This window comes from Curcuma longa, chromosome 4 (assembly GCF_044706935.1).
Source record: "Curcuma longa cultivar G26 ecotype Majalengka, Jawa Barat chromosome 4, ITB_CL_G26_1.1, whole genome shotgun sequence".
NCBI lineage: Eukaryota > Viridiplantae > Streptophyta > Magnoliopsida > Zingiberales > Zingiberaceae > Curcuma > Curcuma longa.
Genome location: NC_133864.1, coordinates 17,721,820 through 17,786,569, shown reverse-complemented (window position 1 = coordinate 17,786,569; position 64,750 = coordinate 17,721,820). Strand labels below are relative to the sequence as shown.

At 36.7% G+C, this 64,750-nt stretch overlaps 5 protein-coding genes and 1 pseudogene across 11 annotated transcripts in view; 4 read left to right on the top strand and 2 right to left on the bottom strand.

Moving 5' to 3' along the window:
• Positions 1-145, top strand: part of LOC141827202 (protein MOR1-like) — a 7,204-nt gene extending 7,059 nt beyond the window's left edge. Inside the window, exon 11 of the mRNA XM_074714440.1 lies at positions 71-145. Coding sequence (XP_074570541.1) covers positions 71-145 — 75 coding nt within the window. The remainder of the gene's footprint in view (positions 1-70) is intronic.
• A 5,240-nt stretch (positions 146-5,385) lies between these two features.
• On the top strand, positions 5,386-20,700 carry LOC141827967 (GTPase-activating protein gyp1-like). The gene is made up of 10 exons (XM_074715317.1): positions 5,386-5,577; positions 7,710-7,863; positions 7,951-8,134; positions 11,130-11,200; positions 15,740-15,877; positions 15,970-16,061; positions 17,687-17,958; positions 18,872-18,957; positions 19,036-19,137; positions 20,325-20,700. The coding sequence occupies exons 1-10, from the start codon at positions 5,444-5,446 to the stop codon at positions 20,484-20,486; spliced, it is 1,395 nt and encodes a 464-aa protein (XP_074571418.1). The 5' UTR covers positions 5,386-5,443; the 3' UTR covers positions 20,487-20,700.
• Positions 20,701-30,443: 9,743 nt separating this feature from the next.
• On the bottom strand, positions 30,444-31,365 carry LOC141827201 (uncharacterized; annotated as a pseudogene).
• A 6,457-nt stretch (positions 31,366-37,822) lies between these two features.
• Positions 37,823-38,580, top strand: LOC141827928 (uncharacterized). The gene has a single exon (XM_074715272.1). It carries the CDS (start codon positions 37,863-37,865, stop codon positions 38,382-38,384), a length of 522 nt encoding a protein of 173 aa, XP_074571373.1. The 5' UTR covers positions 37,823-37,862; the 3' UTR covers positions 38,385-38,580.
• A 5,983-nt stretch (positions 38,581-44,563) lies between these two features.
• LOC141826918 (proteasome subunit beta type-4-like) lies at positions 44,564-48,992 on the bottom strand. The gene is made up of 7 exons (XM_074714242.1): positions 48,890-48,992; positions 48,763-48,818; positions 47,364-47,440; positions 46,497-46,626; positions 46,150-46,309; positions 45,893-46,078; positions 44,564-44,864 (listed from the first exon to the last, which is right to left on the bottom strand). Exons 2-7 carry the CDS (start codon positions 48,807-48,809, stop codon positions 44,751-44,753), a joined length of 714 nt encoding a protein of 237 aa, XP_074570343.1. The 5' UTR covers positions 48,810-48,818; positions 48,890-48,992; the 3' UTR covers positions 44,564-44,750.
• Positions 48,993-52,844: 3,852 nt separating this feature from the next.
• Positions 52,845-64,750, top strand: part of LOC141828704 (protein CHROMATIN REMODELING 20) — a 59,151-nt gene continuing 47,245 nt past the window's right edge. For 2 of the 7 annotated variants that reach the window (XM_074716168.1, XM_074716161.1), the window contains exons 1-5: positions 52,845-53,198; positions 56,820-57,244; positions 59,790-59,852; positions 59,930-60,025; positions 60,111-60,203. In XM_074716168.1, the coding sequence (XP_074572269.1) occupies positions 56,906-57,244; positions 59,790-59,852; positions 59,930-60,025; positions 60,111-60,203 (591 nt within the window). In that variant the 5' untranslated portion in view covers positions 52,845-53,198; positions 56,820-56,905. Of the gene's footprint in view, positions 53,199-55,966; positions 56,083-56,757; positions 57,245-59,789; positions 59,853-59,929; positions 60,026-60,110; positions 60,204-64,750 lie in introns of those variants that run through there. The other 5 variants (XM_074716164.1, XM_074716165.1, XM_074716163.1 and 2 more) reach the window with 5 other exon arrangements.

Below are 64,750 nucleotides of genomic sequence, written 5' to 3'. Positions count from 1 at the left end.
ATGATCCTTGTGGCTCCACAACGTGGCACAAAGAGCCATCCCCTACTGACTGTCTCTGGTCCTGAATCAGAAAATCCCGATCGTCCCGTCGATGACTGTCCAGACCTCTGTGTCTTGCCCGAGGGCCCAGAACTACCCTGCCTAAAATCTCTACGACCGCGATGCTGCTGGCCCCCAGTCTGAGGCTGCTAAGTCGGTGCGGAATCCTGTACTGACTTCTTTTGTTTCTTCTTATCCCCAAATGCTCTCTGATGAGCAGACTCAATCATCAGGGCTCTATCCAATGCATCCTGATAAGAAGAAATACCCAACCCGGCCAGTCTCACCTGTAAGTGACCATCCAATCCCTGCATAAACTGTATCATACGCGATCTGTCCTCTGCAACCAACTCAGGACAGCATCTGGCTAACCGGTTAAATTCGGCATTGTACTCCATCACTGAGCGACCCCTCTGTCTGAGGCTCTGGAAGTCCTGGCGAAGAGTCATCTGGTATGATAAGGGGAAATACTGACTATCAAACATCTCTCTGAATCTCGCCCAAGTAGTATGCTGCTCCCCCAGCATAATACGCTGAGTATCCCACCAGATCTCCGCCTCATCTCGCAAATGATAGGCGGCTAACTCCACCTTCTCCCACTCAGTACACGCGGTATAGTGGAAGGTGCGCTCCACTGTCTCAATCCATGACTGCGCAACTCTGGGGTCCGTCCCTCCATGGAATAAAGTGAATCTGCTCTTCAGCGCAGCTGCTAGCGCTGGAATCCGAGCTCGAGCTGCCACAAGATCTGTCGGACAGGTCGAGTCCCCCACCGGAACTGGAGAATATCAGGGTAGGTGCTACTGGTGGCACGCTCGGAAACCCAGGAGTCGTACTGCTGCGTACCCAGGGGTAGGCACTGCAGGTGGAGGAACTGCCTGAAAGCCACATGTACTGCGGGAGTCGGTGCTACCGGAGTAGGGATCACTGGAGGTGCACGGTAGTGGCTGCAGGAGGTATATCAGCGCCCACTGAGGGATCTGAAGATGAAGAAGCAGCCGCATACGAAGGTCCCTCCGGTAAATCATCCGTCACAGCATCGTGTCCCCTCTTACGAGGTCGTCCACGTGGTCCTCGCCCACGTCCGCGCGTAGTGAGCACGACCTCCGCGACGACCGTCGCGAGTCATATCTGTTAAAAATATTACCCCACATATTACAATCCATATTAAATTCCGAAACCAATAATTTTTACCTATTGCTGTCTGGAGATGTTCTGCCACTGCTTAGTCCCATGATCTGATCACAACTAACTCCGAAAAAATTCGTAAAAACCACAAATCCGAAACGCAAAGTCACAAAATCCGACACCAAACCATAAAGCTATCCGAAAATACCGTAATACTAAGCTCTGATACCACTAAATTGTTACGCCCCGGGAGACGGCTTTCCGAGAAATTTCGGCAGCATCTCCCCTGTAACAATGGACTTTCCCTGTATACATACACATAATAAGGCCCACACGGCCAATCCATAACAGGCTATGGATATATATATATAACATAAATGAATGTGACCCACACGGTCACTAACACATCCTACTGTATATTCACAACCACGCATGTATATATATATCAAATCCGAAAAGGAATTCGGTAACAACTCGAAAATGGAAATCAGAAATATATCGATCAGCGGAAAACTAAGTACCCAAGTGGAAAAAACTCATCGAGAAATCCAATAAGTTCGAATACATGTATGCGGAATAGTAAATAAACCAAAAACTCAATAGTTCGGGACTAGCAGTGCAGCTCTCCAGACGGCATCAACCTGAAATACAATACAGGTAAACGGGGTGAGTTCCAAAAGAAACTCAGCGGGTATCTAGCAGATATGTGTATAAAGCTATCAGCAGTAATAACATGCTGTACAGTCTACTGGAAGGTAAATAAGGTAGAAAACTGAACAACAGTAGATCTGTACATACCAGAGTCTGATAAACAATAGTAAGGTGAAAGGTAATCCCCAAACCAACATATAGGTATCCTGTGCATGCATGTCATCCAAGTGCATCAAACAAGTGCAACAATCACAAACAAATGCAATAGTGCAGTATGCACATGATGCAATGCATGTCCTGGTCACCCCTGACGCCAGTCAGACCGGTCACCACTCTAGCGGCGAGGTCGCGTGGGAATCTAACCCGTCAGATCACTCATCCACAGTGGTGGAGTCGCGTGGGTAGGGCTGTGACCTCTGTGCACTCTGTCGTCACTGCTCCTGCGTGACCGAGTGGACAGGATGTCCTCAAGGTGTACACCTATCCTGGTACCCAAATCATAAGACTAGTGCTAACACCCCTAATGACAAAACAATTCTTGTTAATATGAAAACCTTAAATAAAGTTTGTACGCCACATCCACAGAAATTACAAGAAACATTTATACAGTGCACACCGCAAGAAATGCAGCTCTAGTTCTTAACAGCAAATTGTGAAGAGTTGTTGTTACAGAGGATTGTTACAAGGGATTTACAAGTCAATTGATTCACTGAGTCTCGTGCATATTGACCTTCCTCCTACCCATCAACCCGAAAGAAATGCAGCAGCTTTAGAACTTAACCAAATGAAGTCCAGTGGAGCATTTTTGAAGGTCTTTTGTTCTTCTTCTTCTTTGGATTAGCCAACATCTCTACCTCGTATAGAAGGATCCAGTGTTGAAGTCCAGTGGATGAAACGCCTGCAGTACAAAGGATGTCATTTAACAAAACCCAGATTCGAAGAACAACTGGGAAAAGAAAGATCAAATGTTGACGATAAATTACTCACTCCATTAGTGTTCCTACTGCTACAAGTTAAATTACCATCAAAATAGTGACGTTAACTTCTTTGGGAAATGCACAGGATTAAAAAACTGTCAGTGAATCAATTGTGAGAAGAGGAAAATTTAAGGTTAGTTCGATTGATATGCACTCAATTATTTTGTACCACAGAATAAGGTTAAACTATTTGTTTTCAGGCAATTTCCGGAAACTGAAAACTTGTTGCTTCAGAAGTTTCATTCAGGTAAGTGCTGTGGAACCTTCCTATCATAGTCAAAGTTAGGTAGAAACTTCTAGTAATAAACCTGAACAAGTATCACTAATTTCTGCAAGCTTTTTCTAATTACCATTACCTGGAAAACCCCTTCTAGTCATTCCTGAATCAAGAGCACAGCAATCTTATATATACTTGATCCCAGAAATGCCCATCTGTTTTAATTTCAACCATAGAGGCAAAACGAAAAAAAAATACAAAAGCAATATAATTTCTAACCCATGCTAATAACTTGATGCATGAAGTTTGTCTCTTTACCCAAAGTATTGCTTTATTTATTATGGTTGAACTTGATGCAGATTCGGCGAGCAGCGCGGAGGAGAGGCGGGAGCAACGGTGGAGGAGAGGCGCGCGGAGAGAATCGAAGAGGGGAGATTCGGCGAGCAACGGCGGAGGAGAGGCGCGCGGAGAGAACCCTAGCTGCGGGAGTTTTGGGTGCGGATCGAGGCTTCGCAGCGGAGGAGCTTTTCTCATGTGCGGACGACGCGGCGAAGGAATTTCCACGTGGAAAAGCCACGTCAGCCGGTGCTTAGGGGTGCGCAAGAAGCGGTGCTCAGGATAGACTCTCTGTATATATATATATAGAGAACTGATCTCCTGCGCTCCGCTCTCCTGCGCTCTCCGTGCGCGACAGCCGACCTCCTTCCGTTCATCGCGCCGTTCTTCGTCGTCCGATCACCGTTGGCCGCAATCCCGAACTCGTTGGAAGCGCAACTCGACGGCGCACACATCGGCACCGGATTCCGGCTGGATTGGGCCGGAATCCGGCCGGAATTCGGCCAAAACAGGGCAGACACGGTGGCACCCGCTTTCGCCGGAAATCGGCCAGATTCCGGCCGAATCACGGCCGGAGACCGACCGCGGTCGACGCGCCGGCGCCGGGCGCGTCGACCGCGGCCGGTCTCCGGCCGTGATTCGGCCGGAATCCGGCCGATTTTGGTCGGAATCGGCCAACAGACCGGCCGAAATTCGGCCGGATTCAGGCCGAATTTGGCCGGAATCCGACCACCGGACCCGGCGCCGGTGAGTTGCGCATCCATCGGCGCCGGTCCGGTGGCCGGAGATGGCCGGACGCCGGTGAACAGCTGCGGTGAAGGAGCAAACGTCCGAGGAGAAACACTGTGCGTCGATCGGAGAAACGGACGGTCTCGATTGCTTCGCGCACGGGGTGCGCAGGATAACAGAGCGCAGGAGATCAAATTTCTATATATATATATATATATATATATATATATATATATAAGATTGATATTCTGCGCGCCTGTCTCATGCGCGATCGTGCGCACCAGGCCGATCCACCGTCAATCACGCGTGATCGCACAGATCGGGCCGTTCAAATGTGGGAATGCACAGTGCTCTGCACCCGGTCCCCGCCGCTGCGGCTGCCCCGTCCGCCCACCGTCAGTCGTCGGATCGGGCCCGATCAGCGCGCCACTCGCCGGCGCGTCGATCGGTTTCCGACCAATTTGGTCGGAAACCCGCAGGCAATGGCACGCGCGGTTTCCGACCAAATCGCGGCCGGAGACCGGTCGGGAAAGGACCGGAAATTTGGTCGGAAATCGTGCGTGCCACTGCCGGTGCGTTTCCGACCAAATTGCGCCGAATTCCAGCCGAAATCCTACGCCGATCGACGCGCCGACGAGTGGCGCGCTAATCGAGCCCAATCTGGTGGCCGACGGTGGGCGGACGGTGCGACGACAGTGGCAGGAAGCGACGGGGGTCGGCTGTGTCACATACGGGGATCGCGTAGCGGGGTCGCACAGAATATCAGAACTCTCTCTCTCTATATATATATATGAGTCTTTAATAAACATGTTCGTGAACACGTTCGTGAGCCTTTAAACGTACATATTCGTGAGCTCACGAACCAAATACTGTTAAGCGTGAGCTCAGTTTGATAAAATTTTCAAGCTTGAAATCAGGCTCGAGATCGGCTCGTTAACTTAATCGAACGAACTCAAACAAACTTTTTTTCAAACTGAAACTCGAATAGTTCATGAGCTGCTTGGCTCATTTATACCCTATTTCTTATCTCAAAAATATTCTTTATTTTAATGTTATTGTAAAAAAATTTGTCATCATCGTTTTTCACCGAATTAAAATTACTTTTGAATTTTTTGCTTGTTTATAGAAATAATATATTTGATATCTAAGACCTGTGATCGCTGTATTGATATGCATCCTCTGCCGTCCAATCGTAATCAGACGGACCAGATAAAGCATAACAAACAGTTGGTACCTCGCAACGCACCTCCTCCGTCCCTTGTTGGCGGCTCCAACTAGAACCGGTAGCCCATTTCAGCGAGGACGAGAGCAAGGAGAGAAGGTTGCCTCTCGCCGTATCTGAATCCCGAGGGGAGAAGGTGTCTCTATGATGAGTAGCGGAGGGGACGAACCCACGCGGAAGGACGTGACCACCGGCGGCGGCAGCAGTAGTGGCGGAGGAGGGATCCCCAGTTCTAATCCTGAATGGAGGTTCAACCAAACCCTCCGAAATGTTCAAGGGTTGGTGCTGTTTTTACTTTCGATCCCCATTTTGTTAGGTCCCTTAACCAAATCTGGATCTTAGGTGCCAATGTCAATGGTGTATGGAATTTGGTACAGTCTTACTGTTGAATAGTGTGGGTGCTCGAAAATTCTGAATCTTGAATGGCTATTGTGCTTTATTTATTTTTTATGGTGGAAGCTCTTTATTCCCTTGCTACGAAGATATTAAGATAAAGATTGGCTTCCAGATCTGTTCATTTTAGTGCCTAGGTTTATGAGAACAAAGTTGCTTGATTGTTCCAATGTTGTTATTGTTTTGAATTTAGGACTTTGGACACGACATTAGGGTGGCAATTCTCCATTTAATAAAATCTACTATGTCCCTACTAGGGGAGGGTGAATTGACACACACCCAAATCGTCGAATTCCTTGCACAAAACACATACAGCAACAATTTTAGTAGCACAAGTGTTTGTGTGCGTTCGGTTGGTCGTGTCAAGTGTATAGACAATGGAAATAGAATGATAAGTTTGACCCATCCATAGAGATTTCCACAAGGTTTAACAAGCTTGACCCTATACGGAATTTTACTAAAACTAATTCTCATCTCTTCCTACTGATGAAAATGAAAGGGAAGAGGTAAATTGCGAAGAGGTTGGTGCCTTCTAATACTTCTCTAAGCTCTTGGATCCTTCTGGACACTTATATCACTTGATCAAGAGATCAAGAGAAGTATTCATGAGTACTAAGTGCTCAAAAGCTTGTCAACAGCTTATATGCAAATCACCTTTCAGCTACTTATAGTTGACTGAAAAAGGACTCCAGTCGACAGGAGTGCCAAAGTAGTTGTTGAAAGCTAACAACTCTCTTGCTAATCGTTTATTAGAAAGATAGTCCACTGGCTAATATATAAAGCTTATGTTCTCTCGAAAATCATATAAACCACCTAGTCAATCAATAAGATTCAGTCAATCGGAAATTGGGTAGTTCTGCATTTTACACCCAATCATAAGCTTATACGAAGGCCTGAACTTGAGTCCGTCAACAAAACACAACTTGGGAAAACATCTCGCAACCAAAGGTTTCACAACTATTGAATCCTAGGCAGCTCAACCCACCCACTACCTAAGCAACCACAACATCATTACAAGATGTTACATGCTATAAGATAAAACTAAAGATTATAATCACTTAATGTAATCTTTCATTTCTCTCATGTCTTCCGATATTTAGCTACTAGATTCCACTGATCTTTTCCTCGAGCTCCAAGTGCAGCAAATCTATTCGAGCAACGTATCGATTTGAGCCTCCAACTCTTAAGCTGACCAATCTCTTCCTTGAGCTCCAATACACCAACTTAATCCAAGCCAAGGTTTGAAGCACACGTTTATCGTGTTCACAACTTGATTTCATAGAGTCCATTGAGCTTCTCGCTCCACTCAGCCTCCAACCTTCAAACACATGATTTTCATGATCATCGCACACATAACTTGATTCCATTGAGGCCATTGAGCTCTTTGCTTCCAAGCCTCTGGTCCTCAAGCACACTGGCTCTATGCTTGCACATGCACTATCCGAGTACCCACACACTTGATGCACTATATTAAATCATAAAATAGTACATAACTTAACCCATATTGTCAACACATAAAAAAACATGGTGTAACCTAACCACAATGTGGGAGTCATTTCCCCAACATATTTTAGTTGGAAATTTCTTGGCATTGGTGTTTCTAGGGCTTGGTCACTTAGTTTCTGCATTTGGCGCATGAAGAATTCATTTATATGTGGGTTTAGTGTGGTGATACTGGCTCAGATATAATGGGTTAATGATCATGTTTCAATAACATGTCTTGTTAATTTCCTTCATGAAATGCTTAATCAAGAGACTGTGACATTTGCTGGCACTCTTGGTAGTACTACTCTTGAAAGACCTGCTCTATTTTTTAAAAAATAAATAAACAAGTAAATCGTTCTTCAAAATTTAAATAATGGGAATCTTCTAAAGATAATTGGGGCTTTTAATACAATGTGACCTCCGTATTGCTATAATTTTTGAACAGTTTTATGTCAAAGACCTATTAGCTTCTCTCGTGGACGGAAATGGCATTTGGCCTTATAAATTTATCTTTCATATCTCCTTCATTCAGCTTGCTTAAAGGTCGCAGTTTCCCTGGCAAAGTTTTGCTGACTAGGAAATTTGAGCCTCCAAATGTTCATGCTTCACATGCACACACTCAAGAAATGGAAAGAAGCTACTCCCAAAATGTTCCTGGAAATGAACACACAAGCAGTTCATTTGAAGTAATTGTGAATATTGTATATGGATGTTCTAGGACTTATCTCTTTACAGTTCCATCAATGTAACAATAAAAGCTCCTTACTCCACAGGCAGAAGTTAGAAGTTATGGAAAAACAGCGAACAATGCAAATTTACAGAAGACAAATATATTGTTGTCAACTACTTCAAGTGCGCCATCTGATACTCAAGGTTCTCTTTCTGGAGCTAGAGCCACAGATTCTGCAAGAGTTGCAAAATTTACAAGGGAACTTTCTAGACAAGCTGTTGTACTAGGTATAAAGAATTTTTCTTCATTCTTTGCACCCCTTTTATTTTGGTTTTGCCAATTTCCTTATAAAAATTTATCTTACTAGCTCTTATTTTGTGTCAATAATTATTGAAATTTTCCCTTTTCTCTCCTTAAGTATATTTGCTTGCTCAATGTTTAACCTTGTATTATGTGGGCATATGCAAGTACTTTTTATAAAAAAAATTAAATATGTAAGCTAACCATTTTAATTTTAAAGAGTTGTGGTGCATGTGCCAACATAAAAATTTCCTTGATTGTGTCAATTTCAATGAGTTAGAAAGAGAGTCTTGGCGTAATGGTAAAGTTGTTGTCATATGACCTTGAGATCACGAGTTCAGTTGTAGAAACAACATCTTGTAAAAATGCAAGATAAGACTGCATACAATTGACTCAATGTGGTCTGACCCTTCCCCAAGGCCCCGCACTGGCGGGAGCTTTGTGCATCGGGCTGCTCTATTTTTTTTTTTTTTCAATTTCAATGAGTTATGACAGAATAGTAAACTTTGTTGTAACATGCTAAATGATTTCTTTTTCTTTAAACATAGTTATAATAAAACACTAAGTCATCATCAATTGCATTGGAACAGATGTGAAACGCATTTGAATGTATTAATTCATTTGTGATATATTCATTCATATATTGATTCCATGTCCGCAATGCTTCTTCATCAGTATTATAAGCATGAAAATTCTGTCACATACATGATTTTTCTTTCGTAAGATTGCTGGTAATTGTATTGTGACATGGAGCCATATTACACATTCCATTAAGAGTATTTTCTTTTATCTGTTTCCTATCAGTCATCATAGTAGCTTCTAAAGTGAGCATGAATTTCGCCCATTTAACACCACCAGCAAGACATTAATAACTAATCGGTCAGAGAAGAATTGAACTAAATATATGTGACCCTTATGAATCAAGAGTCAATTGATATACTGTATCATGAGGCATCCATACTATATAAGCTGATCTCGTACTTCTTCAAAATTTTAGAACCACATAATGAGTGTATTTACTCTGTAAGTATCTAAACTACTTGTTTCTAATCATGGATTAGGATCAAACACATCAATATAGTACCTTAGTAAATCCATAAGATTGTCAGATGGAACTTTTCAATACTTTCACAATCATTGATCATGACTAAGATTATGAAATTGAATTACTAAACAAGAGTCATTTTTCATATATCAAAAATTAGGATTCCAGTAACAATATTATATAGAAATCTCATTTTTTACCAACATATTAATGAATTATCCATTAGACTCCTTCAATATGAATATAAAAAGTAACTCATAGCTAACTGTGCAAATCAGTGCTTTAGAATATAAAGCTGAAATATCATATAGGTAGTAATTGCCATATCATCAATGGCTATGACCACAATTAACTCTGGTGGTACGAGGCACTCAAGTATGTGACAATTAACCCAGTGGTATAAGTCACTCCTCTATATCATAATCAATCTGGTTGTATGAGTCACTACACTGTATCATAATTAACCACGTTAGTACTAGTCATTCCAGGATACAATCAACACTGTAAATTTTTTTAAATATAACGTAATAACAAATCACTTTTTCTTAGTAATTTCCATATCATATTCTTACCTAATTTCATGAAATAGAAAAATGTTGTGCAATATAATGGCTTATCAAAATCACATAGTGGTTGATCCATATTATTCATTGACAACAGTGATAACATTAACTCATTCTCTACCTGTCTAATTGATCATATAATTAGAATAAACATAACAAAGCTAGCATATCTAAATTTTAGAGTATTAGTTTGTGTATGCATTTCCAGGATGCTGACATTTTTATTTAGACCACTTACCAGATTGTGCCAACTGGACAAAAGTAATTATCTAATTTCTGCATTTATCCTCTATCCTTCACATGATATTTCTTTTCCCTTGCCTCCTTTTTCTCTTCCTTGATCTTTATTTTCCCGTCTCATATAATCTGTGAAGCTTCATTGCTAATGTCTATTTCTTTTATCTTCCATTTCCAACTAAGGAAAACAAAATCCTAACTCTTCATGAAAGATCTATTTCTTTTACTCTTCTTCCTTAATTTTCCTCTTCTCCAATACAATCCATCAATATTTTCCTTTTCTTTCATTTCCAGCAAATATGCCTTTTAACTTCTCTTTGCATCTTCCTCACCTTTCTGCATCATTTCTTGCAACAGAAATACCATCTCTTTCAAATTTTACATTTCTAAATCTCCCCGTTCCTTCGCCGAAGCCACCTTCTTCTTCTCTGCTTCCTTCTTCCTCTTCTTTTCATTTTCTCCTTCTCCTTTTCCTTCTCCTCCTTTCTTCTTCTCTCCTCTAAACTCTCCTTCACTTCTTCCTCTTTTTTCCATTCTCAAATGCTTCCACACTTTTCCCACATCATAAGCCCACTCCTTTCCACCACCTGCCAAACTTGCAGCCCCCTCCCTCCTTCCTCCCCCACCCACCTACCCATGCTACATACATGCCATACAACATGTCGACCACCTGTATACTTTGTCCACTTCAGAACCACGATCTGCCGATTTATGACCTACTCGGTCAGGAAACTGATAGCTTTTGAGCATGCTGTCATTAACTTTGTTGAGGCTAGAGTCTAAGAGGCATACTGGTTGACCATTAGGTAGGGTTTAAGGATGTTGTTTTCCTTTCTGTAGGTAAAAAAATTTAACTCATCTTTTATTGTTTAGTTACGTATAGTTGATTTTCACTCTTAGCTGCCTTTACTGTAACTAAACTTTTATGCTTGTTTTTTTGCTTCGATGTATTTAAGATACATGCATTTGCTTTGGTTTGAAGGATTAATTTATAAAATCAATATGAAGAATAAAGATAAACGGTATTAGGTGCTGGTTAAGTGCAGTAGATAAGTGCATCTCTGAAGCCTGAAGTCATTTTAGCAGTAAGCAATATCCTTGAACATATTAGTCCCTAAGTTATTTACATATCTGCAGAAAAGCTGCGTGAGTTATCTTGGAGTGGTGTACCACCATATATGCGACCTAATATATGGAGACTTCTTCTGGTAATTGTTTAACCTTTTCAAGTTTTATCATAACTTTGCTCAATTATGTTCAGTATAATTCGAAATAGAATTCTGATTTTATCAAGGGAATACATATTTTTTAGTTGCTATTTCAACAGAATAGGCAGGCTAACTTTTTTGAACAGCTAAAAAGACTATTCTGTTCCTTAGACTATTTATCATGGCATCATGCCTGTTATTTGAACATTGTTCTTCTGATAAAAGGTGACTAAGCTCTGTTGTTAAATTAGCATTCCTTAAGGGGCACTGGTTAATTCCTGATCATTGATATGCAACATATTGCTACTAGCCATCTCCCGGTTATTTAGTTCTCTTGTAAGATTTTGCAAACCATCAACTTTTCCCCCCAATGAATTTCATTTTAACCTTATTCTTGGACCTTGCATAATCAACCCATTATAGCTTGATCTTTCTGAAGTAGAAATATCTCAGATGTATAATGTTGTATCAGACTAGAATGTAGAATTGCACTAATCAAGAACATGTCATCTATAAGTTTTTGTGTCTCATGTAAATGATGTTCAATGAACATGCTGTACAACATGTATACGTAATTTATGATAAGTAAAGGAAATCTCAAGATAATGCCAAGATGTTTACCACTATATGTGCTTCTAATGTCTAATAAATAGTTAAAAATGAACAAAATAAGAAACTTTAGACAACTAAATATTTGTAGGCAAGAAATCAAGTTTTGCACACAATCCCATGTGACAATAGGAGACGAGAGAGGAATGCAAGCTTGAGAATAATTTTTAGTGATGTGTCTTCTGATTTATCAAAGACAATCTATTGGTTATTACAATGATTTTGAGGAGGATCTTTTTATATAATCTCTCAGCATGAAATAGATTAATAGTATTGTAAGGTACTCACTTTTAGATTAGTAGTATTGTAAATCATTTTCATGAGCTCAAGTTTAAACCTTTGTAATGCCTTCTGGCCTTAGGGGCATCTCTATTATAATCCCACATGGAATAAGTGTCCAAGGGATTGAGATAAACTCAACAATATAGATGTGGAGCAATACTTTAAGGGGTCAGTCTTGGAAAAATATATCAAACAGTGAATCGTCAAACCACAAATTTGTCATTAAATAAATAATTAGAGTAGGTCCAACTGAGAGTACAGATTTCTCTTCCCTTCGCATGCTTTCTCTCTCTGTGAGGCCCTGATTCTCTCCAAGGTTGCTCCACTGCTGCACCATCACTCACCAATATAGATGTGGAGCAATACTTTAAGGGGTTAGTCTTGGAAAAACATATCAAACAGTGAATCGTCAAACCACAAATTTGTCATTAAATAAATAATTAGAGTAGGTCCAACTGAGAGTACAAATTTCTCTTCCCCTCTCATGCTTTGTCTCTCTATGATGCTCTGATTCTCTCCAAGGTTGCTCCGCTGCTGCACCATCACTCACGGACCCTTCCTTTCTCTGTTCGTGCACTTTCCCTTGCAGTTGGTGGTTAGTGGAGGATTAAAGGGGTCTCATATTCAACTCTAAATCAAACCTAAATACATTTTATCTACAAATTAGTACTTGCTTGATACATCCAAGCAAATAGTTGAGGATTTGGCAAAAATTAACTTCAATTGATCACGTTAAAAACGCAAAGCCAGAAAAGGTATGCAGAAATATCACATAAATAGAAAAAGAGATGAAAGACCTACAAACAGCCCTCAAGACATTAGAAAAAGATGGTTGGATACCTAGTTGTAATCCTTGTATGATTGAAGCACTTGGAGGGGCAAAATCTCACGTATCATCTCTTCTTGGAGCGAGGCTCCTCGCGATGAAACTGGAACATTTGGCAGGAGACCACTATCACATCCGAAGTTTGAGTTCTTGGCAGCATTCATGCCTCTACTTTGTTTGTCCAAGTGATAATATTATTTTTTATATCAGAGGGTTAGGGAAGAAAAGGTGGAGACCATTTCCTATCAGAAGGGAGGTGGAGGTATAAATTTGGTTTAGTATTTCAAATTTCATCCTATATCAATTGGCATGGGCATAACTTTTCATTCCTCCCATTAATTGGGATGCAATAGGGTCGAAAATTTTTAGTGTGCAAGGGATACTTCCTTGCAAGCTCACCCTTCATTTGCAAGTTTGGAGTATGTCCATCGTCCGGAATTCATCTACGTCTGCGAGTTCGTTTGAGAGTCCAATCATCATCTGTAAGTTTGTGCCATTTGTGAGTTTGTCTATGAGTTCATGCATCATCCATGAGTTTGTCCTCAAGCAAGCCATGAGTCCATCATGAGCTCATCATTTGCTAGAGCTGGAGTTGGCAAGGATCGCCCTAGTTGTAGCCCTCATTTCCTAACTGTGAGAACATCCATTATTCATTCCGTGCTCTTATTGTGACTTGCCCATTGCAAGCAATACCTCCTTCAGGTGAGTGAACTTTCCACTCTTCTTTTTTCTCCTCTTCCTCTTCTTTCCCTCTTGCTCTTTGTTGGAGCGACAGACACCATTTGTTGGCACGAGGTGAAATGACATGAAGTTGTTTTGTTTTGGCCAGGGACTCAAATTTCAACTCGAAAGAATATTTTAAACCTTGGCTTGGTCCCAGAAGATTGAAAGAAATTACTCGAGTTTTTTTGTTGAACTTTGTGATGCCTACTTTGAGCCCTAAATATTGAAAGGGATTACCCAACCTTATCGTAAGAAGCCTACTAAGAACTTTAGCTAGTCAAGTGACGCTAAACATGCTCAATCAAGAAGTATTTAAGTGAGTTTAAAAACTCCTCACCTGTCCAATAACCTTGACCATCACCTAAGAGGTATATCATTTTATTTCCAATTACTTGGACTCTAAGCTTAGAGTGCATTTAGAGGTAAGGACGCACTACCCAAAGAATCTACTAAGTGCAACCCAATTGACACGTATATATAATCCCAAGGCATGGGGACCTCAAATACCTCAATTGTTATAGCCAACCAATAAATAAAGCTCACCACTAACCATTCGATGTTTAACCAACACTGAGATGGTCAAATGATGCGGAAGGGGCCTCACCTTCAACTATGATGAATCGTTTTCACCTGGCAAGCAATTGTTTATGCTGGATTAAGTGGATAAAGATAAGGAGATAAAAGAGTCTCCTAAATACTCACTAATGGTCATCATGGTCATCTAGGGACTAGGAATTCCTCAGTCTCAAATATTTTGAGTTTTGGCCACTATTCACTCACATTTTTCAATCTACATCGACTTAGGAAATATACAACTTTTTCAGTGAACAACTCGCCATCAACTAAAGTTAAGCTGATAGGAGATAAGGAGCTCAAATTCTCAGTCTTGATCGCTAATGACAAACGACTACAAAGGATCGCAAACTGGCCAAGTGCCCACACTACTATTAGATACTTCGATTTCCTTATTTTTCCTCTTATAAAATGTGATATTGTACTAGGAATTAGATGGTTGAGCCTATTGGGTCTCATCCTCTTGGATTTCAACTCCATGACCACAGCTAAAATTAATATCACAAGGAAGACAAGTTAAACTACGAGGGACCCCCGAGAATGGCTAAAATCAATATCTGTAAGAGATAAACAAAAATCTATGCATCAAATGAAGATGTCAGATATTGATAAACAAAAATCTATGCATGAAATGAAGATGTCACTGCAAAAAATAATCACCTACTTTGAGAACCAAAGGGATCCATGTCAACCAAAGACTTATCAAAGGAAGAAGCTAAGAAATCAAATGGGAAGACAAACCTTGTGTTTAGGAAAAGCACAATCTTGTAGGGAAGGAAATGTTATGATCCCATATATAAGTCTCTAAGGGATCAAGATAGGTACAAGAAGATAGGCATGGGACGATCCTTTAAGGGATCAATCCTAGGAGCGTAAATCAAATAGTGAACCACTGAACAATTAATTAACCAATAAGTAGATTGAACCATTAGATAAACTCCAGTTGAGAGTCTCTAAAAAGAGATCAATTGCACCTTATAATCACATCAAATAGTAACAAAATTCTCTTCCCTCTTTTGCTTACTCTCTCTCCCATACTCTCTTTTTCTCTGCAACTTTGATTCTCTCCAACGTTGCTCCACCGTTGCACCATTGTTTGCTGCTAACTCTTCCCTTATTTCTCAGTTCGGTTACTTTTCCTTGCAATATGTGTCTCCTAGAGGGAAGAAGAGATGTCTCATAACCAACTTTAAACTAGACCTAAAGACATCTTGCCTTGGGACTAGTTCCTCACACATGCCCATAACTATCTCCTCTTGAAATTACACTCTTAATCAATAGAGAAATCAACTCATTACTGTGTTGTGTTCTTTACCTTGATGTCTATTAATGGATTAGGCCAGGATTCACTTTGTTCCTTAATGTATGCCATACACTTACATGCAATTAGCATTCCTTAGTTTTCTCGCATCACCATCCTGAAAATCCCTGGTTTGCCATATGAAGCTTTTTCTGTTGCATTTATCTGTGATATATCTATAATCATTATCTGAAATATGTGAAACTTACACATCAGCTGAAAACAGGGATATGCACCGCCTAATTCAGATAGAAGGGAGGGAGTTTTGGCTAGAAAGAGACTTGAGTATGTTGAATGTGTCGCTCAATATTATGACATTCCTGACACTGAGAGGTCGGATGATGAGATCAACATGCTTCGCCAGGTTTTTCATTCAATTTTTTTTTTCATATTTTAGGACATGGTTATCATGCTGTTTGCATTTGTATTCTAAATCTTCATATTCTTTATTAACAGATCTCCGTTGACTGCCCGAGAACGGTACCTGATGTTACTTTCTTCCAGCATGCTCAAATTCAGAAATCCTTGGAGCGCATTCTTTATACATGGTTAGATTTAATGGTTGATTCTGTCAGAATAGGACTTAAATTCCACATTCTTTCCTTTTATGTGATCATATCATTTATGATTCCCTGTGAATGTGCACATATTGTTGCAACCAGGTTTCTCTTGTGTTAAGCTGTACTTAATTGTTTATGATCAACAATTTGTATTTGTTTAATGGTACACATTAACCTACCACTTTAGATGAAACTTATTGACCAATACTATCATACTTCATGGTAATATCTCTTGAATATGCTGCTAGGTTCATCAAATACTAATCAGGATTAATTCTGACTCTTCATTGAAGAAATCCTTATCAACCAAGAAAATCATAATCCATGGTATATCTTGAACACGTGTAGTTCATCTAATACTATGTGAATATTATTGCAGACACTTAAATTCCCTATATATACTTCAACTTGCCATGAAGCTAGTAGCTAGACTAGGATATGGATATCACTTTCAACGACTTGATGCTCCTCCTTTTGACATTCCACCAAAAAATCTGAGGTGACTACACTCTCCAATGAATCATATGTTTGTGGGAAATTTTGAAGCCATTATAGTAACAACTAATGAAACTCAGTGCTCATTACAAGCAGGGTTTGTGTGCCTCTGTGAGTGTTCTTCCAGGCTTGCATGAATCGCTTGGTTGTCACATAAGAGAGAAAAGATTATTTGGATAACTAAAAATTTTATTAATGTATCAATGTTTAAAATAATGGGAGGGGAGCTTTGACGCAATACTAAAGTTGTTGTCATGTGACTTGGAGGTCACCGATTCGAGTCCCAAAAACAACCTCTTGCAATACAAGATAAAGTGCATACAATTGACCCTTCCCCGGGGCATTGGCGGGAGCTTTGTATACCGAACTGCCCTTTTAATGTTTAAAATAATGGGAGGGGAGCCTTTGTATAGGTCTTACAATAACTCTTCTCCTAATACTTGTGTCAAACATTCAACAGTGCTTTATTCAGACTACCGGATTCTAAGACCAGATACCAACCTCTCAACTTATGGCTTGTCTACTTGAGAGGAAGGAAGCCAAAGTAGATGTGTGTTGAAAAGACTGATATAACCCTCCATCTCGGAATAACAAAATCAAATGGCTAATTTTTCATTTTCCCTCCTTTCCTCTCTTATCAAGTAGACAAACAAGGGAAACTTCTCTCCTCTTCCTTCCCTTCCTCCCTTCCCCCCTTCCCCACCTCCCTTCCCCCCTTCCCCACCACTGTTACTTCCTTTCTCCTCTTCCTCCACTCAAGCAGACATGCCATTAGACTAGATTTGCTAGAAATAGTTTGACTACAAATAGTAAATATTACTATGTTTAAAATTTAGATCATGTACCAGATTATTTTACCAGACTGTTTTATTTTTCTGAAATAAGTAAAAAAAAATTAAACTACTTTTAATTTTTTTTCTGCATGATTGCCATTCCAAATCCTAAAATTTGTCACTCAAAAGGTCGTGATGTTATTTTTTTCTCTTGGAAATTTATCCAAATGGTGAAAGTGAGTACCTTTATGGGCTTTTTAAACATTCCTTGTGATTCTTATATATTATTTTGTCAGAACTCAGAAGTGCACTATAATTTAGTTTATATGATTTATTTCTTTCCAGGGCTATTCGTCACCCAGCAAGTGGATATGTTCAAGGAATAAATGATCTCGTCACACCATTTTTGATAGTGTTCTTATCTGAACATCTAAATGGCAGCATGGAGAGTTGGTCAATTTCAGATCTCTCTCCTCAGATAATATCTAACATTGAAGCTGATTGTTACTGGTGTCTCTCAAAATTGCTCGATGGCATGCAAGATCATTACACGTTTGCTCAACCAGGAATTCAGCGCCTTGTTTTCAGATTGCGTGAACTGGTTTGTCGCATCGAAGGTAATTCTGGTCTTTTGTGATATTTCTTTTGCTTTTTACCACTAGATTAGTTTTATATCTTACGCTGATCTATTTTCTCCATCAAGCTTTCTTCCTTTGTTCTTTTGTATTAAGTTCTAATCACAGGTTGCTATGCAGGAGCAATTGCTCTTTTCCTTCCTTCAGACCAACTTTATTTAATCTAATTCTAATCATCCTCCTGCACTTATCCGGAAAATATGCACATGTTACTTGTTTAATTGGAATCTAGTTTGATTTTTTAATGCTTCTTGTTTCAACTTCTCACATCTCTTGAGAGGTGGTAATGGTGACCTGCAAACATGTTTAAATCAGTATGTAGATTTTTCTTCTATCAATCTATTACAGCACTATAAGTTATGGTTGATTTATCAATTGTTATGTCCAACTAAATGAGTGTTTTTTTGGCCAGCAGTGCCATGTTTTTTTTGGCACTCCATTGACAAATCTGTTGTTTCCTTGCCACTCAACTACTGATTCTTGAATCATGAATTTCTCTTATTAGCATTTTGTAGTTGTAGGACTTGCCAATGAGCTTACATGGTATGTATAATCAAATAATATATATTGGACATATCATGTAATTATCATTATGTATGGTATGAAAGACATTCTCAAATAGCATTTTAGAATTTTGATGTCTCGGCTTAGTTGTTATAGCGCATCAAACCATTGTCTTTAGGGACCACTTAAATTTCAGTAATTTCTTTTGACAAACAATCCTGCCAAAGGAAATAGCATTGTTAAGTTGATCAGTGGCTATATGCTCTTTGGTGTGTGCTTCAGTTAATCCCAGAGAAGTTTTTTTACTTTCACTGTAGTTAATTTTTTGTCATAGTTTTTGGAATTCAAAATTTTTCCATCCTGATGGTTGACCTTCCATTTTTGGCTCTAGAACCTGTATCAAAACACATGGAAGGGCAAGGGCTTGAGTTCCTTCAATTTGCTTTTCGATGGTTCAATTGTCTCCTAATTCGTGAGGTTGGTTTTGTATTAAAGTTGTGCCCTTGATGAATATACGATCATTTGAGTTGCTAATTAAGATTCATAACTTTCTAGATCCCTTTCCACCTTGTTACTCGTTTGTGGGATACTTATCTTGCTGAAGGAGATTCATTGCCAGATTTCCTTGTGTATATATCTGCAAGTTTGCTACTCACTGTAAGTTTAAGTTCGTCAGTCACTATGTTGGGTTCAGCCGAATGTTAACTAAATATGTTTATTTCATTTTCATAATAATCGTCTGAGAATCATCCTCCTAGTGACAATAATTCTATTCTTGCATTTAGCACAATCCCACTTGACCATCGACTACTCTCATTGTCTTAATACTCATCATCACTAGTAGAACAAAGCAGAAACATAAACTAAAGCTAAACTCCACTAAGAATAATTCTGAGATACAATGTTTTCACTTTCAGATATTTAAAGTTTGTTTATCAAAAAATAGCAATTTCCATCTAGATTATAACTTGATAAGTATATACCACTGTATACCTGCCACTCAGATTGTTAGATATTGTCAACTGTCATTAGGGGTATAAACGAGTTAAGCTGCTCACGAGTTATTCTAGTCTCAGTTCGAAAAAAAGTTCGTTTGAGTTTGTTCAATTAAGTTAACGAGCTGAGCTCAAACTTGATTTCGAGCTTGAAAATATTATCAAGTCGAGCTCGAGTTTAATAGTATTTGGTTCGTAAGCTTACGAATATGTTCATTTGAAGGCTCACGAACGTGTTCGTTAAGAGGCTCGCGAACGTGTGTGTGTATTACATAAATTATAAATATTATATATTAACGAGTCAAGCTCGAACTAAACTCATTTAACTTTTAAACGAGTTATTTTCAAACCGAACTCGAACTAAACTCGTTTAACTTTAAAACGAGCCATTTTTGAATCGAGTTCGAGCCATTCACGAACTATTTAATTTCATTATGAGCTGAACTCAAGCTTAAAAATTAAAGCTCGAATGTTCAGTTTGGCTTGGTTCGATTACACCCCTAACTGTCATGAAAGAGAATTCCTTAATTGTGTTGGAGAAAGTTTGACGATGACATGTATGAACTGTGTCTGTTATTCTCCTACTTTATTGGTGTTTTACTTTGGATGTAGTTTTTCTGCTACATCTGTAACGTTCACGGTAACTAAGGGAGCAAACAGGAAATGACCAGGTCTTGCTTGATATTCAACTAACAAATGTCTCGTGCTCCATCAAACATCATGCTAATTTTGTTTTTCTAATATGATTGCCTCTGATACCGCTTTCAATTTGAAGTGTGTACCAACTTCTGAACTGTTGCTGGATAGCATATAACAGCTAATTCTAAAAGCATGATTTGAATGTTGTAGTGGTCAGATAAGCTTCAAAAGTTTGACTTCCAAGAAATGGTGATGTTCCTTCAACACCTTCCCACAGAGGACTGGACTCACCACGAGCTCGAGATGGTGCTCTCTAGGGCATTCATGTGGCACACCATGTTCAGCAGCTCCCCGAGTCATCTAGCCAGCTAGTGTGAATTCTTCCCACCACACTATAAATCTCCCTCCATTTGTTTCTTACTCTAGGATTGTTTTTTTCTTTTCTCCCTTTTTCTTTTCCTCCATCTTTCCTTCTGCTTCATGTTTCAAGTGTTATTGAGTTTTACTCTGCGTTGCTGCTTGTATTTATAATGTTCTAAACCTGTAAATTTTCAAATCACGATCACATGTATGTAAAATTTGACAAATCGATAAGTTAGAAGATTAAGTAGCTTTTTATCTTGTTTATTCTTGCACAATCACACTTATTTGTACAGAATGAAGTTAGTAAGTCTTGTTTTTTTTCCTTTTTGAACTTGAATTTATAGAATTATATATGTTCCAGTCAAGTCATCGATCAATGAACGGGCTGATGTACATGCTCACCGAGTAGTTGTCGGAAAGGATGAAGAGGTTTGAAAAGCACTTCGAGAGAGAGTTAAAATGGCATTGGGATGGATTCCGGTAAATCACTTCGACGCTTAAGTTAGGATCCTATGTAAGGAATGTGATTAAAGGCTCGAGGAAATTATGATTTTGTGCACATACCTAAATCCCTGGGTAGGAGCAGCCTTTTATAGAATTATCAATGTGTTCAATCTCCAAAACATAAATATTCATTTAAGATTTGTCCAAAGTATGTATTATTGTTTATGTTATACTTCGATATGTGCATTTTCGTTATCTATGTTTTCTAAAATACTTTCTTTGTTTTCTAAAAGAAACAGTCTTAAGGTTTCATAATCTTACAAGCGAACCGACCTTACGGGCTCAACATAAAATCAATCAAAAAGAAATCTGAGACCTTAGGCTAAGATGAGATGGACATGTGAGGTCGAGTCAAGGTTGAGACTTGAGATGTGAGATCGAGGTCAGGATCCGAGATCGGGTAGAGGTTGAGGTCGGAATCCAAGATCGAAGTCGGGATCTGAGATCGAGCGAAGGTCGAAATGAGACTCGAGACTGAGCAAAGATTGAGACCTGAGGCTTAAGGTCTAGATGAGATCGGCATGTGAGATCTGTATGAAGGAAAACTTGGGCAATGACTTTCGTCATAGCAGGATCCTGATCAGTGATAATCATGTTTGGTGCACCTTTAGGCATGACTTCTATGGACCTGTTAAGCAGTCAGATAAAAGACTCAGTGTTCCTGTTGAGATCTACTCCCGGAAGTTTCGACCGTCTTCTTCAGCACCAATGTACTAGAAGACTGAGCAGGATGTGAAGCGAAGAGCTCTAGGGGATCACCTGCAAACACTAAGATCGTGAGAAGGAAGGCCAGGAGTGTCCTGGCACGACCACTCCGATGCTTAAGTCAGTTTGTGAGAGAGAAGGAAGAAAGTGAGAATCGATGTCTGAGGATATGAGATTGCATACCTCTCTTTAGCAACAAACTGACCTTTTATATAATTTGACGACGTCAGGTCACATTAAGAATGTGACTAAAGTATCATCGCCGTTATGAATGTGTCAGAGAGTGGTATATAGTCAGCGCTGGTGTCCCATCGCTGACTTGCATTTAAGGAGGTATGTTCCGCTATCTATCGAAGATTTGCCATGATGACCTGCAGAAATGTCAGAAGAACATTCACAACTGTACGACAGGGGAGTGGTCTTTTCCAAGATTAGAGCAGGGACCGGAAGAGCCGTTAGGAACCGATTCGGCTCGGACCAATGCGAGACCGAACCGATTAGAGGGATCTCTCGGCTGGCGACTCGGTCCGATTCTATGGGACATCTGCCCTTAAGAGGGCCCGATCCGACTGGGCCCTTCGAACGTTGGGGGAGTAGCTTTCATACAGGGGGCCCGGGCTGACTGGGTCCACTCGGGCAAGGCAGGGGTAGCTCCGTTCCGGAGACATCAGCTAAGCCGAACCTGCCACAGAGGCTGGCGAGGGCTCGATTCGGTGGACTCAGTGGGGTGGAGCCATGCGGAGGGGAATTCGGGCTCGAGTTGAGAATCGTCACGCAATTTTAGATTTGTCCTTCCCAATTCGGTTTTCACATCTGGATTCAAGGAGGCTTCTAGGGGTTCGGCTCGGCGATTTCGAATGACTCGGCTAGGTCTATGCTTCTGGTTATAAGGCACCGCGCCCGATAGCTCCCGTTGGATTCGACTAACCGCGCTCAACTTATACGACCATAACACAAGCCTCCCCTCTAGTCTAGTCGAAGGAGATAGGAATTCGACTGACTAGACCAGTGTGGCCGTGGACTCGTGCCCTAGTAGTATCGAGTCATTATGAAGAGTCCACACCCTCTAGAGGCGTGTGCGGAGAGATCTGCTCCCGAAAGTTTCGACCGTCTTCTTCAGCACCAATGTACTAGAGGACTAAGCAGGATGTGAAGGAAGGCCAGGAGTGTTCTGGCGCGACCACTCCGATGCTTAAGTCAGTTTGTGAGAGAGGAAGAAGAAAGTGAGAATCGACGCCTGAGGATATGAGATTGCATACCTCTCTTTAGCAACAAACTGACTTTTGATATAATTTGACGACGTCAGGTCACATCAAGAATGTGACTAAAGTCTCATCGCCGTTATGAATGTGTCAGAGAGTGGTATATAGTCAGCACTGGTGTCTCATCGCTGACTTGCATTTAAGGAGGTATGTTCCGCTATCTATTGAAGATTTACCATGATGACCTGCAGAAATGTCAGAGGAACATTCACAACTGTACGACAGGGGAGTGGTCTTTTCCAAGATTAGAACAGGGACCAGAAGAACCGTTAGGAACCGATTCGGCTCGGACCAATGCGAGACCGAACCGATTAGAGGGATCTCTCGGCTGGTGACTCAGTCCGGTTCTATGGGACATCTGCCCTTAAGAGGGCCCGATCCGACTGGGCCCCTTCGAACGTTGGGGGAGTAGCTTTCATACAGGGGGCCCGGGCCGACTGGGTCCACTCGGGAGGGGCAGGGGTAGCTCCGTTTCGGAGACATCAGCTAAGCCGAACCTGCCACAGAGGCTGGCAAGGGCTCGATTCGGTGGACTTAGTGGGGTGGAGCCATGCGGAGGGGAATTCGGGCCCGAGTCGAGAATCATCACGCAATTTTAGATTTGTCCCTCCCAATTCGATTTTCGCATCTGGATTCAAGGAGGTTCTAGGGGTTCGACTCGGCGGTTTCAAAGGACTCGGCTCGGTCTATGCTTCTGGTTATAAGGCACCGCGCCCGATACCTCCCGTTGGATTCGACTAACCACGCTCAACTTATACGACCATAAAACTCAGTTTTCTCATCACTTATAAAGTCGCAATAAAAAATAATTATCTGATGATGATGATTAACTCCTACAAATGGTGCAAAAATCAATCCATATTTATTGGTGTTATATATCGCATCAAATACAACTACATCGCCAAATACATTATATGTCATCTTTGATACAAGATCCATCCAAAATATCTACTAAATCAGTTATCTAAATTAGTCTCGTAATCAGAGAAAAATATTAAATTCTTCTCTTTCTCAGTGCAAATAACTAGATTAGTATTTCGACATTGATACCTTTTTGTTCATCTTTAGCTATTTCTCAAAGTAATTCTAATATCTTTTTTTGTGCAATCTATCCGCTTAGATCCTTCATATTCTATCTCCAATAATCACATTTGTTGATAAGTTGGCACATTGACCTTTGAAAATTATTGAGTCAATGCTTTCTTTGCAATCGAAATATTACGATGTGAGCGTAGCAAATGCACCTTTAAAAGAGTCAAGAGTGAATGGTTATGATTTTTCATGAAATTAGTGACAACCCAATTAGGTTCAGTTTATTTCTTGACAAGTAAAATCTTTGATTTACAATCAGTTCTAACTTCGTCACAAAGAGTTGGGCAGCATATCATTTATATATATAGAGAGAGAATTTTATTATCCTACACATCCTACACATCCATCCGTGAGCATCTAGTATTAATTTTTTTTTTTTTCTCAATTTTCACTTCTTTAACCTAAACATTAAATCATAAATCTTAAATCGTAAACTATATATATATATATATATATATTTATTATTTCAAATTTTACTTAACCTGATTAATCCATTAAGATAATCTAGTCAGTCAATTTTAGTCATTAATTCAGGTCTATCTAATGGCTAGCTTCAAGAGAATTATAATTCACGCGTGACAATCTCTTGATGCTCAATTATACCACAGTAGTCCGATCCCTCTTCAGTTGATCATGTATCAATCAATCATCTCTCACCGCATGACTAAACTCTCAGTTGCCAGTGAAGCAAAAGGTAAATTAATGGATCAAATATCAATTCTTCAACTAACATCATATATAAAATATCAATAACAACAAGATCGACCTCTTTAATATCCATGTTGGGTGTGATGTAAATACTGAAAATAATATATAATTGGTTCAAATTCCACTAGGAATAAATGTTTTAAAAGTCGATTTTTAAATATGTATAAGTTGAGTTCTAAACTTATTCAATAGGTAAATCAAGAGAATGCTATCTACCCATTAAATAATAATAATAATAATAATAATATAGAGATTAATTGGTTGTTACATGACATGACTTGTCTCCTTTTTTTCCCCCCTTAATTAAAATGTCTTTGTGATCCTTCATTAAAGAAACTTTTCTCTCTTGTTTCCTTAATTTCTCACTCCTCAAACATAAATAATTGAGAGCCAGCTGAAGTATATACATCATAATCAACATTTGGAACCCATAAAGTTCAACACCACTTCCCACACATCATCATATCTAAACAATTCAACTACTTCAAAGGCATGATATTATATGCAAAACCCTAGCTCTTTCTTGATTGAAGTAATTAAAAGCTTCATTTCACACACACACAATAGCACATGGTATATATACAAAGATCACTCATCATCTTATATATATAATTAACTTGGGAAAAGAAAGAAAAAACAATAATCAACTATAATAATTTTACATGAATTCTTCTCTCGGACCATTGTGCTTGATTCCCCATAACAGCACCTCTTTCAGCTGTTGCTGATCACATTTCCAAACCTGCAGGAACAGAACACCAAGAACAAGCCCCAGCAGCAGCAGCAGCCGCCATGGCCAGGTGTGTTTTAAGACCAAGAATGCAAGGCAAACCTAATGCCTTCTCTTCATCTGTACTTATATATATATATATATAGATATATATATTAATTATAATAACTAATTAATTAAGGGAATATGATCGATCATGTGCAATAAGTACTCTTTTCTTTTGTCTTTGAAAGAAGGAAAAGGAGAGGGTGGTTGCCAAGTCAAAGAAAAGTTTAGTAAGTGACAATCATGCAGTTTAGAGATAGACTTCTTCTTTGTTTGCATTACGTTAACGTACAGATCAGAATAGTGGCCTAGAAGACACAGCAACATTTCAAAACTCAAATCAGGTCGGTTCGATCGGTTGGCTCGATTTGTCGAACAGATCGCAAGTTCAATCAGCTTTATATTCTCTAAAGAAATTAAGATTTGGATTTAGATTTTCATCAATATAATTAGCTCAATTGCTTGGTTCTTAGTGTATATGCGATCTTAATTAGTTTGTTAGATTCCAGGTTTAGTTCTGATGATCAATTATTGCATGGCCTTTGAGCTAGAAATTAAAGGTTAGTGGATGCATGCTTGGCATGGAAGGGACAGGGACTGATGCTTGCATTTGAAGCTACAATAATCGACCGTACGTTAAAATGTCGCCAGCAACAAACTAGATCATCAAAGCACTGCCGTTACTTGTTTTTTTTTAATATTAAAATTATATGAAAAAAAAATAAAGTCCGAATATGCAATCTAAGAATTTAAAAATCTAAACACATGCATTCTCGATCTATCTTTATCTTTATGAACGTCTCGTCGAGATTCAATTATTCATTTATATCTGTGTCTTTGCACTTGCAATACACTCTAATTGTTCTATTTGAATGGGATGAAAGAAAATTTATTAACAGATAGAGAAGAGAGGGAAAAAATATTTATGTTTTCTTTGTTTGGATTAAGAGAAAATTTATTAATATGTGTTATTTGAGTAGAAAAAAAAAAATTAAAATTTAAAATATAAAATTATAAAAATATTTTTATTTTTTAAAATAAATTTATATGTGAAAATATATATATAATTCATTAAACCAATTCATTTCACTTTTTATCAAAATCATTTACAGACCAACTAAAATTAATATTTATGACTTAAATAAATAAGAAACGTTTAAAATAACAGTAAATAGATGCACAATAAACCTGTGAAATACAGAATCTGTATATTTTGATTCGAGTCATTCGATAGAAGATAAATCAGCATTTTTATAGATATTTCTATAAAAATTTATTGATGTAAAAAATTTAAAAATTAACACTATAAAATAGGTAGAACATGTTAGTACTCTAGTGCAAAAATAACACGACAAATAAATCATCATAAAATAGAAACATCTATTATTCTATTTTTATGAAAATCATAAAATGTATGACAATAAAAGGATTGATACAACTAAGAGATAAGACTATCATTCGCACGTATTTTATATATCTGTGTGTGTAACACAGTTTCAAAAAAACTAAGAATATGCAATATTCATTCTACTATGATAAAAATAAAGTATATTCAATCATCAAATAACAAGTCTTACATTAAAGAATAATAATTTAACAAATATCTAAAATCATTCAAGTACATAGCATCCAAATATATATCATCCAACAAGTAACAAATTAATCATGCAGTAGATTTTATCCATGCATCATTTAGAATAATAAATTTTTGTGATATTCAAAAGGGCATCTAAGTAAAACTCTTAACATCTTCGAACGTTGAACAAGATACAAATAGCATGTAGAAATTGTCAGACAACTTTGAAATTCTAGAAAAGTTCCCCTTTCTTTTCTGGAGCCTTCTCATTAAATAGAATTGTTTTACAATTTATCTTTAGTAACAAAGTAAATATAGCTACCATATTAATTACAGATAATCTAATTTAAGTATGTACTAATTACAAATAATCTACTCTAGGTAATAATATATACACAGCACAATTATGACAAAGTAAATTCCATATTTGATAGGCCATAATATATGCCATTGATATCCCCCTCAAATTGATGTTGGATGATCAACAAGTATCAATTTGTCAATAAGAAAGTGATGACAGTGTCGGGAGAGAGCTTTAGTAAACACATCAGCAATTTGGAATTCGATGGTTATATGTGGAAGAATGATGGCACAAGCATCATATGCTTCACGAATAGAATGACAATCTACTTCGATGTGTTTGGTGCGTTCGTGAAATACTGGATTAATAGCAATTTGAATAGCACTAGTATTATCTGCATAAAGTGGAGTAGGCTCAAGTTGGGGAAACCCAAGTTCACCCAACAGTCCCCGAAGCCAAACTATTTTAGAACAAGCAGAGGACATAGCGCGCTACTCTGATTCTGTGGAAGACTTAGACACCCGATCTTACTTCTTAGTTTTCCAAGCAATAAGAGAGGTACCCATAAACATGCACCAACCTGTAACTGAGTGTCAAGTATCAGAACAACTAGCCTAATCAGCATCACTATATGCAACCAAACGAATAGGAGAGCCCACAGAGAAGAAAAGTCCTCGGGAAGAAGTGTCATGCAAATAGCGAACAATGCGTTGAACTGCAGCCAAGTGAAGATGTGTAGGTGCTTGTAGAAATTGACTAACCTGTTGAACAGAAAATATCAGGCCGGGTAATAGTCACATAGTTCAAACTCCCCACTAGTTGTCTACATAAAGAGGGATCTGGGAGAAAATCACCCTCATCACGGCGATATTTAACGTTCACCTCTAAAAGATGATCAATAGAACGACCATCCTGCAGACCAACCAAAGCCACTATCTCCTAGAGATATTTATGCTGGTGTAAGAAAATTTCAACTGGAGTAGAGTGCACCTCAAGCCCCAAAAAATAGTGTAAAGATCCCAAGTCTTCATATACAAAGACCCCTGAAGATGCTCTTGAAGCTGAGAAATTAAGACAGAGTCAGACCCCGTAATAACAATATCATCAACATATACCAGGAGCAAGACGATTCCTTTCGCAGTTTTGCACAGGAATAAAGAAGAATCATACTGACTTTGGACAAAAGAGAAGCTAATAAGCGTAGAGCGGAACTTGTCAAACCAAGCACGTGGAGCCTGCTTCAAACCATACAGTGAACGTTTTAGTTTGCAAACATCAGAAGAGAGTGTAGAAAATAACCCTAATGGTAGAGTCATATAAATTTCTTCCTTAAGATCTCCATGCAAAAAGGTATTTTTCACATCCATTTATCGTAATGACCATCCCTTGGAAGCAGCAATAGCTAGGATGAGACGCACTGTTGTCATCTTAGCTACAGGAGCAAATGTCTCCTCATAATCCACTCCATACTCCTGGCGACTACCAAGGGCCACCAGCCTTGCTTTATATCTATAAATTGAGTCATTAGATCGTAGCTTAATAGAATATACCCATTTACAACCAATGGACTTAGTACCATTTGGGCAAGGAACAATATCCCAAGTGTGATTCTCTTGAAGAGCCTGAAGTTCTTCCTGCATAGCTTTAATTAACCCAACATGCCTGCTTAGTCGCATGCGAATAAGAGGTAAGGAACTGTAGTATCAGCTAAAGTGGCAGAAAAACTATATTTATCAGGAGGATGACGAGTGCGAGAGGATTTCTAAAGAACACCAGGTATAAAATGATCAGTTGATGGTAAGATATCCTCAAAATGAGGAAGAAGAATACTTCTAGAAGGAGAAACATGTTGCAGAAAATAATACTCATGCTCAAAGAAAATCACATTTCGGGAAATACGCAAATGATTAGCAATCGCATCATAACATAGAAAACATTTTTTAGCATTGTTGTAACTCATAAAAGCACACCGTACTGATTGAGCTGTAAGCTTGTGACGCTCATGAGAAGGCAAGTGGACAAAACAAACACACCCAAATGTGTGGAACATGTGATAATCAAGATGCATACCAAAAAGACGATAGTAAGAAGAATCAAAATTCAGTTGTTGAGAAGGCAACCGATTAATCAAATACACAGCAGTAGACAAGGCTTCCACCCAAAATATAGGCGGAACTGAGGACTCTAGGAGTAGTGTGCGTACCATATCCAACAAGTGATGATGTTTTCATTTAGCCACCCCATTTTGCTGGGGAGTATAAGGACATGACCGTTGTGATAAAATACCTTTGTTTTGCAAAAGGACTTGAAATTCATGTGATAGATACTCACCACCATTATCAGATCGTAAAATCTTAATGCATGTAGAGAATTGTGTCTCAATAAAAGCCAGAAATTTTTGAAAAACAGTGAACATATCAGGTTTTCTACGTAGAAAATATATCCACGTGAATCGACTATAGTCATCAATAAACGTCACAAAATATCTATACTGTGCATGGGAAGTAACTGGAGTAATGCCTCAAACATCACTATGTATTATCTCAAAGCATGTCTTAGCACGACCACCATAAGTAAGAAAAGGTAAAACTTTACTTTTCCCAAGTTTAGAAGTAGTGCAAGCAAGAGGTAATTGATGTTTAAAAAACTGAATGTTGTCACCAAGAAAGTCATTCTTCATTAAATTAGATAAAATCTCATTATTCGGATGGCCCAATCGTTTATGCCAAACATCGACCTTATTTGTAGTAACAATAGAAAAGAAGGACAAATTTCTATGAACAGAAAACTGCAATGGAAATAATCTTCCCATTTTAGGCCCCTTCACGATCACCTGATCCGATACCTGATCCTGTACAATACAACCATCACGAGAGAAATGTACATCACAGTGGTTATCAACCATCTGACCAATAGAAATTAGATTTATAGACAACCCAAGAGAGATAAATACATGACTACAAGAAGATCCTATACCACTAATGACTGTAATTGAAAGATTACTGCCATTAGCAATCTGAATATTTTGTGAGCCATTATACTGTCATACATTATGCAACAGATCAGGTGACCCAGTCATATGATTGGACGCCCCAGAGTCAACAATCCACGAAGAAGAAGTATTCATACCTTTGCCCTGAAGTGTAAGAGTAGAAAAGGCTGTGAGAATCATCTGTTGGACCATCTCTAACGTAAGAACAGATTGATTGATGCCAATGACTGTAGATGTAGGACCAATAACATTAAGATTTGGAACAGCAACTTGAAAAGCTTGGATCCGTCAATTTTCTGGACGTGTAGGGCACTCCTTGATAATGTGCCCATGTTGCTTACAATAGTTGCAGAATTTCCTACCGCAGTTGCGAGCAATATGCTCAAACTCCTTATAACTATAACACTGCAATTGATCCTTACCACGGTTCCTCCCTTGAGCAGCATAAGCAACATTAATAACTGCAGATTTTTCTTGTGATGCACCTAGAACAGGTTGGGTAGCCAATCTTTGTTCTTCACGCAATAATTCTCCAAGACATATCCAAAGAAGGAACTAGATTTCTATTTAGCAATCCAGCCCGAGCAACATCAAAGTCTGATCTCAATTTTATTAAAAATTGATCACGTTTACTAACTTCATGAATTGCCTGAATACTAGCTAAGGCCTCCTTTGATACTTTTGAATATATAATATTAGAATATTCGCCCCAAAGATTAAGAAATTTAAAATAATATTGCTCAATAGAAAGATCACCTTGACTAAAGTTACCAATCTCAAACTCTAGTTGGAATCGTCTTGCAGTATTATATTGATGGTATATTCATTTCAGGTAATTTCACATCTCCTTAGCCGTATTAAAAGAATATAAATTGTTCACCTTATGAGCTTTGATGGATCCGAGAAGCCAAGAGATAATTCGGGCATCCTTTGTCTCCCATTGGCCAAGGTCCTTAGCATTTTCAGGAGTCATTAAAGACCCATCAATGTGACCCCAAAGCTCCTTCCCTTTCAGAAATATCCAGAACTGAAATTCCCATGTAGCATAATTCTTTCCGATAAATTTGATAGGCAAATTAAGTCTCCGTAGCCATCCGAAAAATAGAAATCTTAATCCAAACTCTCAATCACAAGTTAATCAATTGAGAAAAAAATACAAAAAATTGTTGAGTGGAAATCAACCAAAAAAAATAAATCAGAGAGCTTTAAGGGCAGAAGAAATTTCAGTCTTCCTTCGACTCTGATACCATGTCAAACAACTTTGAAATTCTAGAAAAGTTTCCCTTTCTTTTCCGGAGCCTTCTCATTAAATAGAATTGCTTTACAATTTATCTTTAGTAACAAAGTAAATATAACTACCATATTAATTACAGATAATCTAATGTAAGTATGTACTAATTACAAATAATCTACTCTATGTAATAATATATACACAACACAATTATGCTAAGTAAATTTCATATTTGATAGGCCATAATATCTGCCATTGATAGAAACTATATGTTGCTCAACACCTAATTGAGTCAACAAACTCCACACTTCATTCTCAAGAATAGAAAATTCATTTGATTTAACCATTTCATGTGTTGAACTCATAATAACTTGAGCTACATAGTCAATTACATTGCTTATATCGTCATCATCAACTTTACCTTTCTTTGCACTCTTTTTCTTTGATGATGCACCAATAAAAGAGTTAATTTGAGATTTAGTTGGTTCAGAATTAGGAGTTGGAATTTAAACGTCCTCATTAACTGCATTTGAATTATCCAATGAATTGCTTATTGAGATATCATAAATTCAACTTCATCAATGGTTTCAAAATGATTTTCACCAACATTATTCTCCACTTCCATGCTAACTCTTCTCTTTCGTATTTCTGACACAGTGTTGGCATGTTGTCTCATAGCTCTATCTTTCTCATATAATTGAACTAACTTTTCATAATTTCGAATAGACTTGCTCTTCCATTCGGTAACTGTTGGTTTGATCTATAAATTATAATATAATTGTATCAAACATTCATTCATAGATAGTATCATAAGAGAAAAATAAATATAGTTTTCAAATGCATATACACATCAATTAGTTGTTGTCAAACTTCAGGTTTAACATTGAATAATTCTGTGATGGAATCTCATACAAAACCACTCATATCATTTTTGAATATATCATAACATGAAAACCAACCTCTTTTAATATGTTTCATGCAATTTTGAAATATGTCTTTATCGATAAGTTTGCCAAAAAATTTTGTTTTAAATTCATTTATAATATTTTCAAATGTATGTGTAGTAAAGGTTCCACCAACCTTGTTACCTATATTATGTTGGTTCAAATATGCATCAATAAGTGAATCATCCATTACTTTATTCTAGAAACATTGATTATTCGTCTTGCTTGCACTTCACTCACTTTGCAAGTCCTTTTTTGGCATCCTTAAGATAAAAAATATAGTAACAATCTAACATATAATCACATAAACAGTCATATGACATAAAATTCAAACAACATAATAAATTAAAATGTCAACATTCACAATCATCCAATTACAAGAGAATTTGTCCAAAATCACAAGATAAATAAATAAATATAAATATCACATATTATAATCTAACCATATAGGTGTAGCTATGGAATCCCTAAGCAATTTTCTCCTTCTTGCATCTTCATTGTCATCTTTATTACTATGATTTTCTTCAAGATGTTCACTTTTATTATTAAGTTCAGCATCAACCTCAACGAACAATCCCTCATTTGGATCAACATTGATCAAGTAATTGTGTAAAATACAACAATAGAGAATAATTTCTTTTTGAGTTTCAACTTCATAATTTGCCTCCGTTGAACTTCCTATAATAACAAATCTCTTCTTAAGGACTCTAAAAGCTCTTTCAATTGCATTGTGCAAGGAAGAATGCTGAAGATTAAATAACTCTCGAGCATTTTGTGGTGACTTGCGACTATATTCTTTCAAATGATAACGTTCTTCTCGATATGGTGTAAGACCGCTTTTCAACATAAATCCAACATCAACAAGATAGTATTTTCTTTAAAAAATGTATTATGAAATTGTAAAAGCAAGGAAAGTCTAATCATAATATATATCATTTAATTTACCTTCTGGAATTTTAAGATACTCTAATCTGATTAATGTATTTTTTATTATTCTTGAGTCAGATGTTATTCCTTTACCTCCACTAAGATATAAGAAATTTCAAAAACAAGAAAATTTTTGAAAGTTAATCAATATAAATAACATTGATATCAACTATGTGTTAGTGAGAGCCCTAGAGCCGATCATATGATGATTGTTGTATGGACTCATTGTATCATATTTCTATTTATAAAGGCATTTTATGGTTATTATACTTACTTGTATTGGTGCCAAATAACTAAGTATAGTAATGTCCTTGAGTAGCTGGTTTGTATCTATATCAGTGGATTAGTTGAATCGATAGTGAGATGATATAGAGAACACTACTCTAAATGATTCCTAGTCAAGTATTAACATTCAAGGACAATGTTAATACGACGAGACTAGCATGTAGGTCAACATGATGACTTGATCTCACAAGTCATGGATATGAGATATCAAGTTGACACATGGGTATGCATTGGAAAATGTATACTGAATGACCCGCCATGAGAAAGTATCATGGATCGTTATATGAGTGTCATATACTTTCTCATATAGCTATTAGTATGACTATTAGTCCTTGGACCTGAAGTCACCATGGTTCCCTACATAAGGAATTACTTACTTTGGCTTCGTCAAACGTCACCCGTAACTGGGTGGACTATAAAGGCGATTACTAGGTATGTAACAAATTATGCGGAGGGATGTGAGTGATGTAGATGGGATCTATCCCTCCCATATAACGGGAGTGATATCATAGTTCTTGATAGAGTTAGACCACTAAAGTGCATGGCCATGCCCAAATGAGTCAACATGTGATGTTGAGCTCGTTTGATTGTAGTGAGTCTACTTGGAGTTCAAGACATAGATTGATTAGAGGATGACACGGTCTATGCCTCGGTTTAATCAATCATGATATCAAGGATAGAAGGACATTGTCACATATTGTGAAGAGTCACAATTAGTAGTCACAATGGTGATGTTGGATCTCAACATTCTTGTAACTTGGGTAGTAGTGATGTGTTGCTAGATACCGCTCACTACTTATGTTTCTAAATCGAGTTTAGAAGCATTGCCAACGTTACAAGAACCTATAGGGTCACACACAAAGGGCAATTAGGTGGAGATTAGGTTCATGTGATGAATCAAGAGGATTAGATTCATATGATGAATCAAATTGGATTAAGTGTAATCCTAACTAGACTAATTGAGTTGATTTGATCAACCTTGGGAGATTAGAAGTCAAGTTTTGACTTGACTTGATTAGGAGAATTTTGGGAGTCAAGTTTGACTTGACTTTGTGTCATGTCATCATAAATGTTGACTTGACTTTATGTCATGTCATAGTCAAGTTTGACTTGACTTATGCCACCTCATGGTCAATGTTTGACTTGACCAATTGACTTTTTGTTGAGGTGGCATAAATGATAGCCAATTATGATGCTCCACATCATGGGGAAGATGAAGAGACATATGCCACCTCATGGTCAATGTTTGACTTGACCAAGATTATGTGGCATATGTGATGGCCAATGATGATGCCACATCATGAGAGGTTACAAATAAGATTTGTAACTCATAAGGTTTTAATGGGATTAAATTGGCTTTAATGGTCTTGAAGTGGACGGCCAAAAAGTGGATGAGGTGCTTTTGGTTTTCATTCCAACGTTGAAGTGCTTCCTCTCTCATTCTCTTTTTTGGTTTTACTCGTTCTTCTTCCTTGCTCTTGTGTGGCTTTCTCCTTCTCCTCTCCCTCTCCACATCTGACCGAACACTCTATAGAGTGCTAGCACACTCAAGGTTTGGTCTCCTCCATCTCTTGTTCGTGTGGATACCATTAGAGAGGAGTACACTTGACTCCTTCGAGATCCGGCGAACCAAAGGAGCGAGCGGGATACGCGAAGGGCACGCACCAAGGGTAAAAACTCTAAACATGTAGATCTAAGTAGATCTAAAGAAAACAAATTTTATGTTTCGCACGGATCCGGTGGCTAGTGAATCGGGGTTTTCCGCAACGCAAAAAAGCGGTTTTTGCGGCCCGATTTGCTAACACTATGTTATCCAAAGTGACAAAGAGTCTTTTGTTTGGGATGAGTGAATGGGTAATATAGTTTAGAATTGAATTAAATAATAAAGAGGTCCGGAAAGGATCTAAAACTTTTCTATTAACATGAATCTAGTGATCTTGTTTACAATTATAATAGTAGTAGGTAAATGATTTATCTTTTTTTTTAAGTCTTAAGATAACGAGGGAGGAGGAGGAGGAGATTAAGATTACATGTCCTTGTCATCTTATCCTCAGAGAGATTTGCGACGAGGGTCTACGTCAACATCATAGAGTGCGAGCGATTGGACCCTGACGGATCACGTTATTGTTAGTACCGATGGAATCAAAATATCTCCACAATGGTATGATATTGTCCACTTTGGGCCTAAGCCCTTATAATTTTGTTCTTGGGCTCTCCCCAAAAGGCCTCATACCAATAGAGATATTTTTCATCCTTTTAACCCCATGATCTTTTCCATGTACTTTAGATGTGGGACTATGTTTGCACCCTTGCAACCCAACAATCCCCTCCCCATCATCGCAACTAAAACTTTTTGTCCCTCGGTCCATCCGACCTCCTAGGACTTCCCACCTAATCGTAACTAGAACTTTTTACCCCTCGGTCCACCCGACCTACTAGGACTTCTCACCTGGTGTCTAATCCTCTTGATTTAGACACGGGAGCACCCACTTTCTTTGTTTAAGGTTCAAACCACATTGTTAAATCTGGATCATGGCTCATCCGGCGGTTAGTCCGGTGAAGAGCGAGACGGTGAAGAGCGATCTCACTCTGATACCACTTGTTAGTACCGATGAAATCAAAATATATATCTCCACAATGGTATGATATTGTCCACTTTGGGCCTAAGTCCTCATGGCTTTGTTCTTGGGCTCTCCCCAAAAGGCCTCATACCAATGGAGATACTTTCCATCCTTTTAACCCCATGATCTTTTTCATGTACTTTAGATGTGAGACTATGTTTGCACCCTTGCAACCCAACAGTTATGTGAGAAGCGACGACAGTGCAAAAATGAGATACCTACTAAATGAATTATTCTAGGAATTAATATTTTAATATAAGGATAAATTTGAAATAAATTATTTTTGAGTTCTCCTTCCCCTTCCGCTTTATTTGGATGGGGTGAGAAAAGATTCATTAACGGAAGAGGAATGGAGGAGAACGGAGAGAAAGGGAGGGGAAGTAAAATATTTATATTCCTCTTATTTAGAAGGAATGAAAGGTTCATTAACGTAACATGTATTACCTTATTTGAAAGAAAAGGAAGAGGAATGAAGATTAAATATATAAAGTTATAAAAATACCCTCATTTCTTAAAAAAGATAACGCATGTAGAGAATAGATAAAAAACTATAAAATTCTGTCAATATTGCATGTAGAAGTTGGAATATGAAAAATCCTAAAATAAATAACACATGCTCTTTGGATAAGTCATTTTCCTTGGAGAAAAAAAGAAGATTAGGGTTATCTATCGTTGTCCTCTTGAGTCTTATCCTCAAAGAGATTTACGGCCAAGGTCGATGCTAATGTTGTGGAGTGCGAGCGATTGGACACTTAGTAGTGACAACGCATGTACATTGTGTGAGGAGCCACTATGTAAAAATAAAATATCTAAATAAATGAGTTAATTTAAAATTTAATATTTTAAAATAGAGATAACATTGAAATAAAATATTTTTAAGTTCCTCTTTTCCTTCCTTACATCTCAATTCAGAGTGTAAAAAATTCTAACGATTTATGATCATATAAAGGTAAAGCTCATCCTTTCCTTTCCTTTTTTAATTTCCCTTCTTAACTCATTTTATCCCAACACAAGAGTCAAAATTCTCCTTTCCCCTTATTTATCCTTCCCTTCCCTTTTATCGTCTCCTCCCAAATAAAATATAAATCAAAATATAAAAAAATTATACCAATTCTGAAACTTACACTTCTCTTCTTTTCCTCCTTCTTAACTCATCTCTAAATCAAAATCAAAGTTGTTTGGAAATTAACTATAATTTTTTGATTTACCTCCTTTAGATGGTCAGCTAACCGATCGTGTGGGGCTGAGGTGACGGATTCCATCTTTTGCAGAAGAAAAGTTGCTTGGACGAGTCAGGCCACCCGCTCTGCTATTTTGGATTTCGAATCCTTAGGATCGAACAGCATAATCCGACCCGTTAAGAATCAAATACATGTGACCCCACCACGAGAGGCCGATCGAACCTCCTTCATTTCCCTCGACGAGTTTGGGAAGCCCTAGACGAGTTTGGGAAGCCCTAGAAATGGCGTTTGCGGCCCTTCGCCGGATGCCTATCCACCTCGCCCGAGCCAGCCCCTCCCTCCTCCGACAGCCTCTTCCCCGCACCTCCGCCTATTCGGCGCTCGTTGACGTCGTCGCTCCCTCCGCTACTGGATCCAAAAAGGTTTCCGACCGGATCGTGAAGCTCTCCGCCATCGATCACGATGGGAACAAGCACGCGATCATCGGACTGTCGGGGCATACGCTCCTCCGCGCCCTGATCAATGGCGGCCTGATCGACCCGGCGTCCCATCGGCTTGAGGAAATCGACGCCTGCTCTGGTGTGTGCGAGGTCCATATCGCCCAGGAGTGGCTTGACAAGCTGCCCCCCTTGTCCTACGATGAGCGTTACATCCTCACCCATGAGCATTTCGTCCGCACCACGGAATCCCGGAAACGTGTGTTTAACAAGCACGCAAGGCTTGCGTGTCAGGTTGTTCTCCAGCACGAACTGCAAGGTATGGTCGTCGTTCTCCCTGAACCCAAGCCCTGGGACATCCCATAGGTGGGGGAAAAAAAAACTCATCTTGCTCGTCGTTCTGTTGCTGGATCAAAGGCATTTGATGTTTTACTGGTTTATTCAATAATAATCTCCAATGATACTGTTTTCGATAATTCAACGCTTATGTTATTTGAAGATTGATGTAATCTGCGTGCAGTTGGTTTCCTATATTAATACTAGAGTTCCTCTTGTTTCCTTAGAGTATTATTTATGGTTATTCATTTTGCTTGAATAATATCATGTAAGAAGAAAGTGCACATTCAAAGTCAGTTTTTTTTTGTTAGAAATTATTCTAATGAGTTACAGCATGAAACTTTTTTAAAATATATATATATCAAATAAGAATATGCTTATGATCAGTTTTCCTCATGTTCAGAAATTCATTGAAACTTTAAGGCTTTAGATTAATTTGTAGTTGACATTAAATGTTTGCTCACATCTTTGACAGTGTGAGGTCAATATTTAGATCTTAATGTAGTATGGATAAAAGTATATAGCATCTATGTACGAGTCAGATATTGAGGTATTGTTCAATAGTGTTACTCAAAATGTTAAGTCTAAGGGATCTTTGGTATGCATAATATCCTTTAGTAGATGTTAAAGTGAAAGAAGTATTAATGTTATGACTAGGAACATGATTGGAGGAAGACTTTCAGTGCATTGTTATAGAATTAATCCATACAGCCACATTCAGTGGATTCACTATATCACTGCAATCATGCTTCTGTATTGTGTGTGTATTTGGATGAGAGATTGTGTGAGACAGTGCAAATCATGACTCAAAAAACCGATCTAGGTGGTTGCCTAGTCAATCTTGTTAGGGGAACACTTCACCTAGTGAATAAGTGATTCCCTTTAGGTGGATTTTTCAAAAGCAATTCAAGAGGCCCTCCTAGTCTCCTAGGTGGTTCAGGCATCTTATCCAAATAAAATGTATTAAAGACGAATGTAATAAGGTACTAGTAAATGATGAGAAAATAAAAAAGTGATGAAAGAGGTATTTTTATCAATTTTTTAATGAAGGTTTAGGTTTAGGTAATAACTTAACTTTGGTAATTTAACTAGGTTAAATGTGTATAGAAATTTAAAATTTTATCGTGGAATTCAACCTTCAAAAATAGAATAAGCTTTAAATGGAATGCAAAATGGAAAAGTAGTTAGACCAGATAATATTCTGATAGAGGTACGGAAGTGCCTAAGGAAACAAGGTATTGAACGACTTACAAAGTTATTCAACTTGATATTGAAAACTAAATAAAATGTTTGATCGTTGGAGGGTAAATACTATAGTTTTCTTATATAAGAATAAAAGAAATGTACAAAATTGTGTAAACTATAAAGGTATTAAACGAATGAGTTGTACTATGAAATTTTAAGAAAGATTAATAGAAAAAAGACTAAGGAATGAGACAACAGTGATCAAAAATCATTTTGAATTTGTTTGGAAGGTCGACAATAGAAATTATATATCTTCTTAGGCAACTAATTGAAAAGCATCGAGAACAAAAGCAAGACTTACCTATGGTATTCATCGATCTAGAAAAAGTTTATGATAAAATCCCAAGAGAAATTATATGGAGATTTTTAGAAAAGAGAGGTGTTAGCATAACGTATATTGAATTAATTAAGGATATGTATGAGGATGTAATGGCAAGAGTGAAGACTTCAGGCAGATTAATCGAAGTGTTTCCCTTCAGAATAGGGTTACATCAAGGATCAACTTTAAGTCTCTATATTTTTACACTAATCCTAGACAAACTCACTAGACGCATCCAAGATACGGTACCGTAGTGCTTGTTGTTTGCAGATAATATTTTTTTGGTAGATGAAACACGTGAAGGAGTAAATGCTAAACTCGAATCATATTGAGAAATACTATAAGTGAAAGGTTTTAGACTTGATAGAGTAAAGATATAATATATGAAATTTGAGTTTAATAATACTAAGACGTTATGAGATAATTGTTAAGATAAGAGATGTCGAGTTGTCTGTAATTGAGAGCTTTAAGTATAAGTATTTAGAATCTTTTTTACAAAAGGATGGATGGAATGAGAGATGCCTTACATATAATACAAATGGGATGGTTGAAATAGAAAAGAGTGTTGATGTTCTTTGTGATCGTAAAGTACTTCTAAAATTTAAAGAAAAATTTTATAAAATGGCGATTAGACTTGCTATGTTATATGGAGCTGAATGTTAGATTATGACTTGAACACATGAGCAGAAGATGAGAGTTGTAGAGATAAGGATGTTAAAGTGAATGTGTAGACATACAAAGATGGATAAGATAAGAAATGAAAAAATTAGAAAGAAAGTCGAAGTTGCACCTATTGAGGGAAAACTCCAAGAGATACGATTAAGATGGTACAGACATGTACTTAGACGATCAATAACTGCTTTAGTTAGGCGATGTGAAATTATGACAAATATGTAAATCAAATGAGGAAGAGGAAATTTTTTTTAAAAAAAAAACTTAGTTAGTAACAGTAAATCAAGATAAAATTTATTTAAATATAAATAATAATATTGTAGGGGATGGAACCCAATGGCGTAGAAGGATCCATATAGCCGACCCCACCTAGTGGGATAAGGTTTGGTTGTTTTTGTTGTGGTTGATTTCTTATAATTGATTTGATTTAATGTGCATTGTTATGTTCTTGTGTGTTTTTGATGTGTTATGTATTCTATGATTCAATGTGGATTGAGTTTGTTTTATTGTAGTTAGGAGTTTGCCTGTCAATTATCACTTGTTTACTAGTGATAATACTCTTGTTTTAATTAATTTATATGCTTTGTTGGATATATATGGTGGTAGGCATTTTTTAATATTAACATCAATCTAGTTTATTTTAATATTATCTTTATTTCAACTGCCTAAGCTTTCACTTCCTATCTAGGTGCTATACAGTGGGTAGAATGCCTATCGCCTAAAATGGCTTTTTAAAACATTAGCGCATATGCATACTCTATATTGGTTAATTTAATCTTTAATTGGCATATCTAGATACTCCACTACTAAAAGCTAGACACTACCTCCTACAGCAATCAGCAGTGGTAGACAGAGGTAGACCCCCATGACTTTGCCATTTATTTTTCCTACTTCTAATCATTCATTTTCCTATTTCCTTGTGTCCTGTAGTAAGAATGTGAGAAATTTAATGAAATTTTGTTTTTCTATTTATGAAAAAAACGCAAGGAGTCCAAAGATGATGCTACTTTGTAACAAGATTTTTTTTGTTCATCGATATAAAATGTTTATATAGGATCTGTATGTTTTACTTAATGACCGTTATTAAACATAAATCTTGCTTCATATCACCATCTATTATAAGGTAGATGTAATCTTATGTGAATGTTACATATTGGTTGAGTTCTGAAGTTGTCAGGAAAGTCACCTTAGTCGTGACACTAGAAAACCTTACATGAGAATCTGAATAATTATATTATGTTTATAGTTCATTTCTTGTATTCATAAATTGATTGTATATGAATGATTCATCTGCACATACCTTGCCAACTCTTCCATTGCTGAACTGAATCGGCCTCCTGTTCTGGATTTACTGGTTGAATTGTGGACTGTCCAATCCAGTTTTGAAAATACTGCATACACCTCTTAACACCGTGCAAAGTTGCTCTGCTTAAAGATTGGTTGTGTGATAAGAACTCAGAAGTTAGGAAACGACTTTTCAGGACATAAAATACTTAGATTGCTTTTAGTTTGACTAAAGATAGTATCAACTTGTACAGATTTTTATGATAGTAAATGATCCATGTAATTACCATAAGTGTTTGGGACATTGTAATTCATTTTGTTGGGAGGCTGAGTCAGTTAAGTGTAAGTTGAAGCAATGCATAGATTTGCTTAGTTGTTTGGGAGTTTCTTAGCTTTTTCTATAACTATTTTGAAGGAAAATTATCGTACAAGTTCTCTAGTCAGTTGTTCACTTATCTGATAATTTGGTTTCTAGTCTGCTGGCATCCATTTTGAGATCTCTCTGTTTCTGCCTCCATTGGGTAGAACCTTATCTACTTTATGCAACTTTATGATTCTTGCTTTTGTTTAACTAAAAACATTCTTGAAATCATGGATCTCTCATACACTTTGGAACAGTTATTTATAGAAGCAGGTTCTCAGTCTAAGAAAAAGACCTCTAGGATTTTGTCTTGTTCTTATAAGACAACAGAGCTACAAACTTCTCAGATCTCTAGCACTGCCCTTCAACTTGTTTTTTAAGATTGCAAAGTGTTTCAGTTTCTTTAAGTTTTAATTAAGGAAGCCCTAGAAAAAGTATGCCTCGTACAACTGGGCAAGAGATTTTACAAAACCATTGCCGGTGATGGATTTTGTGTGTGGTCGCCTATGGTACTCAGTATTGCAAATTGTTTAAGCTGTGCACATAGTTTAGTGCTTGTTCTATATGGAGCAAATTTCACAAAAACAATGCTAGGCATGAATATTTTTTTAAAAATTTGTACGAATTCATCTTGACAAGGCTCTTTCTTGTTTGTTATTTTGGCATATATATATATATATATATATTTGTATCCCCGTCATATCCTGCGTAGATGTTTGGTTCCAGTGAAAATGTTATCCTTGGATGTTTTTAATTTCTGTGGAAGATATTGTATAGTAATTTGGCCTAATCAACTTGAAATTTACAATTTCCCTTTGTATTTCTGGTTCAGTGAATTTTTTGCACTATACTATTTATCCTGGCTGCACCTTTGTTCTACAGATTGTATGTATATAGGTAGTGTATTTCATGTACTTAATTTTGCTGATCCACTTCTATATGGATCATCAATTTAAAATACAAGATCATCAATTTCGATCCCCAAATACAAAATTTTCTCCACGGGCATAGGATCGATTTGGTGGTCGGTGGGAAATTTTCTGTACCACCTTAAACGTGTCCACCCCCAGAGATTGAGTCCATGAGACTGATTGGGATTTATATCATCAATTTAAAATACAAATCTCCATGGAAGGTACTCGGATAGCAGACGATCAATTTAAAATATAAATTTTCATGAGTATAGTCGAATTGGTATTTAGGTGGTAGATTTGTAACAATGAAATGAGGTTTGAATCCTCAATGATGCATGTCCTTGAGGAATTAGTTCTTTTCATCTAGGAGGTCGTTCAATATCATGATTTATCTTTCTTTTCACGAGGTCTTAGGGCAGGCAGTGGAGGAGCACTTAGGGTGAACATTGTTATCTTTGCAACAATCAATTTAAAATGCAAGCTCTCGGGTTACGGTGCAATGACAAAACATTTATATGGTTAATTAGATATCCACATTTATTTCTAGTTACTATATATTATGAATTAATTTTTTTATGAAAAGATAATCTTCAAATGTTGTTGGAGAGGATGCATCGTTTGTATTTTTTAATTATTTTTTGAGATCAAGTCGATTATTTTTAAAATTAATTGATTTAAAAGATTGGATATCTAAATTATAAAAAAATATTTAAAATTATAAGCTTCGTTTGAAGGGATCTCGTGTCGAGCGAAAAGGGTAACGTGACATGAATTTTTTATGTATGGTAATTGGGTTGGCTTGGGGTTGTGAAGTTCTATGTATGCTCATCGTTTGTAGCATTTTTCTATATATTTTTAGTTAAGATTAGGTTAAGTTGAATTTATATCAGATTGAAAATTATTTAAATTTTTTAACTTTTAAAGTTTGTAAATGATTTTTTTTTTTTTTACTCATCAGCATATTTAAGATTGCTATTCATATATACAATGAGTTCGTTCCTGCACGAACTTTGAATAGATCTTGCATAATTTTGAATAGATCCTTCTTCGACCCGTATTCATGAAATTTTCGTATACAAACTGTTCTTTTATTGTGTATACTTTTAACCTAGACTTTCTTCCGATTGTTTTTCGCAGAGTTTAGATTTCATTTCCCAGGAGAGAAGAAATTTGTGGAAGAATTTTATTTTATTTTATTTTTTTTGTTCGTTCAAGGGAAGAGATGCTTTAAAATTTATTTCCATCTGATTTGATGGCAAAAAAACACATTGCTCAATAGTTCTCCCTAAATTAAACAAAACTTATTTTTAAAACATATTTCAAAAATAAATAAGTTTCGAAAGTTTATACTTTTCACTGTAACTTTTCCTCCAAATGAAGCATCAAGCAAAAAATTAAATTGGCAGGCAACACATAAATCGGAACGAAGGGCTAATTAGAATTTCGAAAATAGAACTCCATGGTGAGGTACAAATTAAATCATTGGAACAAGTCGACTAAAGCCATCACAATGCATCCACATACAGTTTAACTAGTGCACGATTTCTGCTCAAGAAACTAGAACGATATCATCACACCACTCCTTCCCATCGAAACCTTAATTACCATGATCCCTCAGCTCCCTTGCTAGGGTTTTGGAAGGCAGAGAAACCCCAGTTGGTCTTCAGAGCATATGGCTGAGAGATGGTCACTCCTTCCTCTGTTATCTTGGCAACCTGCAAATGTAATTGAAGTTTAGTAACCATGCTTTTCAAGTTTGACGTGGAGAACTATCGCACTTATTAAATAAGATCGACAATCATCACAGATGTAGCTGCATGGGAGAATACAAAGGAAAACTTTGAGCTAGACAATGCAACACTCATTTGAGATTTTTTGAAGATTGCTGTCGATCAGTATGCTAAGGTGAATGTCTTGTGTGCATCACGACAATGGTCCCAATAGAAAGCAGCATATCTCATCTAGACCTGACACATTATGTAACTATCTTTTCAATGAACACATCCATCGCAAAATCTATCAGTGAATATGTTTATAGTCATTAATCAACTAGAGTGAGGCTCAATGCTGCCTATAGTGGAAAGCCAACCGTCTTCTGAAGCAACCAAAGTAGCCAGCAATGCATAAGCAAACACTCAGAACCATCGATACTAGGTAAAAATTTAGTTAAGTTTGGATGTATTGTTTTCACTAGCAAATCTGGCCTTTCTTCATCTCCCTCAATCTACAAGAAGGACATCTTTTCAGATGTGTCTCACTCTTGTTCCATTCCCTACGCAAACTCAAGACCATAAATCAAGTTTATTGGATCATAGGATTACTTGTCTTTTCTTCTAGTAATTCAACTTAAACATGTGCTCTTGAGAGGATTCCTGCACACTATATAATAAAACTAGTCAATCCAAAGTTCATGGGTATTATCAAAAAATTACCCAACCTTTTTTGTTGTCGTGTTTTCCTTTCACTCCTTTTTTGTTGTAAAGAAAATCAATTGTTTTAATCTCGCTAAAGTCCACATCCTTCTCCACCCATTTATTTGTCAGATAACCCTTTTCTCTTTCGTTTGTCTATTTACCATCATTAAAGTGCATGGAGAATATATGTATGAACTCATAAATGGAAGCTGAACATAATCTCGCTTATTGCACGTCCAAACTCCAAAAAACATTACTCATTTTCCCCGTGTTTGTGTTGCATATCAATAATGACAAAAGGACAATCTTGGCCAGTTGGGAGATTATACCTGAAACTTGTTAATTGCTGATCTATCACGATATAAGAGCACAAGCAGGCACTTCTCTATCAGCTTAACAGCTTCTTCAAAGCTCAGGTCTTCACGCCATTCAGCACGAAGTAATGGCCTTGCAAGATGATTTCCAAATCCAGTGGCCACATGATTGTCCTCAAAATGTGTGCCAATCATACCCACCTATAATATGGGCATTGCATTCTTAAGTTAATTCAAACACAAACAAAAACAATAAGAAGGTATTTACATACCATCCCAAGATACTTCTGTCCATTCTTCACTCCACCAACAACAAGTGAGTTAAAAAGAGGGTCAAACTTATTGCGCCGATTGTACATAACCCGAGTTAGATAGTTGTGGATCTCCTTGGGACCAAGTGAGTTCCCATCATCCCACATGTTGTCATACAAGCTAGGGGAAATAAATAATGCTTCTTGTTAATACATGAAAAGACAAAAGACAGAAACATGAGATTTCAACACTACATGAGGTTAGCTCAACTTAAATTCAACCAGATATTCACCGACTAAGACTTGCTGACTATTTCAAGTTTATACTTTTAGCAACCCATACTTGAATAAGCAAGCAAATTTCTTACATGAGCTCATCAAGATAGCGCAGGATCTCTTGGAAATCACTGATTTCACCACTTGCACCTAGAAGAGAGTGTTTCCCAATAGGCTTTATACGATCCACACTCTTGTATCTCAAAGTAGATCCATAGGAACCTGCAGATTTCCAATCAACAAAAGTCCATCTGTGTCAAGCAATAGAACAATCAACTATATTTCTTATTTCATATTCTTCTTTCTGTTTTTTTTTTTATTTTTAATTCATTATTGACACTGCTACTGCAAGAACTCAAAATTTCTTTTGTTCATATTTGAGTTTAATCTCTTTCACTGTTGTCTCATTATCATATGCATCTGCAAGGATTCCCAAGAGTTTAGTGTATCAGCTGTTTTCTAATTTTCCATAACATTTAGATGGATTCCTCTGTTATTTCTGGTAATAAATTCCATCCATCCTCTCATTTAGTGTGGTTACTACAATCCTTAGGGTTCGCTCACCTTTGAGCAAAGACAAAGAGGAGGGGAAGAAAAGGATCACAAAGTTAAAGGCCAATAGATCAAAAATTAATTAAACCAATTTCATTTCTGAGACCTTGTCTGCATATTTTACACATGTATAAATACATGCACAACCATTAGTTTGGTTATAATTTTGTTCAACTTCTATTTATGTCTTGCTTAGATGGAATTAAAGAAGACATATCACTGAGGAATATATTAAATCCAGTGTAGGCATTTTCGTAGAGAACAATCTACATCATATCAAAGTAGCATCTTCTCTTATCATCATCAGGAGGCTTCTTCAACTACTTTCTTGGTAAGGTTTTCCACTATGATATAATAGTGAAAACTGAAAAACACTACAAATAAAATAAAATCTCAAAGAAAACAACCTCCAGTATCAGCCGCAAAGATAACACCATCTTTATATTTCATTCCTATCACTGATGTTCCAGTCACATACGGATACCTGTCAAAATATTTGACAAGTTTAATATTGTATAATTTAGTTGGTATGAACAAATTCGATAGTATTATTCAAAATTATAGAAAGTTGGAAAGACACTAAAAAGAATAGATTGAACACAATTATCATATAGATATTATCTGCAGCACAGAATACTGATGAATCATAAATAAATATTAATAAAAGTTAAATAGTCTTTCATAGTCAAAGACTGAGAAGTGTCATCCTATATGCCTATATGAGATAATAGCAAGTGATACAATGAAATTCAGGCCATCTTATTTGCTTTAATGTTAGACTTGGTTCTCTTGTTTCTTATTGTTAGAAGCAAATTGTTGTCAGGTGTACACACAATGTTTGATAACATAGGAGCATAGTTATTTAAGACGTGAAACGTCCAAAAGTGCATAGGTGCTACACGCAAAGTGAGGTGCACGTCTTACAGTAAGGCACTCTGGATATAAATTTTTACAATTCAAACATATATAGGAAATTTCTACCAAAATATTTCACTAACAAAACTATAGTCCATAAAACATTAAACAATAATGTAAATATAAAATTCACTAGCAAATAAATACGTTATGCACATAATTCAATTTTTAAAAAACAAATATCTAAATCATCAAAATCTTCATCATCTTCCTCAATCATATCATTATCATCATTACCAAATGTTTCAAATTTGTATAGCTGAATCTTCATCGGTTTCCTCAAGACCAATTTCTTCCTCCTCTCACAAGACGCATGCTTAAGGTGCACAGGCACAAGAGGCTCGCCTGGCTACACTTTGCATCTAGGTGCAGCCAGGCGATCGCCTTTAATAACTATGCATGGGACCAAAGATTTCCTCTGCCACATGCTTTCTAGATGTGCATGATATCTCAATTAAATGCTTTGTTGGATATGATCCATGTTATTTCTACTAACAAGTGATGCTATAGAGATCAACGACCTTAATCCCAACACCCATAAGTCCATGAGTAAGGTACTTTCAACGACATATGTACACTCAAATTCAATCATCTGTTGCTATGGTACCCAAGCCACATAAGCTACCAGCATCTATAAATCAAACCAATAAAAATCTGGACGAATTATTCCATTATAGTGTCAGCTAAAATTTCAGTAATCATCACATTAATTATTGCTGCCCCAGATTCTAAAATAGCTAAATAAGAACTTCTTCGACAGTTCGATAGAATAAACCGCTAGATCGACGCTCGGAATCTCGATGAAATTGACAGTGAGATCATATCACTGAAGAACCAATCATGATCATCAAAAAGCTACAAAAAAATAGGAAGATACTACGAGATCCATACAAGGTCCTTTCAGTAGCACCATTATCCACGATTGTCGAAGCTTCCATGGCCAATGTCTGCAAACAAAAAGAAAACAAAGAATTGGTCTAACGAATTCCAAGAATCGAGTGAGCAGCAAACAACTAACCAGAAATTGTGAATCAAAGAGGAAGTTTCTAGGGTTCGTCGATGAGCAAGAAAAGCTCGATGCGGAAGAAACAAATACGCCAGCATTTCTCTTCTGACTTGTAGCCCAAGAAATACTATTTGGGCTGAATCAGTAGGACCTGGCCCAAATTAGTATTGACTTGTTTATATAGAACTTTTGCAATAACTTCAATCGTCTCAGTAAAAACTTTAATAAACTTTTTTTAAAAAAAAAAAATTCTAACAAATTATAAAATTAATAATTTGCATAACTTTAAATAATTTTAAATATAATTAAATTAAGCATTATTCTCCTCAATTGTATCCTAATAAAAGCTCAAATAAACTTTTCTATAAACAAAATAAATACTCTTTTTTTAAAAATACATATAATGAATTATAAAAATTAATGACTTGAATAATTTTAAATAAAATTAAATTTTTGATTGATTTATGAGTGCTTCAATTTATTTCAACCATAGATGAAATTCGTCATCTCAGCAGTCTCACACGGTCAGCTCCACGATTATCTATGAGGAAATAAATCAGTAAACTGTAGTTGACCACTACAGGAAAAATATTACTTCGACTTCGTCGAGATTTGACCATTACCCACTTCAACAAGTCTGTCCGTAATAACTAACTCAATCATGTTCCAAGGGTATGAGTGCTTCCATCTATAAAAATATAGATCATCGTTTGATGATCTATAATGCTCTCAATCTGATGGTATAACGATGTCATGGATAGAAGTATTAAAACTGACATTATAGGTGCTCAACCTCTAGGTAAATAAACATATAAAAAAAAGATTCAAATGTTCCTTGATTTGTTTGGACTTTTTTTTGCTAGTCATTCAATCAACCTTAACCTTACTGGACTTTTCCCTTTATTAGTTATCCGATCAATCTTGACCTGACTAAATTTCTCTATTGACTAAGTCAACCTTGATCAAACTCTTTTAAACATATTATCAAATAAATATTAAAATCCTATAAGTCAATTGCATCAATAGTATCACTCCAAAAAATGGCATAGTCTAAGGATAATAATTAGTTATATCAATGGCGAAGCCAATCGGGGTGATTTACCCTAGCTGATTTCAGATTGTAGACTACGTCGATGTAATACCCAATATACCTTCTTCATTTTTGTAATTTTTTCTGACTTTTGTCCATAAATTCAAGGTTTTTTCCTTCTCCAACATTGTCAGACCCCCGACTATAGCCTGGGTTGTTCAAAAGCTAGCTCCGCCCTTGAGTCCTATCACATAAAGTTAAATTAAGACTATAACAACTATAAGGAATATAAAAAATTCTGAAATTCAATTTAAGTAATCTTATCGGTATACCTTTATGTCTTCCTTTCATATTAGATATTTTATCATATCATTGGCCTCTAATGTTATCAATATCAAATTTAAAGATTGGAAAATTAATTCCTCCCACCTAAGAGGGCGCTCAGTATTGTGATTTACCTCCCTTCTACACGACCTCAAAGAGAGCAATGGAGAGGCGCTTAAGGTGAATATTATCACCTTTTGCAACAATATCAAACTCAAGATTGACTAATTTTATTTTTAAATACATAAAAAGTTCAAGTCCTAAAATATACACCCAATATTCATTTACTTTTATGGAACATTCTAATTCATCTAAAAATTGAATGACAATGAACATTTGCTTCTTGTGACTAATATCAAGAATACAATCTAATATGATTGAAAATATTTCACTTGTCTAACATTTGTAAGTATTATTTTTTACCTCACTTGCTAACATATAATTTGTTAATGTTTTTAAAATTTAAAATAAATGTATATATATTAATAAATAATTCATTAATTTTATTTTTTAAAATTTAAAATAAATAAAGAAATGTTTTTAAATAAAAATGTATTAAAATAATTATTTTAATAAAATAATTTGTTAAATTAATAAATGCAATTCGTTAATTTTATTTTTTTAAATTTAAAATAAATAAATATATATATTAATAAAAAAAGTATTAAAATAATTATTTTAATAAAATATATCATTAAATTAATAAATATAATTCATTAACTTTATTTTTAAAATTTAAAAATAAATTTTATATATTTTAATAAAAATGTTATTAAAATACTTTATTAAATTAATAAATATAATTCGTTAAATTTATTTTTTAAATTTATATATATTATTTAAAATTCCATTAAAATAATTATTTTAATAAACTAATTTATTAAATTAATAAATATAATTTATTAATTTTATTTTTAAAAAGTTAAAATAAATAATATCTTTTTAATTTATAAGTATTTAAATTAAAATTTGTTAAATTAATTAACTTTGTGTCAAGGTTTTATGATACATTTCTATTAACTCAGTTTAAAAATTGGAAGGTAATCATAAAATTTTTTTTTTTAACTTCCAAAATCGTAAAAAATATTAAGCTGCCAAAGTAATTACATTCCTTATTTATAATCAATTTGCTAACGTTTTATTGATATGGAGGTGATGTTGAATACTTAAAAATTGATCATAACTTAGATTAAATAAGATTATTGTTGATAAACTTGAACAGATAATTAAAATTAATGTCTGACAAGATTTCTTATCATTTTAAGATTTACAAATTCAAACTCGAGAAGATTTTAACACAATTATATTAGATTGACAATATTGTATCAATGTTGTTGCGTGTGTGTATATATATACAACAATTATGTATTACGATCGTCATATTAGATAAGTATAATTAAAGTGATGGATTAAGATTTTAGATATTTGAGCTTTAATGTATCTACTAGTGTATGATCTTTAATGTGTAAAGACAGTAATATCTATTTTCATGATGAATTAAAATAAAAAATATATAATTACACACGACTAAAATTTTTTGGATAATATCACTGAGCAAAATTGTTCCCTAAAAAGTTTATTTTTCACTAAACCCTGTTTCTTTATCATCGTTATTATTTAAATTAAAGCTGTAGATGGTATTATTCCAACCCAAGCTATTATTATAGAATTAGTCCTACTTTTGCTTGGAATCAACTTTTCAAACAAATAATTCTAGGGCTCTTCTTCAATGGATTTCAGAAAATAAATTCATCATGGCACGACCTCAATTCTCTATTTTCTACTCTATTTTGATCCTAATTATTATTGCATGTGCTTTGGCCGATTCTACTCCTCCTTCATCAAATGTTGTTAGTAGTTCAATGTCTAATGTTTTAATCCCGATTGATAAATCATCTCTTTCGAGGGATGCTAATGCTCCTGATGATGATATCATCAACAATGATGTTGGAGGTGTCGGTGCTACACTTAGGATGACCTCAATCGAGCTAAAGACGATCGACTCCACCACCACCACCGATACAAGTAAAACTGATGCTTCCTTAAATGGAGTAACTACTATAACAACATTTGTAGTTCTTTTTATCGTCCATTATTTTGTGGTCAAAATTCGTTCGTTTTGAGGTTTTGCTACATGATATTGAATTGCAAATGGGGCCCCCGGGGTATAGGTGAGTTGGTTACGACGCAGCAAACTTACCAGGGTAAATCAAGAAGCGCATACGGCGGCCAATCCAGATGTCCAGCATCCTTTTGTGTCGTAATCAACTGGAGGAAAATTCTCGATTTACCTCCTAGCAGAGATGGTTCGCGGGTCCCTGAGTTACAATCCGGAAGTCCTACCGTTGCACCATTGCCCCGGGGACGAGGTTTTGCTACATGATATTGAATTGCAAATGGTGTAATTAATTTCAAATTAATATTTCATTGATGTCTTTTAATATTATCTATACAAATTTAAACGGTGAAAAAAAATAATTAATATTATATATATATATTTTTATGCGGAGATGAATCGTCATCTGTTGTCACGTGTGCGACGGGTGACTCCGATTGGAGCAACGCGGGTTCGTCATCCGTTCGAAGGTACTCCTGTATCGGCATCGCAGCCTTTATATAACCCAGAAAATAGTAAAGAGAAAGTAGAAGGCGACGACAAAATAAACCCTAGTTCGCGCGAAATTAGCTCGCCGGTCGGCGGTGTGGCCGCTGCAGATCGTCAGGGACCGTGCTGAAGTCCGATCTAGCCGCCTCTGTCTCCGCTCTGTTAAGGTTTGCATTCGCTACATTCTCTCGATCGTCCTCCATTTGTCTCGGAGGAACACGATTTGGGGCGCCGCGACGGTGGAAGTTGGATTAACTTGCGATTCCTCCGTCCTCCTACATCAAATTCATTTTGATTTTCTGCAGCGACACGAAGGTGGTTCCCGGGATGCGAGAGCTCTGGATTTCTTGATAATCTCTAAGGTGCTTCTTGTTATCTCTTACTCTTGTTTTTTCTCCCTCTCGTGCAAGACAATTTTTTTTTTTTTTGGGTTTGAAGGAGGTTCGTAGGCCATTTATTAAATTCAACAAACTAATCAAACATCGATCGATGATACTGGTCTTGTTGAAGAAAAACCCATGAGGTGGCGACGAACAAATAACCTGGTTGCAGGATGCTTCCTTCGCTAACCAGTCTGCAGTGGAGTCGGCGCAGCGTGGACAATGGGATGCTTATACGCTCCTCTCCTTCTGGAGAATTTCCCCAATATCCAGGATACTTTATTTGTACGGGTTGGAATAGCCAAGAATACTCTTGTAGGTTTGTAGGGAATTGCTTCTAAGATTAGGTGTTTGTGGTCCACATTCCGAGGAAGATACAAGCCCATTTGGGCTTTCGCTGGTTCGGCTTCCAGAACCATCATCGGATGCATTGAGTGCCTGGTTCCGCTCACCTATCGCCCTCGCCGTCTCTTATAATGTCCTGAAGGGAGGAGAGGAAACGTGAGGACACCCGCTCTTGGCGGAGAACAACAGGTCAGTTCCCTTTCAGGCAGCTCTTGTGAGAAAGTCGCGATAGTTGTCAGCAGCACAAAGAACAGCTTTGTTTGGATTGAAAGGAGGGTTTAAACCGTGCTAAAAAAAATGTTGTGGTTCCTCCATTACCACAGCCTCCAGTAGGCAGTGCCAAATAACACCCTTCATGGAAACATCTTTGTCGGACATTAGTTAGACCTCAGCCAGCTCCAGTGATTCGCGATGACAGAAATTGGTTCCACATTACTTTTGGAAATTTACCTTCATCGATCTTACTAGTGAGCTGTTTCTAAGAACATGTAGGATGCCTTCATCATGGTCCTTGCATCTACAAAGACTATTATCTGTTAAGTTGCTTTTGACTTTTTGCATCCGTGTTAGCAATCCATCAGGAGCATCTTTCCACAGAAAAGCACAAACTTTTGAGGGGCCTAGAGTGTACCAATTATCTTCTAGATAGGCGATAGGCAAACGTGGAGTATGGGGAAAATCAGTCAAGAAATTATAGGGCATATTGGTATTAAACATTATGAGAAAGCACTCATATTCATTGTTTCCAGTGCAAGGTACCGAAAGCTGGGAGGATGTGAGTTGCAGCAATGCCAAGCTAGAGACACTGACATTAAATCTAGAATCTCCATGAAGAGCCACTTGAAGAAGCTTTGGCCACCGATCAATGCTGCAAGGCATTACAAATGGAGTATGAAAACCATCCAAATTTTGCTGTGTATTCATCCAGTTGTCCTACTAAAGGTTGGAGTGATGCCCATTCTTCACCTTGAAGCAAAATCGTCTTTAATACAAGGCCATGTTTGGCATATTACTTGCCTCACATGAGAATCATATGCCTTGTATAAGTATAAGAAAGCTTGTATAAACCCAAACCCGGATAATCCGACCAACCCAAATAACTTGACCAACTTGAATAACCCGAACAGAATAATTAAATAAAAATTCAAAACACATAATAATAATATTTTAATTTAAACACATAATAACAAAGTTGTCTAAATTATATGATAATTATATTTCATGGGTTTAAATATTTAAATTTAAGAGTTTAATTATTTAAACTATACCCTAAAATCTTAATTTGGGTCAATCTGAGTCAACCCGAACCCAACCCGAACCCCTGAAATTTTTTTCCAGGTCATTTCGGGTCCAATTTGTTTTGATTCGAACCCTAAAACCCCTAACCCTGACTTGATATTTTTCGGGTCGACTCGGGTCGGGTTGGTGGGTCAGGGGTTCCTTTTTTGACACCCCTACATATGAGTGACCCCAGATAAAGGATTTGCATAATTTCTCCAATTCATCAAATACATATGTAGGAAATTTGAACACCTGCAAGTGATACGTCAGAATAGCAGTAAGGACTGGATGTGTTAGATGTGACTTGCCATTGAAAGTGTACACCCAATCCAACCTGAGAGTTTCCTCTTTGGTTTTTTCAATAACTTCCAAGAAGTGTTCATTAGCCTTCCTGCCAGCGACCAGTTTGAACCCTAGATATTTACCAATGCAAGCAGTAGCTTTGAAACCTGAAGCCCCTTCGATTCTTTACTGGACCGGAGGTGAGGCATTCCTAGAGAAGAGGATTGCAGATTTCTTCTTTTCCAACTTCTGCTCGGTTGCTGCAGGAAATAACCCGAGCACCTTAATGATGATGCTCATTTGGGACTCTGACAAAAAGATCGTCGGTGAAAAAGATGCGAGATAATATAGCCACATTTCCTAAGCTTAATGCCATGCCATTCTCCAACTTTCTTTTTAAGTTTTGGGAAAGCTTTTCAATACATAAAATGAAGATGTAAGGCGAAATGGACAACCATCCTTGATTTAGATAAGGTTTATTATCTTGTACAAATAGTTTATTATCTAGATTGTTATATTCCATTGTATCCCAAAATTTCTGTTATGTTGCCTTCACTTATACATTACCAATGATAGTAATTTTGAAATACTCTCTAATTTAAATTAGAACCTTTTTGGTCTGGTTTATTATTCTTTCAACATTTTGGACTTTAATGGATTCATTGAGAATAATAATATCTACGGCACAATTGGAAGTACTTGCTAATCACCAATCTTTAGAAATCTTGTCTACTTTGTTGTATAAATACTTAACATGATTAATCAGATTAGCGTCGCTATCATTGAATCCATGATTTGTCTATTTTGCATTTAAGTAGGCTCACTGGTATTATCTCTGATAGGTACTAACGTCTGAGATTGGAAGCTGATCACTGATAAGCTATCTTAGGAGTATTTGTAATAACATAAGATGTGTCTTAGTCCTCTATCCAGTGAGCAAGTGATTGTATGAAGAATGGTATGAAATTGAAATAAATAGAAATGATTGCATGGATTTTTGTTTTTTTTTGCCTATACATGCATTCCTAAATGTTTAAAAAGTTATGGACACAAATTATCGCTCTCTAACCTTATCACAATTTTTGATTGATCTTATATAGCAATGTTGTACAGTGTTCCTCCCATTTGCTTGATTCTTTTTCATTTTATTTTATCAATTTCCCCTTCAGTAAGTGCAATAAGAATACCAGAAGCAAATACATTTAGCATGATTGGCAAAGTTGCATGTATTTTACTGAAAGTAGAATTTATTTTGAGGAAGCTATGTGCATCTTTGGCGATGCTAAAATTTACATAATATAAAATATCTATTAAATGTTTACATACATATAATATTTGATTCTTAAATGTACAGATATTGAGAATATTACACTGTTTCTCTTGATGCAGTTTATATGAGTTAACTCACTAATTGAGTTGATTTTTGTTTATATCTTGTTTTCATGTTATATTCTGCATGATTTTCTGCTGAATTGAGCTTAATATTACTTTAATCAAAGTCTATATTTGTGCATAGTGAAACTGCATCAATATGTTAGAACTATATACTTATGAATTGTAGCTTAATCTTTTTTTTTTTTTTTTTCAAATTTAGGTTTATGGTATATTATTGGAAACGGTCTGTTGGTAGGATTACAGTTCTAATATCCATAACTTTGTCTAGGAGTTATTAATTTATCATTTTGTATTTTGTAGCATGGTCCAAATTTTTTTAGGTAAATAAGGATGAATTACTGGAATGGATGATTAATGCCATACTGAAGTGAAAGTAAAATACAAAGATGGGTGACCTTATAAAAAAAGAAAAAGAACTGAGGAAAGTGGAAGTAATAACAATAGAAGAAAATGATCCAGAAGACATAATCAATGAACACGAGGAAAAGGCAAAAGATGACAATATTCATCAAGGAGAGAAAGGAAAGGGAGGTCTTGATGCTGTGAAACATGAAAAAGATGATAATAGCATTGAGTCAAAGGAGCATATTGAACCAGAGGCAGATGTGACTGCCGAGGACTACAGTGATGAGGATGATGAAAATGACTCTTTTGAAATGCTTCTTGATGGCTCAGATAATGAGCTAACATCAGCCTCTGACAATGATTGCGAACCAAAATCTGAGGTGAGTGATGTTGCTTACTACCAATCACTAGTTTCGTTTTATCTTATCTTTGATATCTTTTTTCTGCATTTACATTCTGGTTTGAAACAAAACTACACTTTGACTTTTTCCACATGCACATATAAATTTGTTTCTCTCCTGTATGCACTATGTCATCTCAGAACAATAAATATTTTAAAATTCAAACCTTTTCACTCTTCTTTTACTGTCTTCTCTCTTATTTTCTGTACACTCTTGTCTAATCTTGTTATAACCATTCTGTCAGTTCAATTTGGTCGGGATACGTTGGTTCAATAACTTTTTTACTCAGCTAAATTTTGACAATCTCTTTTCATTCTTAGTAATGACTTTCTAATTATGAGTTGGCCTTGTGATGGTACTTGGCTATGCAGTTATTCCAATCTGGATTTTCTTGCAAGATGGATTGATATAAAGGAAAATATGATAGTGATTGATCCATATAAGCTAAGCATTCTTGTGGAGTAGTTATGATTAAGCTGATTGATTGTTATTTATATTGAGGAATGAAGTCATGTTCCTAGGCTCTAACAAGTTGGAACATATATTAAAACTACTCATTTGTCTCAAAATAAATCCCACAATGAATGATTACAGTACCATTTGTTGGACTGAAAGGTGGGGCTAGAGGGGGTGGGTGAATAGCTGAATGTTTGTTTGTCTACAATTATTGTTAGTCTTGGCAAAAATAAGTACAAAATACAAAATAAAGATAACGAGGAACATTGAGATGGAAAACTTTATGTGCATTGGAATCCCCAGCTTTTATTTCATAGCCTATTACTTTTGGGCGAGTCACTCATCGAGAACTACTATATTTTCTCCTTCTCGACACCTTTTGGAGGTGGAGAAACCTCTTATAATCCCCTCTTACAAAAGAAAAGTTGACACAAAAAGGAAAGACAAAAATAGAACAAGTGAAATCACAAGATAGCTGAGACAAAAGAAAGACCATGAACATTTTTCGTTAGACTTTTCGTTGCTCCTTTCCCATATTTATAAGCCATCAACCAACCTTCATTCAAACTTCATTTTGTTTTCCTAGTGTGAATATAGTTGACTACTTCAAGCTTCCAGTTGATTATTATCGTGTTCATACCAGTTCTACTGGTAGCTCTAATTGATTGAGTCTGCCATCAGTCAATTATCGACTGCATCAAACTTCTAGTTGACCGTCGTCATGTTCATGCCACTTTCAACAGTAGCTCCAATGATTGAGTTTGCTATAGTCAACTGATTGTTTTGAAGCTTTTAGATCATAAATTATTGTAGCAAGATAACCATTTCATTGTGTTTTTTTAGTCTACTTAATCTGCCATCAGTTGTCGACCAGACTTGCAAAAGCTTTGAGATCATCAACCTTGTAAAAAAGTAAGCATTTTTTAGTTGGATGAATCCACTATTAGTCGACTGCTCATGCACTAGTTGATTGACTAGTTGGATGTACTTTTTTTTCGAACAGAGACGAACACAAACATTATATTCTCTTTTCAACTTAGACCACTTCTAAGGTCTAGTCCGTGCCTAAGTCTAGTTTCACAAATAACCTTTTATACAAGTGCACTCAACTCTTAACTTTACCCAAAGTTAAATGCCATCCTCCTCTATGACTTCTCGTACTAAAAAGTTTTGCTTCCAAGTCTTCCTTGTTTGCCAAGCAACTTGCCACCCTCGATACATCAATTTACCAAGCATCTACCTGGATTTTCTTTATTGTACTTGGAATATCTATGAGTAATCTGCAGTTACAAACTTATTACATCATATGATATTCACAATAAGCTCTAACTTAAATCTTTTCTCAGACAACAAAACTACATATTTAAGGAGGGCATGATTACACCAACACAGATGTTTTTAAACTTCCTACTGTATATCCCTTGTCAACTGTAATTGATTAGTCCAAACGTGGACTTGTAGGCAGTCAATCCAATTTTATGTGGTCTATAATGAACATTAATATAATGTCTATACATTACAGTATAAAAATGGTTTTATTTATCTTTTTATTTGTTTTTATCAATTTTATTGTGTTCCAGGTATGAGATCTACAATATCATACCAGTATTGTATTCGTTTAATGGATCCTTGAGTTCTGCAGTAGATTAAAATTTCAAACACTGGACATTGTATGAGCCAATGCAATCACAAACTGGCTGGTTAGGTGTTGGCCCAAGCAATTTTCCCCTTTTCATCATGAAATGTCTCTTTGACGTCACAATGTAACAGATACATGCTTATACTAAAAGTTTTCATATTCATAGGTCCAGATAATACTTACCATGTTGTTTATTGACCTTTTCAATATATCCTGTTCCTTTGGTTCCTCTTGTCGTCTAGAAAGACCAATTACCTATTTATGTTGCATCCTTGAAATTGTCAACAAGCTCGAATTACTAAAAAAAACTATTTTTTGTCTCTGATTAGTTCATATCTATTCATTTCTCATATTAAGATTGTTTGTGAATGTGATTTTCTTTTTTTGTTTTTCTTGAACAAATAATCAGATGATGGAAATGTTTTATAGGCACCTTTAACTGATGCTGAAATTGAAGAACTTATTGCAGAGTTTCTTGAAGTTGAGAGTAAGGTATGTATTGTTTGCCTACTTTTCCTTGTGTTCTTTTCCATCCTATCAGGTTTAGTACCAACCAATGCTTTTTTTAGGCTGCAGAAGCACAAGAATCACTTGAACACGAGTCACTAGCTAATGTGGAAAGTGAAGTAAGAGCTGAGCTAGCTGAAAATCTCCATGGAGATGAGGTAGTTTTCCTTTTTGCATCTTGTTTGGAATTGCACTAAGTCTCTTGTTTTTTTTACACTTAATGATGTTTCTCTTTCTTTTCAGTTAGAATTGGCTGTATCAAAGGAAATGAAAGTACTTGTAGAAATGTGGACTGATACTCTTGACAATTTAGAGACTCAAAGTGCTATATTGTTGGTAAGTTCTCCCTATACTTTACACTGCTTAGGCAGGTGCTGTAAACTCTTCATCATACTTGATTAGTAGTTTATCTTCTTTATATAGGATGTTTATTTTGACTGACAATATCTTCTTCCCAAAGATTGAATAATTTATTCTTCTCTCTTCTTTGTTAATCCATGCTCCCTAAGGATGACTTTTGCCTGCTAGAATATTAGTCACCTCAATGTTTGAGGTCTCCATTTGGTGCCTGGCCGGACTAAAACCATTTCTATGTTGTTCATACTGTGGTTAGTATGAGATTGTGCTGATCAACACCAAGGGAGAATGAGGAATACTAAGAAGAAATAGGGGAGGTGGATAGCTATGAATTTTTTTGAAGTTCCTCCACATCTGCTGCTTTTAAAACCCTAGAATTTCACTCATAAGGGTCCACACACCCAAGTTGCTAGAATTGCGCACTCAAACCTTTGTTCATTTTCCAAGGTTTGAAATTTCATTGCACTTTCAACCTTCGTATTTTTCAATGTTTGAAAATCTCATTTCATATTGGAGATTCTAGTCCTTCTATGAAACAAGATGTGCCAGGCATGCCGTTGTTGGTGTATGCCATTGTTGGTGGGTGTGCTGACTATTAGAAGAGGAGAAGAAGGGGAAAAGAGCAGTGGAGGAGAGGGAAAGAGCAAGCTTCCAAAGTTAAACACGTAGGCGTTGACCATGGAAACTTCACATACAGCAAATCATGTGTCGATCATGAAAACTTTCTTGCTGACGCGTAGACGGAAGAAATACCTCCCATGAGTTTATGTACCAATTCTCTAGGCTTAGCACAAATGAAATGCATCACGAGGCATCACCTATACTTCTATGGGGCATAATCAAGCATCCTGCCTTGATTGCCCACTTGGCAGTGCCTTGCTGACCTCTTACCATGTCGAGGAAGCTTCATTGACTTCTCACCACATTGTGGAAGCACCACATCAACTTCGCCGACCTGTCACCGCGTCCCACAATCTTTGCTGGCCTCTCACCATGTCGCGGAAGTTTTACTGACCGTAGAGAACTTGTGTCATTTGTGGTCTTCTGAAGCAGCTCGCCTCGATCAAGCCATAGAAGCTTTGCTGACCTCACAACACATAGTGGAAGGTTGCTGACCTTGCATCGCTGAAGTTTCACTAACTTTAATAGAATCTTTTGCGGTGTTGGATGTGATGTTCTTGTTGTTTTGAGCAATTTTGCATGCTAGTTGGCTGATGGGATGAGAATTTTTGCTCATGCCAACTGACTCAAAATGAGATTTTAATCCATGCCATTTTCCTCCACTCAGTTATGCAATTGCCACATCTGGCCTACTGCTTCCATCTCAACATGGTTTTACTTTTATGTTTGCGAGTGCTGCTTGTTTCAGGTGCAGGGACTGAGACTTTAAACCTCAAATATTGTCATCGAGATTAATATTAGATGTGTAGTGATTTACTGAAATTTGCCCTTAAATTCTTCTGAGTGGTTTTCCTATTAAATTTTTTATTTTGTTCTAGCCTTTGTCGAATGTCATTTTAAAGCTCATTGTGCCAATTTAGTCCTGATTTATTTTAAGATTTGCTATCTTGTCAATAGGTCCCAACACATTTTTGCTTAAAAGAGAGATTATTCACAATTATCGATAATTGGAAAAGGATATTCCATGGACATTATAAATATGTGCATGTATATACCAATTGCCTCCATGGGTGTAGTGCAATGGTAAAAGGGCAAATAAGAGGACTAGAGTTCGAATTCCAATGGGGATGGTTTTGGAGGTCGGCTTTTGAGTGTGCATAAATTGTGTTTCGGATTTACTCAGTAAGTCAATAGGGGGAAAGACCATCTACCTCCAGAATTAGCATACCAACCAAATGTCTTTTGAGGCATTCTTGTTTCAAAAGATATCGATGATTTTAATAGACACTTATGATTTTAGTAGAAACATTGTTGTTTCCAAGGATATTAATCTTTTTCTAGTGTGCCGAGAGGATACAAGTAGTGAGGGACTCATTGACACGTTGAGACGCATGGAGTCGTGCAACTATATTTGGAAGTGAGAATACATGTGGTGTTGTGTTTTTGCTGAAGAGAATACCTGTGGTGCAAATTTGGAATGAAATATGGGTTTTAATTTTGTTCTAGAGCTGATAATCTCTTCAATTTAGGAGAAATTTTTGGTATTAGGGTTGTTTTGGAAGTATTTTATATGCCGAAATTTGTTTCCTAAGTTATTTGAGTTGTATTAGGTAAGTGGGCATTTCTTACCCATTTAGTTATGGAATGGACCGACCAATTAAATTGGAAAAGATGAGACCTAGGTCCTTGTTCGTGAAGTTGTATGAGTGGATCAGATGTGCAATTGAACCGGTTAACTAATTGTTTTTTTTTTTTGTCAAAATGACGATCTGACTAGGTTGGCAAAACCCTTAAAGCTACATTTTGTAAAGAATATCCTTCAATTGCCATTTGATAATAAAGGACAAAACCATCTTTCTATAATTAAAATCATAAATCCTTAACAAATCATTGCAGAATTGAAATATCCAAGCCCTAAGTCAGTCTTCATCACTTCATGTTTATTCTCTTTCTAATCAGTGCAATATCCATGCCTTAGCCAAAGTGCTGTCAATATTTTATTGGATTTATACCAAAGTGCTTGACACTTCATGTTTTAAACCTAAGTGCAATATGTAAAGTGGTATTAGAGCTAAAGCCAAATGGTTCAATTTTGATATAATTTGTGCTCATCCTTGTGGCCTTGATCTGTCTCCTTGTAGCCTTGACTCATCTCTTTATAGCCTCTACTCATCTCCTTCTAGCCTTGACTCGCCTCCTTCAACTTTGCTCTTGAGAAGCTCTTGTTATGATTATTCCTCCATGTCCCTACAAACTCGCTAATTGCTACTGCTGCATCCCACCACGTGACCTCACCATCAACCATCACTGCTCGCCTTGTAACCACTGCACCAATCACTGCTTGATGCCCACGATTGCAATCATAGCTGATGTCGACTCCATGACAGGACACCCAACAACATCCCAACTCCAATTAAGCACCACAATCTACTTGGTTTGATCGCTTTCCCTATTACATCAACATACAACAATGCAACCTCACCATCAACCTTTGCTGCTTGGCTCGTGACCATTGCATTCATCACCAATTGATGCTGACCATTGCAGTCATAGGCACCCAACAATATCCTCCAATGCCATTCATGTTCCACAATCTACGTTGTTGACCACCCTCGTAGCATTAACATCTGATGATGTGACCTATAAAATTGCCTACTTTTGCTTCTTGCTCTCACGTTGTCTGTAGTGTTTGCTTTTTCTGGATGCCCGACATTAGTTTACGCCACCAACCAAGCATCACATTCTCTGCTTACATGGATCATTGTGACTCTGTGACCTCCATTTCCGCTTGATTTCGCACCATTTTTGGTTCCCTACGCTAAACGTGTTGTCCTTATCCTCTGTCTGCTGTTGTGATGCTGGATAGCTATTTGATGTTGCCATGACCTTTTGATCTCCGATTCCCATTGGCTAGTGCGAACTGTGGCTTTACGTGCTTTGTCCACATGAAGATCGAGTTTGGATTGCAATTAGGGATCCAATTTATTTAGTCCATGTAAAAAGGGGGAAAAAACTTTATTTGTTACACTAATGAGGTAAGGAGTGTCTGAAGATTGTACAATGAGACTCTGTTTCTTTGAGGACCATGTTTTGCAAATTCTTTGGGGAAAAAGCTCACATCAATTTGGTAATATTCATTCCTCACTTGAAATTTACTTTGTTTAACTTGGTTTGTTAATTTGCACATAGACCTAGCTTTCTCACAAATCTACTTTTGTCCTTGCATGCTGCCCTAATCGTTTTGGTTATTGTGTTTCCTTGTTATATGATCCTTTATGTTAATTAATAACTTAATTCAAGTTCATTATGTGATAGCATGGAAGACAAGTTTAAGATCTTACAAATAAAGATCTCGAACAATTCAAACAGTATGCCACGGAAATACTTAGAAAATTGACCAAAGAAAAGAGTCCTGAAATAGTGGAACCATCATCTCATTTAACTCCACCAACTTCACCTACGATAATATCCATTGTGATCAATATTTTACTTTTGAAGAGGATCTCCTCCCTTAGCCTGATGCCCACTTTAGACCTATGTATGAGTTGGGAGATGTTATTTGTCTGGTCAAAATTGAAGCTCCTAACTTTCTGGTGTCCCTAATGCATTCCCAATTGAGTAACTGAGATAGAAGACTACTTTGATTAGTTTAACCTGACTTCAACCGAGTGAGCACAACCTTTTGAAGTCAAGTTTATAGGAGTTGCCAAGAAGTATTGACAAAATGTTCAAGATCACTATAATACCATAGGGCAATACTCATCACAGAAAGGTGAGTATCTTCTTATTCATATTTGTCTGAATGTTGCCTTAAAAATTCGTTTTAGAAACTTCAAGCATGATCCATTGATTTCGATTCTCTGATTCTTTCTATAGTGAGGGAAAGATTGATAACAATACTCATG

What these genes read in the sequence shown, in the direction of transcription:
- LOC141827967 (XM_074715317.1), top strand. Translation starts at nt 5,444, where the DNA reads ATGATGAGTAGCGGAGGGGACGAACCCACGCGGAAGGACGTGACCACC. An exon ending in TAGACAAGCTGTTGTACTAG is followed by an intron (nt 8,135 to 11,129) that starts GTATAAAGAATT and finishes ACATATCTGCAG; the next exon opens with AAAAGCTGCGTGAGTTATCT. An exon ending in CTGCAAGTTTGCTACTCACT is followed by an intron (nt 19,138 to 20,324) that starts GTAAGTTTAAGT and finishes TGAATGTTGTAG; the next exon opens with TGGTCAGATAAGCTTCAAAA.
- LOC141826918 (XM_074714242.1), bottom strand. Translation starts at nt 48,809, where the DNA reads ATGGAAGCTTCGACAATCGTGGATAATGGTGCTACTGAAAGGACCTT. An exon ending in GGTGCTACTGAAAGGACCTT is followed by an intron (nt 47,441 to 48,762) that starts GTATGGATCTCG and finishes ATATTTTGACAG; the next exon opens with GTATCCGTATGTGACTGGAA. An exon ending in CAGCAATTAACAAGTTTCAG is followed by an intron (nt 44,865 to 45,892) that starts GTATAATCTCCC and finishes TTACATTTGCAG; the next exon opens with GTTGCCAAGATAACAGAGGA.
- LOC141827928 (XM_074715272.1), top strand. Translation starts at nt 37,863, where the DNA reads ATGGCGTTTGCGGCCCTTCGCCGGATGCCTATCCACCTCGCCCGAGCC.